At 36.4% G+C, this 72,089-nt stretch overlaps 1 protein-coding gene and 2 pseudogenes across 1 annotated transcript; 2 read left to right on the top strand and 1 right to left on the bottom strand.

Moving 5' to 3' along the window:
• Nucleotides 1-33,781: 33,781 nt before the first annotated feature.
• On the bottom strand, nucleotides 33,782-34,642 carry LOC125856112 (probable protein phosphatase 2C 80; annotated as a pseudogene).
• A 925-nt stretch (nucleotides 34,643-35,567) lies between these two features.
• Nucleotides 35,568-36,299, top strand: LOC125856113 (probable protein phosphatase 2C 55). Its single transcript, XM_049535679.1, has one exon. It carries the CDS (start codon nucleotides 35,568-35,570, stop codon nucleotides 36,297-36,299), a length of 732 nt encoding a protein of 243 aa, XP_049391636.1.
• A 1,112-nt stretch (nucleotides 36,300-37,411) lies between these two features.
• Nucleotides 37,412-38,228, top strand: LOC125856114 (uncharacterized; annotated as a pseudogene).
• The last annotated feature ends 33,861 nt before the right edge of the window (nucleotides 38,229-72,089 follow it).

Raw genomic sequence — 72,089 nt, forward strand, 5'->3', positions numbered from 1 at the left:
GGCCAATTCCTAATAACATCGGTCTTCTTAGGATCCACCTTAATACCATCCCCCGACACCACATGGCCTAGGAAAGCAACTTCCTTCAACCAAAACTCACACTTTTCATATTTAGCGTACAACTTCTCTTCCCTCAATCTTTGGAGTACAACCCTCAAGTGACCCTTGTGCTCTTCCTCACCCCGAGAATAGATCAAGATGTCATCTATAAACACCACCACAAAAGAATCAAGGTAGGGTTTGAAAACCCTATTCATCAAATCCATAAAGAGAGCCGGAGCATTAGTCAACCCGAAAGACATCACCACAAACTCATAGTGCCCATACCTAGTACGAAAGGCCGTCTTGAGAATATCACACTCCCTCACCTTCACTTGATGATACCCTGACCGAAGATCAATCTTAGAGAAGTGACTAGCCCCATGCAATTGGTCAAATAAATCGTCAATCCTTGGAAGAGGATACCTATTCTTGACGGTGACCCTATTAAGTTGTCGATAATCAATACACATTCTAAGAGACCCATCTTTCTTCTTCACAAACAAAACCGGAGCACCCCAGGGAGAATGACTAGGTCTAATAAACCCCTTCTCTAACAAATCTTTTAATTGCTCTTTCAACTCTTTCAACTCCGCCGGGGCCATACGGTAAGGGGGGATAGAAATAGGTTGAGTATCGGGAAGGAGGTCTATACCAAGATCTATCTCCCTTTCGGGAGGGACACCGGGAAGGTCTTCTGGGAAGACATCTAGAAACTCATTAACAACCGGAATAGACTCAATAGGAGGGACTTTAGACTCCACATCATTGACTCTCACAATATGGTACAAGCACCCTTTGGAAATCAACCTATGGGCTTTAATGCAAGAAATGAATTTCCCCTTCACCACAACATCCCGGCTCTCCCACTCAAGGACGGGTTCATTAGGAAATCGGAACTTGACTTTACGAGTCCTACAATCAATAGAAGCATAATATGCATGCAACCAATCCATCCCAAGAATAACATCAAAATCCACCATGTTCAACTCAACAAGATCACAAGGCAACAACTTATTTAATATGCAAACCGGACAATTTCTATACACTTTTCTAGCAACAATAGAGACACCAATGGGAGTGGATACTTCATATGACTCATGCAACAATTCCGACTCGACATGAAATTTTCTAGCAACTAAGGGGGTAACAAAGGAAAGGGTGGCACCCGGATCAATCAAAGTATAAACATCAAGATCAAAGATTTGCAACATACCGGTCACCACATCCGGAGTCTCATTAACACCTTGTCTACCATGCAAAGCATAAAATCGATTGTCCCTTGGGGCACCACTTTGAGAAGCACCTCTACCCAAAGGAGTAGTGTTAGCACTTCGGACCTTGTTGCGGATCTTGGGACATTCAAACCTCTTATGACCCACTTCTCCACATTCAAAGCAAGCACCCGAACCCTTCATGCAAGGACCACCATGCTTCCTCCCACACTTAGGGCATACATCCATAGAACCCACTTCACCTCCCCCTTGAGGTCTAGGAACATTGATAGCAAATCCCCGGTTGACATGAGGGTTTCCTCGGCCTTGATGAAATCTAGCACCCTTAGGGAACCTATTCTCCAATCGGGCCCTCTTGGCCTCGTGCCCCCTTCTCTTCCTCAATTTCTCCTCCTCCATTTGCTCGGCATAAGTCATCAACCGAGACAAATCCATATCTCCAATGAGCATAGCGGACCGACACTCCTCACTAACCAAGTCGGATACACCCATCACAAATTTGTTCATCCTCGACCTAGAGTCGGCCACCAAGTGAGGTGCATACTTGGAGAGTTGGACAAATTTGAGGGCATACTCCCTCACACTCATAGCTCCTTGCTTCAAGTTCATGAACTCCACCAACTTTGCCTCCCTAAGCTCAAGAGGGAAGAACCTATTAAGGAAAGCAAGTTTAAACTCCTCCCACAACACCACATAGCCATTACCTTTCTCACCCTTCCATTGATCAAACCAAATTTGAGCAACCCCCTTGAGTTGGTAGGCCGCCAATTCCGCCTTCTCACAAGCACCAACATCCATAATGGTCAAGATTTTGCATACCTCATCGATGAACTCTTGCGGGTCCTCATCCACCTTTGAACCATGGAAGACCGGAGGGTTCATCCTCATGAAATCTCTCACCCTTTCCCCCGGGGTGGTAGTTCGAGGAGCTTGGGCTCCTTGTTGCACTTGGTTAGCTACCACTTGTGCAAGCATGGTGAGTGCATCACGGAGCTCACCATTGGTGGGTGGCTCTTCCGGTGATCGGGCCCGTCTTCCCCTCATGTTTGGCATGATGATCTAGCAATCCAAAGAACAAGCGTTAGGGAGGAATCACCTTATCGCACTCTAAGCACGACATAGAACATGAAGAAGGGAAACCTTTCCTAAAACGTTTTGTAGCCTCCCATTCATAGTCGTGGCGCGCTTCACAACCATGATTAGGACTCTACTCAACGCGGTGTGTTGGACTCCGAGGATTTAACAACCTAGTGCTCTGATACCAAGCTTGTCACGACCCAAGCCTAGGGCCTAGACGTGACATGGCGAATGAGGAACCCGAAGGAACCCCAAACAAGCCTCTCAAACTTGTCATCACACTTCATCGGTCGCGGAAGTACAATCAACATTAATTAACGGGAAATAGGGACTAAGGGCAAACCATTTCAAAATGACATCATAGAACAAGAGTCAAGCTCATTTACAAAATACTTGTCCAACGCACACCTCTACATACATAGATAGGACGGGGGCCATGACATACTACCGGCTCCCCTCATAGTCAAAATACAATTGCAAGCTAAAGTCTCAAAACATAGGAGTAGGAAACATAACATAGCCCTCGAATCATTGAGGACTCACCAACAAACTCGGATAAGCACCGTACTAGCCACGTGAATGGAGAGAAGGATCAAGAGTAGCTCCGGTCCCTACATGGTGACATCATGTAGGCAAAATATGCGTTAGTACTTGGAATGTACTAAGTATGCGGGGTGCAACACAACAATAGACAAGGACACAATCGAAATACAAGAAATAGTTTCATAGGCATTATGAATAACAATATGAGGATGCATGATCAAAGTGAAGTCAAAACATGTTTAAGTAAATCTATACTAATAGTAGATATCATATGTGTATGCATGATCCAACCAATCTATAACCCCAACTTAGGATGGGGGATGCCGTTCACACCCGGACACCCTGGTGGCAAGGTATAAACCCCTCACATGGTTGATGTTGGTCACACCCCAAGCATCCTAGGTGGTGAGATATAAACCTCTCACATGGTTGATGTTGGTCACACCCCAAGCATCCTAGGTGGTGAGATATAAACCTCTCACATGGTTGTCCGGTTCTTTTCCCCCGGACCGGGCATGGTCATGCAACACTTTATATAGGAAATTCCCATTAGGCTCTAATGCAATCTCACGTATGGAATGAACATATACACAAGCTTAGTTTGTCATCAACACATCTCTGGATTGCCATACATCTCATAACTCAAGCTTTAAAGCATCGATTCATCAATTCTCCATAGTTGGACATTTTGTCAAACACCTTGAAGGCATGTAATGGAATCAAAGAGCATGGAAAATAGGGTAGTAATTATGCAGCCAAACCAGTGAACAACCTACAACAACAACTTTTAACACCCACAGTACCACATGAAAATCTCCACATCCATTCCAATTTTAGATTCAAGTTCTAGAGTCACAACATGCTCAAAACAATCACTTTTCATGTTTAAAATTCAATGTGCAGGAAATTATTACAAAGAACAAGACTAATTTATGAATCTTAACTTAAACCATGAATTAGTGAGTAGAATAGAGTCTAGGCAGTATGGGTGGAAGGATCCATGAGTTCAACACCACATACCTTGAGTTCTTATGAAGGTCTTGAGAGTGTCTTCAATGGAAGCTTGGAACTTGGAGCAAGAGTCTCTTCAATCTTGAGGAAGGTTTTTGGATTAGGGTTCTTGAGAGAACTTGAGAGAAAATGTGTCTAAGTATGGGAGAGGAGTTTTGGGAAATGTTTTAGAGATGGGAATTGAACTAATGGTATATAGAAAATAACATATGCGCTTTGGAAAAATGGTCCAACACTTAGAAAAAAAAATGAGGCGGGTGAACAGTAAAAACGCTCACTGGAAATTGCATTTCCTGCCGGACAGAGTTTACGAAAATGGGGATAACTTCTTTGTCCGAACTCCGAATGAGGTGAAACGAAGTGCGTTAGGTAGCTAACTCAAAGGGCTTTCCATGGATATGTTATGGGCCACCCAATTATTTGTGTGCTAGGATATATGACCCTCAATAGTAGACCCTCGAAAAAGCCTTCACTTGGAAATTTCGGATTTTGATACGGTTGCTCTAAAATTTGGGTTAGACCCATTTCCCACTCAATTTGACCCCCTAAACAAGAATATGAAGTTGGATTTTCAAAAAATGAAACGAATTTTTTTTTTATATAGCTAAACAAGTTTCCGGTAACTTCCGAAGCACATTTTTAAGAACCTTTTCGGTTATTTCAGAACTGGAGGAAACTTGTTGCATTCTTGAACTTAGGGTTGGTCACCTCTTTCTCTTCTTTTTCTTCTAATTTTCTAAGTTTTGATTAAAGGTTTGACTTTGGTAAGTTCTAGTTATGTTGCTAGGCTTAAACTAACTAAAACCACGAAATTTAGAATTAAAATGACGTAGTTTAGGTGTCCAATGAATAAAGATAAGACCGAAATAATCCTGACTTAAACTGCAGACGGACTGACCACAACCACATTTACAGACCATGAAAGGGATCACGGACCGTAAAGTCGGTCGTGGTCTGGACTTGGTGACTACTAGCTAAGGGCCTCAGTCCACGAGCCATACCATGGCCCATGTGTAGGACCACGGACCGTGAAAGTGTTCGCTGTCTCCACTTGGGTTATGGTTTGGAGGGACTGGCTAGGGGGTTTACTAGTAAGGCTCCACGGACGCCCCCATGGGTCGTGTGAAGGACCGCGGATCGTGAAGGTCCTCGTGGTCCTTACTTAGACGTGGCGGTATAAGGTGCTGGCTAGGGAGGTTCACTGTATCGACTCTACGGGCACCACCACGGCCCCATCATCAAGACCACAGACCGTGAAGGTACTCGTGGTCTGATGTCTGGGCCTGGTGACTTCCAAGTCAAGACCACAGGCAGGTCTACAGACCGTGGACCCTAGCACGATCTGTGAACCCTTTCGTGGTTCACTTCTTCAGGTATATTTCTGAAATTTCTTTTTGGGTCTGGGTTTCGAGGTGTTACACTATTCCTCTTCCTTCTATCAAGAACTCTCTACAACATTATTATTCCTTTTCTACTCATAAAGGAACTCATCAATTAAAACTTACTGGGTACATGATTTAAATAACATAATTTTCCCCTTCAATATCTCCCTTTCTTAGATTATTATACCTCTACATGCTTTTCTCTAACTCTGGGCACTGTAAATACTATTGCTCATAATCTCGCTCATGCTATATTTTCGGGTGAAAATCTTACCCAAGCTCTACAACACACCTCCTCATGAGGATTTCAATTGGAACAAGGGTTTAGAGAAGAAAGTACATCTCGCTTTTAGCTTTGAAAGCACAATTCATATGAACATGAGCACATTCCTTCGAAACTCAACACTTAACTCACTCATGGGCTTCTCTCAAGCCCATCTGGAGTCTCATGACTTCCTCAAGGTTTTTTAATAGCAACTCATCGATAAAGAACTGATTTTACTTTTCCACCACCTCTAGTAAGAGGGGTAGTCGAATGGATATGAGAACGCACGAGTTAGAATAATTTTCTATGACATAGTTGTATTGCACGATTAAGAGTATAAAAGAAGGGAAACTTTTCTTAAATGCATGTAGTCCCTCATTTATAGAATTAGGGACCCTCACAACAATAAACAAGACCCTACTAACACGTTTTCATATACACTCTAGAACACTTCAACTCTGTGCTCTGATACCAAGTTTGTCAAGCTTCGAGCCTACACCCTGGACGTAACTGACACTCGAAAACCATTGCTACTTCCCAAGCGAACCCTTAGGCTGCCTCATTACTTAGCGGAAGACTTACTCCAGCAAAATGAATACTCATAATGCAAAAATAACTTTAAAAACATAATTTAAACTCAACTCTAATATTTGTCTAAAAATAATTTAACAAGTATTAGTTAAATGCCTAATGAACTCAAAACATTACAACAACAAAGTAAATAATGATAGACTCCTCGATTCTTAAACTATCTATGAAGCCTCTAATATTATAAAAGGATTTTCGAGACAAGACCCACGACATCCTAACAACTGAAGAAAAATAGAACCCTCCTAAAGCAAGGAGGCTCACCAAAGCTAATTGGAACTGCAAGTGTTCTCAACGAAGCATCTATTGATGAACCTAAATGCATGTATGTGCATCATTAAAAGATGTAGGCCAAATGGTGCTAGTACATGGAATGTACGAGCATGTAATGGAAATTCTAAAGCATAAACATAAGCTTGAACTGAAAGAACATGACATACTTAACTCTTCTCAAACTCACTCAACTCAATTCAAACTCCACTCAAGAATAGGATACTCAACTCAAGATACTCAAGGATAAAGAAACAATATGAGATGCAATATATGGAAAGCTTTTCAAATAATAGATAATAACTCAGTTGTATGTAAAAATACAATAATAACTCTTATTTGGGAGATTCTCTGATCGACAACCATCACACTGAGCTATGTGATGATACAATGTCTCACCCACGCTGCCAGAACATTCATATACCTTGGCGGGGTATAAAACTCCTCAACTAAGTGGATGCACTAAGTTATGCTTAAAAAGCAATAAGGAATTATCTAAAAAGAGTTACCCTTTCTACCCACGTTGGCTACATGGTTTATGAGGACTTTGATTTATCTAAATTTGTCCCCATATCGAAGCTCAATACTACTCCCAAAATATAACTTAGCTCATATGTTTAAAAACATTTCCTCATCCTCAAACTTAGAGATTATTACTCAAAAGATTTCTCTCAAAAGAGATAGTACTCAAACTCCTCATGAACTCATTTGGAAATCGATGTTTCCCCTCATTTGAAATGTAAAAAGATTTACTCTTTGGAATACTTAGTTCCCATATATTCATTTTGAAAAAAATGAAACTCAACTCTCCTTATCCTCACACTCAAGTATTCAAGGCTTAAAGCAGATTATAAATACTTGTCAAAGACTTCTCAAAAATAAGGTTCAAGTCTATTTATGGACGTGAATGACTCAATTCAAGGTTTTCAATAACCATATATAGAACTCAATACTCAGAACTCAACAACTTAATGACTGAATGATACTTACCATCCCGAGAATACTCGACTCATAGGGTTCATGCGAAATTATGGGTATGAACAACTCAACTCAAGGACTTTCATGTGTAACATGTAGTAGTACCAAATAAGGAATATAATCTTAAAGGGTCAGGGACTCCATACTCAAGAACTTAGAACTCGAAGATACTCCTCCTCTCAAAAATACTAAATTTATGGAGTTCATGCAGAATTCATGGTCATGAACGACTCGACTCAAGGATCTCAATGATAATGTAGACTCATGAATACATTATCCTCATTGTCATACTCACTTACTCGAGTCTTGTAATAATTTATAAATAACTATAGAAGACTCCTCAAAAAGACTCAAAGGGACTTTCTGAAACTTTCCTCTTAACTTTATCTTAACTTTTAATTATGAATTCAAGAGTTATAACTTGGATAGGCACGATCTCTCAAGGGTTAATGAAGATTTTAATTGTGAATATCAAGTAGAAAACATAGGTACGGTTCGAGGGGACTCACACAGAAAGAAGAATAAAATGGTAGAAGACGTGGCGACGCTGGCGCACAGAGTGGCGCAAGGTGCCAGACCCTTACCTACACTACACTAGTTGGGGCGCACTGAGTGGAGCGGCTCCTCACGCCTCTGCCTAGAAAATCGACAAATTTTATTGTTCAAACTCATGCCGTAACTCATCTAGAATCGAATGATTTTATTTAAACTCTTTTGGATTCTTAAACCCAACATAATTACAACTAAATCTACACCAAAACCCACCAAGAACAATACTCATTCGCAACTCTCATCTCAAAAACTCAACAAGAACTTCATTATCAAAGAAAGAAGCACAAAACCTCAAGAACTCAACAAGATTCTCAATATATTCAAGCTCATGGATGAAGTTCATAAAAGAAACACATGATTGGCGAGTGGGCAAACAAAACCAACACTATGAGAGCTTACATACCTCTTAGGATCGAATCCTTGGTGAAAACCCCTCGAAGATTGCATGAATCTTTATCATTCTTCCTTTTCTCCTCTTTTCCTCTTCTTGAACTCCTCTCAAAATCCAAAGCATAATTTAGGAATGACTAAAAATAATTCCTATAAGTTTAGACCCCTAAAAGGTTAACAAAAATTAGCTAGACTAGTGGGGTAAAGAAAAGACCAAAATACCACTCATTTATTGAGGTAACTTTTATTAACTAGAGAGGCTGAACTCAGATGAGCATATCTCGCTCATCCAAACTCGAAATTTTTCAAACTCGGTGGCATTGGAAAGAGGACTCAAAGATCTTTCATTTGATACGTTATGGGTCTCCTAACACATCTTGTGCTAAATGTTATGGTCGTTTGAAGTTGACCCAAAACATAAAAGAACTTACGAATTACTTGAATGAATTCTCTTTAGTTCTTTTTGGAACTCAAGGTGCTACATCTAGTGACCTTAACACTTAAGAAAATTTAAATTCCTCGGTAAAAACTCACTAACTATGAAGAATGGCTCGAGTCTTAGCTCAAAAAATTTCCAAGGTGTTACATTATCTCCCTATTGGGATCATTCATCCTCGAATGATGGCTGGACTAGGTATGGAACGGGGTTACTTTTACTATCTCTCTTACTCATGCACTTTGCTACTAACATAGGTTGAACTGATTCATACCAAGAGTTGGGACTTTTTGTAGCACCTAAGCCAAGAACGATGTTTTTGTGAACGTATTCACTCTCTCTCTAAAGTTACCTTATCTGAAACAAAGGGAGTCTGGGCATGAAGTAAGAATAGGAATACCATGCATGGGGTAGAGTGACTATCAGTTGTTAAGCTTAGCAACACTCGTCAACTATGCTCTCATTTCCTGATTATCATACCTTATTGGCTGGAACTCATAGCTCTCGCAAGAGTACTTGAATAACTGTTACCAATGTCTGAGTCTAATGGTATGCTTTTACTATATTAATGCTTAAAGCAAAATCATAAGGTTCGGGTTCTATACCTCCCTATAGGGAATCTCATCCCAAGAATATTACTCTTTACCACTACATTCATCCAACATCTAGCTCATATGAAAAACCACCTAATGTTTAACAAAACCACATTTAAGCTTAGTACCTCTAACAACTCCATGGACTCCTACCATACGGACTAGAATTTCCAGCATTACTACTCGGAACCAACTAAGGGTTCTCATTTAACTGTTTCTCACAGTAAAACTTCATCCTCCTCTTCCGCCACATTTATAACCTTAGATGGCACTATCACACCATCATTATCATGATAAGAACATTAACCTTCTCCTTCTAACATCACTCCACTACTAAAAGAACCGCTGAAAAGATATCTCCCATACTCTTTTGAACTCATTACTATCTTATTCCCAACACTTGACTAGATTTTTTATCTTACATCTCCCCTTTAGGTCTAAAGCTGACACTTGAAAGCTATGGACCTATTTCATTAGCTCTAAACTGGTATACATCCCTGAGATTTCTAAATGAGTTATCAGTTAAAAAGTTATTTCAAGAGTAGTTACTTCTTGTAAGAGGGTAGTTTGAGCAATTATCTCAAACCAGCAGAAGAGTGAAACATTGATGACATATCTAGATACCATGCTGCATAAACATTGATGGCATACTCGATTGTCATACTAATCATGTTTTAGAAACTCTTTTCTCAAAACTCATTTTTACTTTCTCAAAACACAGTTTAAGAACTCAAGTGTTGGCTTCAAAAATTTTATCAAGATTAATAACTCAAAATAGGGTTCATACTGAATTATAGACATGAACAAATAAACTCAAGAATATCAATAAAAATATAGAAACTCAATACTTAGGAATAGAATTTCAAAAGAAACAGGAACTCAAGAACTCAAAATCAACTTATCTTAAGAATACTCAAATCTAGGGGTAGAATCCTAGATTTCTCTTTTACTGATCTGAAAGTATATGTAGGGTGTGAGGATGAACTAGTCCAACATTATGATAGCCTTACATACATAGAAGAGCAAGTTTCTTGAAGAATCTTGAAGAAGAACTTGATAAGAAGTCTTGAAACCCTAAGTTGAAGGTAAACAATCTAGAAAACCTTTCTTTGAGATTCTTGAATTAGTTTCTTGAAATCTCTATGGCGAAGAATTATTATTTTCATTAGTGATTCATAATTGTACGGAGGAATTTGAGTTGAAAAGAATTGAATTTCTCAGAGAAAGACTTATCTTGAAGAAGAATCTTGAAAAAAATTGAAAGAAACTTGAATGGAGTCTTTTACTTTGATTTTTCCTTAGGGTTTTTCCTTAGGGTTTGAGAGAGAAGAAAATGACGGATTAAAAGATGCAAATCTGATTGTTTTGAGCCTTTTATTAGTCAAGAAATTCGTTTAGGATTTTCTGGAGGTTAAAAGACAAAAACTACCATTTTTAATGTTTTCCCATCGCCTAATTTGTAACAACACTGTATGAGGTTATTAAAATGGTCATAACTTTTTACTCAGAAATTGGATTAACGTATAATTGGTGGCGCTGGAAAGTAGATTCAACTACCTTTAATTTGATAGGTTATGGGCCACGTAACTCTTTATATTCTAATAGACATGGTCATTTGAAGTTGACCCAAGTAGAATCTTGCGTCAAAACTTAATCGATAAAGAAACTTCAAGAACACTTATCAAGAACTCATCAAGAAATTAAATTGCTTAATATTTATGGTCGCAAAAGAAAATCGTGATTGGTGTGTGGGTGAGCAAACCAAACACTATGGAAGCTTACATACCTCAAAGAACTAGGTTCTTGGAGAAATCTTGGATTTCTTAAACGAACGCTTGAAACTTTGAATTTTTTCTCCTCTGGAATCTTCTCTCTAAAACCCTAAATTCTTTTGGGGATGAATAAAACTGGATCTACTCAGTTTAGACCCTTAATTGGGTGTAGTGCCGGCAAAATGAGCCCATATTTTGGTAACCCACCCATATTTTAATGGGTTGGGTGAGTAATTTTTCCATGTAAAATATGGGTTGATACCCATATTTAACCCATAAAAATATGGGTAAATATGGGTAAAATATGAACTAGACAAATGGTTAAGCTTTCAACTTTTATTCACTCAAAATTCATGATATCACTAAAAATATTGTAACTTTTCTTCCTTTTAATGTCTTGTATAAAACTAATTATTCTTCTCTATAATTGACAAGATGAAAGTATTTGGCCCTCTAAAAAATATTTATATTAAATATACATTTCTTTTGTTAATTATAATTATATTTTTTTATTAGTTTAATTTTATATTGGATAATAAATAATAATGTAAAATAAGCAAATCATGTATTAGTATGAACATTTCTTAAAGTGCATTAAGCATGGTTTAGTCCTAAAATGCAGATATTCGTTTACTTTGAAATTAAAAATATTTTCCCTTTGTAATTACATAAATTTATTTTATATTGAAAAGTTATAGGATTTTTTCTTCTTAGTTTTATGATACAATATAACAAAATAAAGTATAGTCAATATTTTTCATCTAAAAAATAACTAAAATATTTTCTCCATGTTGAATTCTTAAGTAGAGTACTATTTACTCATGAGAATATGGGTAAACTGGTATTTTACCCAACTCATTTGTTACCCAATCCATTTCTACCCATATCAAATATGAGCGAGTTAAATTATTACCCATTTTATGTTTACCCATTTTCAATGCACCCAAATTTGACCCAACCCACCCATTTGCCATCACTAATAGGGTATAATTCGCATTTAGAATAAGTGGGGGTAAGGAAAAGACTAAAATACCCCTCCTATTTTTGGGTAACTTTCCTTAAATGGACAACCTCACTTCAAAAGGGCACATATCCCTCATACGAGCTCGAAAATTAGCAAACTCAGTGGCATTTGAAAGAGGACTCAGATATATTTCATTTGATATCTCTTGGGTCTCCTAACTCATCATGTAATGAAAGTTATGGTCGTTTGATATTGACCCAAAACTTAAAAGAACTAAGGAATGACTTGAATGAATTCTCTTTCATTCTTTTTGGAACTCAAGGTGCTATATCTAGTGACCTGACCTTAATACTTTAAGAAATTTTAAATTCCTTTGTAAAATCCTACTCACAACGAAGAAGGGTTCGAGTCTTAGTTCAAAAAATTTCTGGGGTGTTACATTATCTCCCCCTTGGGATCATTCGTCCTCGAATGATGGCTGGATTGGTTATGGAACGGGGTTACTCTCACTATCACTTCTGACTCATGAACTTGCCTACTAACATAGGATGGATTCGTACCAAGAGTTGGGACTTCCTATAGCACCTAAATCAAGAACGATGATGTTGTGAACATAGTCACACTCTCTCTGAAGTTACCTTATTTGAAACAAAGGAAATTTGGGCATGAAGTAAGGATAGGAATACCATGCCTCATTGTCTGAAACTCATAGCTCTCACAAGGGTACATAACTTCTCTTACCAAGGCCTAAGTCTAACAACACGCTCTTACTATATTCAAGCTTGACCTAAATCCTAAGGTTCGGGTTCTATACCTCTCTATAGGGAGTCTCATCCCAAGAACATTACTCTTTCCCACCTCATTTAATCAACATTGGGCTCATATCAAGAACCACCTAATTTTTAACAACACCACATTCAAGCTTATTATTCTAACAACTCCATTGACTCTTACTAACCAACTCCCTAAGAAGATCTCATTCTCTCATCATCTCTACCCTACCAACTAGAATTTCCCGCATTATTACTCGAAACCAACTAAGGGCTCTCATTTAACTATTTCTCATAGTAAAACCTCATCCTCCTCTTCCTCCTTATTTACAACCTTGGATGGAATTATCACACCATCATTATCACTATAAGAACAGTAACCTTCTTCTTTTAACATACTCCACTACTAAAAGATCTCTGAAAAGATATCTCTTATACTCTTTTGAGCTCATTACTATCTTATTCTTAACACTGGACTTGATTTCTCATCTTATCATCTCCCCCTTAGGTCTAAAGCTGACACTTGGAAGCTATGGACTTATTTCATCATCTCTAAACTGGTCTACATCCTTTTTTCACAACTTAAGTGCTATTTGCTCACTTATATACCTCATTACTTAATCGGTTCTACAACCTTTGGAACATCATGACCCTCTTAAACAAATCATAAGCTTAGCTTAGATCTATCACTTCATGAATACTTTGTTCTCTTATTCAATACATGTATTTAGTTTCCTCTAACACGATGACATATCGACATCAACTCTATTTTGGTTAAAATATACTCTATCTCATCATGACTAGTAATTATTCCACTTCCTTCTATAAAGAACACTCTACAACATTATAATTCCTTATTCCACTCATAAAGGAACTCATCACTTTTAACTGACTGGGTGCATGATTGCAATAACATAATATGCCCCATCATTATCTCCTTTCCTTTGATTACTGAACCTCTGCATACATTCCTCTAACTCTGGGCACTTTCACTGCTACTACTCATAATTTTGTAACTCATGCTACCTTTTTGGATGAGAATACTATCAAATCTCTAAACATACTTCCTCATAAGGATCTCAGCTGAAACATGGCTTAGAATAGAGAGTACAACTCATTTTCAGTTTGAACGCACGATTCATATGAGCATGAGCGCATTCCTTTGAAACTCAACACTTAACTCACTCCTAGGCTTCTCTCAAGTCCCTCTGGAGTCTCATGACTTCCTCAAGATTTTTCTAAGAGAAACTCATCGATAAAGAACGGACTTTGCTTTTCAACCACTTCTAGTATGAGGGGTAGCCGAATGGTTATGAGAACACACGAGTTATAATAAGTCTCAATGACATATCTCTATTGCATGATTAAGAGTATGAAAGAAGGGATACTTTTTTAAATGTCTATAGTCCATCATTTATAGAAATGGGACCCTCACAACCATAAACAAGATCGTATTGACAACTTTTCATAGACACCCTATGACACTTGAACTCTGTGCTCCGATACCAAGTTTTTCACAACCCAAGCCTACACCCTGGACGTGGCCGGCACTCGAGAACCATTTTTGGTCCCTAAGCGAACCCTCATCCTGGCTTGTTACAAGAAGAAGACTAACTGAAGCATACAAAAGCATAAAACTGAATTAAATTTCATTGAACTCAAATACTCAACCTTTTTAAAAGTCTGTACAATACTCAAAATAAAAGTAAATACATAAACTCCTCAACTCTGTCTACCTATGAAGCCTCTACTATTATTGAAGGATATCGGGACAAGACCTACGTCATCTCTAAACTACTAATTGTAAGATAAAGGTGAATTCATCCTAAATATAAGAAGTCTCACCAAAGCTGACTGGAATTTCCCATGACCTCAACGAAATGACTGTTGACGATCCTGAAGACATGTATCTGCATCATGAAAAAATGCAGGCCAAATGGCTCAGTACATGGAATGTCCGAGCATGTAAGGGGAATTCTAAAGCATAAACATAGGCTTGAACTTGATAAACAGGAAACATAGTTACCTCTTCTCAACTCACTCAACTCAATAATAAGATACTCAACTCAAAGATTAGATACTCAACTCAAAGATTAGATACTCAACTCAAAGATGTGATATTCAACTCAAAGGTACTCAACTCAGGATAATCAACTCAAGATAAAGCAACAATAAGAGGTGTGATATATGGAAAGCTTTTAAAACAATAGATATCAACTCAATGTATTGAAGAATACAATAATAACTCAGTTTGTATATAAAAATACAATATAACTCTGTGGGAGTATCTCTAACCGACAATCATCACTATGACCTATGTGATGATACAACGTCTCGCCCACACTACCAGAAGTATCATATACCTTGTCGGGGTATAGAACCTCTCAACTAAGTGGATCCACTAAGTTATGCTTAAAAAATAATAAGGAATCATTTAAAAAGTATGACCCTTTACCCATTTTGGCATACATGGTTTATGGGGTGTGTGAGTTGTTTCAACTCTCCCCGATATTGTTGCTCAATTCTACTCCCAATAATATATATAACTCATGCTCAGGTGTTTAAAAATATAACTCTTCCTCTAGTTTGAGATAATTACTCAAACTACCCTCTTAAAAGAGGTAACTACTCTTCCAATAACTTTTAAACTCATAACTCATTTAGAAATCTTAGTTTTTCTTTTATCAATGCAAAAATTGATGCCTATGGGAATACAGAGTCCCCTTGTACTCATACTTGAAAACTCTTATTCAAAATCATATTATAATATGATTATTGATGAGTCGGGAAGTCATACTGCATAAACATTGATGGTATATCTAGATACCATATTGCATAAACATTGATGGAATAACTAGACACCATACTGCTTAAGCATTGATGACATAACTAGATACCATATTGCTTAAACATTGATGGCATACTCGATTGTCATAATAATCATGTTTTAGAAACTATTTTCTCAAAACTCATTTTTACTTTCTCAAAACTTAGTTTAAGAACTCAAGTGTTGGCTTTAAAAAGCTTCTCAAGATTAATAACTCACCATAGGGTTCATGCTGAATTATTGACATGAACAAATCAACTCAAGGATCTCAATAAAAATATAGAAACTCAATACTTAGGAATAGAATTTTAAAAGAAACAGGAACTCAAGAACTCAAAATCAACTTATCTCAAGAGTAGTCAAATCTAGGGGTATAATCCTAGATTTCTCTTTTACTGATTTGAAAGTAGAAGTAGGGCGTGAGGACGAACTAGTCCAACACTATGATAGCCTTACATACCTAGAAGAACAAGGTCTTGAATAATCTTGAAGAAGAATTTGATTAGAAGCCTTAAAACCCTAGATTGAAGGTAAACGATCAAGAAAACCTTTCTTGAGATTTTTTAATTAGTTTCTTGAAATCTCTATGGTCAAGAATTATGATTTTCATTAGTGATTCATAATTTTTTGGAGGAATTTGAGTTTAAAAGAATGGAATTCTTGGAGAAATACTTACTTTGAAGAAGAATTTTGAAAACAATTGAAAGAATCTTGAATGGAGTCTTCTACTTTGATTTTCCTAAGGGTTTTGCCCTAGGGTTTGACAGAGAAGAGAATGATGGTTTAAAAGATGTAAATCTTATTGTCTTGAGTGTTTTATTCATCAAGAAATTTGTTTAGGGTTTTCTTGGAGGTAAAAAGACAAAAAATACCCTTTTTAATGTTTTCCCGTCGGCTAATTCGTAACAACACTGTATTAGCTTACTAAAATGGTCATAACTTTTTACTCAGAAATTTGATTTACGTAAAATTGGTGGCATTGGAGAGTAAATTCAACTACCTTTTATTTCATTGGTTATGGGCCACATAACTCTTTATATTCTAAGGGATATGATCATTTGAAGTTGACCCAAGTACAATCTTACATCAAAACTTAATCGATAAGGAAACCTCAAGAACACGTATCAAGTACTCATCAAGAAATTAAATTGCTCAATATTTATGGATAGATTTGCAAAATAAACTCATTATTAGTGTTTGGGTGAGTAAATCCAACACTATGGAAGCTTACATGCCTCAAAGAACTAGGTTCTTGGCGAAATCTTGGATTTCTTGACAAACGCTTGAAACTTTAAACTTTTTCTCCTCTTGAATCTTCTCTCTAAGACCCTAAAACTCTTTTGGAGATGAATGAAACTAAGTTTACTCAATTTAGACTCTTAATTGGGTGTAATTCACGTTTAGAATAATTGGGGGTAAAGAAAAGACTAAAATACCCCTCCAACTTTTAGATAACTTTCCTTAAATGGATAGCCTGACTTCAAAAGGGCATGCCTTCCTCATACGAGCTCTAAAATTATAAAACTTGATGGCATTGGAAAGAGGACTCATAGATCTTTCATTTGATATCTCTTGGGTCTCCTAACTCATTATGTACTGAAAGTTATGGTCGATTGAAGTTGACCCAAAATATAAAAGAACTAAGGAATGACTTGAATGAATTCTCTTTAATTCTTTTTGGAACTCAAGGTGTTATATCTAGTGACATGACCTTAATACTTAAGAAATTTTAAATTCCTTGGTAAAATTCGACTCACAATGAAGAAGGTTGGAGTCTTAGTTCAAAAAATTTCCGGGGTGTTACAGAAAATTTATCTAACTAGTAAAAATCTCTAACATAATTATTAAAAACATCTACACTTTAAAATAATTATTAAAAATGTCAGTATGTCAATATTTTAGCAAATAAAGTTTATCCTAATATAATTCATTTACCTTCCTTTATTTCAAAGTTTGCCCACTCTTTTACTCCATTACCAATGAAAGGAAAGAAAAAAAAGCACAGTACTCACTTTTCTCTCTCTAATTTTTTTATCCAAATTCTATTATTTCTCTTTCTTTCTCATATGATTTCTTCCATTATTCTGTCTCTGCAAGTAACTTGAATCTTACCTAATCAAAATCAAAATTCTTCATTTTTTGAGAAATCTCAGAAATCATTCAAAATATTTTCAACCTTTTATACAGGTAAATACATTATCGTGAAGTATTTTTCCAGATTTTCGGTATTTATGATTTTTCGCAATTTCGACTTTACAGTTTGATTTTTTTCTATGATTTTTTTTTTTGTATAGGAAATATAGTTAGTTCATTAACATTCATATAGCATATATAGATTGTTTGATTTTGTATACATTGTTGTGTGTTTAGTAATTGTGAGATTTTTATTTAGGATTTTAGGTAAGGGAAAAGAATCCAATTTTAACTAATGTTTGATTCAAAGAGGATTACAAGAGGTATCCCAAATAATTATCAACTTTTTTGGGATTTTTCACCTATTGATTTATGCATTACCCAAGGATTGTTCGAAAATGTATGTTTTGCGTCTAAAATGACTTAAGAGAGTAGTTAAAAAAGAGAGTTGTGGGTGCGGAAGAAGTTGATGAACAAGTTTAACAATATTTGTATTCAATATTGATAAATGTATGTATTTACTTTCATACTTGTTTCCCTCTGTAAATAATTGTACCCCAATGATCAAAATTGTTTAACATAAATAGAGATTCACGTTCATTTAACAATATTTGTATTCAATACTAATAAATGTATGTATTTACTTTCATACTTGTATCTTTGTGTAAATAATTATATCTCAGTGATCAAAATTGTATTACATAAATGCGTATGTATTTGCATCTTTATCAAACATGTTTACAAATACACTACAATTATCATAACTTCGTATTTCAAACAACCACTTATAATGTACACTATAATTATCATAGTTTTTCCCATAATGAATATAAAAAAAAAACAAAAATAACCAGCCAAACACTTTATCAAAACGATTCGTTTTCAGATTGTGGATACAATATTTATCAAAATGATAGCGGATACAATATTTATCAAAATGATAACGGATACAATATTTATCAAAAGGATTCTTCGATTGCACTAAGCATTACAAAAAAAATATTTCTACAAATATTCTATATTCATTCTTATTTTTCGTTCAAACAAATTAAAATTAAAACTACCCAGCAAAACTAATGCCCTCACATAGTTCATAGCAGGTACAATTTACAATTATCACAACTTTCCATAGCCATTTTTGAATCAATGAAATGTTAAAAATCTATATTCGAAATTTGATGAAGAAGGGAGATTGGTGCCCTAGTCATTTACTTTTGAAATTGTAAGTGATGAGAATTTTAAGTGATATGTTCTAATATTCTTTCCGTGATTTTCTCATTTCTGTTATTAAATAATTGTATTCTTTCAAATCAAACAAATAAAAAATAAACAAATCTGAAGAATAACTGACTGAAATATTGACATTTTAAATATAAATATTGGAAATGATCAGAAAAGGTTTTATTAAATGTCAAAGTATTGACATTTTGAAAATTTTCCCAAAAAAATAATTCCTTTCCACCCAAATTCAACTTGATCTACCAAAAATACCCTGAACCCTTTTCTTGCTCTCACTTAGAGCCGTCAAAATGGGATTAGCACATGAGGCCGGCCCAGCCTAACCCGTTATTGGGATAGGGTTGAGATAGGACTTTTCAATCCCATTTAAAACTAGGGCTTATAAGCCCGGTTCATATAAGCCCTTGATCCTTGAAGCTTGATCTGAGCCGGGCCGGGGTCGGTCCATGGGCCAGAACTATTTACTTATGGGTAACTTACAACAATCTCACTAGTATATAAGTGAATTACTTAAATTCAAGCTATGTTGTTCTATAACAAATCTTCTTAGATTTTGGTATATCTAGATACATGTATCTCGAGATACATAAACTCAAAATTAGGTTAATTTATTCTAGATACAATCTATCCTAGTGGATTCACATATATCTAGAATGCATAGATAAATTTGTGCCCTCACCTTCCTTCCATCTCACTCGTCACTCTCTTATCTCACTAACGTATCTGGGATACATCACACCAAATACATGTATCTCGCGTATCTAGTATTATAGATACATACTAATCACACTAGATTTTTTGCTAGTGTTATTGAAACAACACCATTATTTGTCATATTTGATTTGAAAATATTCTCATTTCTTAATGTTATAGAATTTAAAGTGTGAAAAGAAAAAATATTACAAAAAAGAAGGGCTAGCCCACCCCAGCCCTTGGCCCTTCTAGGGTTGGGTTGGGTTGAACATTTTTAGGCCCTTCCAAATGAAGTGTCAACTCGCCTTAGCCCATCAAATTCCTTGGCCCGTGAGACTTGGGTCAGGTGGGACTGTTGGATGAAAAAGGCAAAAATAAATGAAAGAGTTTGAGAGACAGAAGGTTTCTTTTACTGCAAAACTTTCTTTCTTAAAAATCAAAACTCCTATTGCCCTTTTATAGGCTTACAATTAACTACTAAAGCTAAAATAAAGCAACACACAAATAATGGAAAACATGGAAAAGTGGTAAACACGGTCCACTACAATAAGAATATAATTTCATTGACTAAGTAAAACATAAACCCACTAATCCTAGAAAATAGACCCACAAACTGGTTTCTGCAAACTAACTATTTTGAAGAATTAGTCAACAGTCCCCCTTTCTTCAAAATCACAAACTCCCATTTGTCGTCTGAAGAAGTCATGCTTGTTGCGGGGCAGCGACTTTGTAAGAACATCAGCAATCTGTTTATTTGTGCCACAAAATTCCAGTGAGATTATTCCACCAGCGACTAGATCGCGAATAAAGTGATAGCGAGTGTCGATGTTCTTCATTCTACTGTGAAAAATAGGGTTTTTTCTCATAGCAATTGTCGCCTTGTTGTCACACCATATTTCCGTTGGACCAATCTGCTGTTGTTGAAGATCTGCTAACAATTTTCTTAACCAAACAACTTGACAACATTTTGAAGTTGCAGCCATGTATTCTGCTTCCGAAGATGACAAAGCTATTATATCTTGTTTTTTTGAACTCCATGAGACTGCTCCAGAGCCAAGACTAAAAATGTTCCCAGTTGTGCTCCTGCAATCATCCAAGCTACCTGCCTAATCACTATCAGTAAAGCCAATTAATCTGAAACCTGATACTTTTGAGTGCCAAATTCTGTGACTTGTTGTGCTAGCAACATATCACAAGATCTCTTGGCAGCACCTAGGTGTTGCTTTGAAGGACTATGCATAAACCTTGAAATCAAACTGACAGAAAATGCTATATCAGCCTTGTGTGCGATAAGTAGTTTAGACCACCAACCAAGCTTCTATAATAAGAAGCAGTTGTTGCACCTGTACCATTATCGAGTACCAACTTCTCATTCATATTCATAGGCATGGGAGATGGATTACAATTCAGCATGTTGAACCTCTTTAAAAGTTCAGTCGCATATTTCCTTTGTGAAATAAAAATTCCATCCGAATCTTGTCTCACCTCAAGCCGAAGAAAATAATGCAGCATACCCAAGTCGGACATCTCAAATTTACTCATCATGCAACTTTTAAATTCAGAAACAATAGATTCATAAGAGCCCATATATATAATATCATCGGCATAAAGACAAACAACCAGAAAGTCACTATTACCTCGCTTCTTCACATAAAATGTATGTTCATTGTTACGTTTTCTGAACTGTTGCTCTTAAAAAAAATAGTCAATTTTGCTATACCATGTCCGTGGTGCTTGCTTTAAATCGTACAACGCCTTCTTCAATCTGTATACTTTATTCTTTCCTTCACTAAAACTGAAGCCTTCAGGTCGGCAAACATAAACTTCTTCTTGTAAGTCGCCATTTAGGAAAGTACACTTAACATCAAATTGGTACACATTCCAACCAAGTTGAGCAGCCAAGGCTAGAGTAGTTCTAATCGTTACAAAGCGAGCTACTGGTGAGAACGTCTCATCAGAGTCAATGCCTTGTTGTTGAGAGTATCCTTTTGCAACAAGTCGAGCTTTATGCCTTTTGACATTTCCATCAGCATTGTACTTTGTTTTGAAAATCCATTTTAGCCCGATAACATTCTTCCCTTCCGGAAAATCAACTAGCTCCCAGGTCTGATTTTTCTTGATAGCCTTAATCTCTTCAATCATCACATCATGCCACTCTGGTTGCTTTGCAGCTTCTTCATAACATGTCGGTTCAGCAGCTAACATGGCAAAGCTACAAGATGTATAAACATCTTGCAGTGACCGGAACTTTGTTGGTGGCGTCTCGCTGGATGACGCCGAAGGTGGAGAACGAGAGCTTGATGGAGTAGAATTGTTGCTACTTCCATGAGCAGTATGGTCAGTATTGCTGCTACCAGGTGAGGAAAGATCAGAACTTGTTGTTTCAAGTATCCCTGTATGCCCTACTTTTGTGTGAGCCAGAATATGGATGGCTGAATCTTCTTTCTTGTCGTTCCACTCCCAGGCTGATTCTCCATTAAATACAACATTCCTGCTAATAATCACTTTGCCACTAGTAGGATTATACAGACTATATGCTTTGAATTGAGGGCTATAACCAATGAAAATGCATTTCTCTGATTTTTCATCTAGCGTAGAACGTAAATTAACCAAAGCATAAGCTATACAACCAAAAACATTCAAGTGCCTTACTCGTGGTTTCCGTCTTGTCCATGCTTCATATGGAGTTCGATTCAAAACCGACTTTTGTTGGAGAGATGTTTCAGAGGTACACAGCTACAACCACTGCTTCTCCCAAAAAATGAACAGGAAGTCCCCTTGCATTAAGTAAGCTTCTGGCCATCTCAACTACAGTACGATTCTTCCGCTCGGCAACCCCATTTTGTTGTGGCGAGTACGGTGTTGTAAGCTCCCTGCGAATTACATTCTCTTCACAACACAAAGTAAAATCATTAGATAAAAATTCACCACCACGGTCTGTGCGAAGAGCCTTAATGTTGCAGCCTGTTTGCTTCTCCACGAGTGCCTTGAATTTCCTGAAATTCTCAAATGCCTCTGATTTGAAATTCAGAAAATAAGCCCAACTCATACGGCTATAATCATCAGTAAATAGAAGAAAATACCGACTCCCACCAAGTGACTCGGTCTTCATTGGTCCACATAGGTCGGCATGTACAAGCTCAAGACAACGGGCAGCTCTCCATGATTTTCCTACAGGAAATGATTTTCTACTTTGTTTCCCGAAGATGCAACCTTCACATAAATCAAGATCACGCATTTCTAGTAACCCAAGTACCATATTCTTTCTAGTCAATAATTTCAGCCCATTAATGTTCAAATGGCCATAGCGAAGATGCCATAGTTGAGTTTCATTAACACCTTTACAAATTAAGGCATGATTTTCCACACTTGAAACATTAAGGGGAAACATGTTATTTTGGGTCATAGGCACAATTTCTATAGTCTGACCAGACTTAATATCACTGACAACATATGAACTATTTTTAAACAAAACAGAGTAACCACTTGCGATCAATTGTCCAACACTCAGCAAATTATGTACCAAACCAGGAACAAGTTGCACATCGCTAAGGAGTTTTACATTACCTTGCATTGTCTTGATGGCTATGGTTCCTTTGCCTTCAACTCGAACTTGCTTGTCATCACCAAGTCGAACCTCACTCTTTTGTGACTCATCGAGGTCTCTAAATAAAGACCTCTTCACTCTTTTGTGACTCATCGAGGTCTCTAAATAAAGACCTTATGTCAGTCATATGATTCGAGCATCCACTATCAATAAACCAAACATTATCAGTAATGTTAGTGATTGAAGAATGAGCCATGAAGAGCTTACTTTCATTCTCTGCGTTCTTAGAGAAATTTTCTTGATTCTGCTCGTCCTTTTGCTTAGTCCGATAATATGTTTCAGTATGACCAAACTTCTGGAAATACTGGCACTGAAAGTCACTCTTGGGCTGACGAGTGTTATTGAATTAACTTCTACCTCTACCGTGGCCTCGGCCACGAAATCTGCCTCTTCCTCTATCTCTGCCAGATGACTCCTATTTCACCTGGAATGTTTTTCTTCAATTTTCTCATGGGACCTATTTATCCTATCTTCATGAGCTATTAAAGAACCCATTAATTCATCAAATGAATAATCAGATAAATCCTTGCGTTCTTCAATAGCAGCAACCACATGCTCAAATTATTTGGTTAAAGATCTCAACACCTTGGCCACAACAATTTCATCAATAATATTCTCCCCATACGACTTCATGAGATTAACAATGGAAGAAACTCTAGACATATAATCTTGAACAGATTCATTACTTTTCATAAATAATGTTTCAAAATCATGACGCAAAGTTTGTAATTTTACAGTAATTACCTTCTTATCTCCCATATACTCCTGCTGCAGAATTTCCCAAGCTTCGTGAGAAATATCTGCTGCTGAAATTCGGGGAGAGATATCATCATGAAGTTCTTGTTGAATCGGGAACAACTCCTTCGAGTCTTTCTTGCGATTCTCCCGTAGCCGTTGTGCGTGGCCTTTATCCGGATCTGCAAATCCACTCTCCACCAAGTCCCACAACTCTTGAGACTTGAAGAGAGTCTACATCTTAAGACTCCAAAAATGATAGCTCATCCCTTTGAAAATTGGAAGATGTTGGGAGTTACTGTTAGAGTTTGCTGCCATTGTTTCTCTGGTTTGGTATTTTTGGGGCTAAAATTTTTTCTCTCGTTACTCTTAAAACCGACGCTGATACCAAATTTGTTGGATGAAAAAGGCAAAAGTAAATGAAAGAGTTTGAGAGACATAAGGTTTCTTTTACTGCAAAACTTTCTTTCTTAAAAACCAAAACTCCTATTGCCCTTTTATAGGCTTACAATTAACTACTAAAGCTAAAATAAAGCAACACACAAATTATAGAAATCATGGAAAAGTGGTAAACATGGTCCACTACAATAAGAATATAATTTCATTTACTAAGTAATATATAAATCCACTAATCCTAGAAAATAGACCCACAAACTGATTTATGCAAACTAACTATTTTGAAGAATTAGTCAACAGGGACTGGGGTGATCCTTTTTGATAACTCTATTCTTACTTCCATCATCTTTACAGTCCAAAGAGCTGATGAAAACCTAAGCCTATCTTGCAACTCATCTCCCTCACCCCGAGAATCCGCAAGATTTTACGCTCGGATCTCTACCACCCCTACCAATCATCTATGAACATCAATAGTGCCCTAGCTTCTCTAAAATGACTGAATCCAAGCGTTCACATTTCCAAATCTCTTGAAAACACCAAATACAAGTCAAAATCTGCGATTCAGATTCAAATGTTGGGTTTTTATATTTATTGCTTCTTCCTGTTCATCTTATCTTCGTTGTCTCTCAATCTATTCAAAGAAGTGATTCCTTGTTTTGTTGTTAATTTTTAATTCGAGCAGCCCATATTTCAAACTAACAGAGCCCTGGTTTTTTTTCCTATAAATAGGGCTCTTAAACTTTCTCAAAACTACGTCCTTTGGAAAATCTGTCTAGAGGGAGTTGATAGCGGAGTATAAGATTCAGAAGCACTAGTTTGCTTCCCTAGAGAAGGTCTGTATTTCTCCTCTGTCACCTTATTTAATTCATAGAGAAAAAATAGTCTTTTGAATGAATTGCTACTTGTTTAATTTTTGTTTCAAGTATTTGTTAGAATTTGTTTTTAGTATGCTAAATTACTAATCGAAAGTAGAAATCGTAAAAGCAAAATTATTGGTTAGTCAACTCGTCGCATATGTGATGAAGTTTGTTGCTTATCGAATTTCTATTTTTGAGACTAGTTAGAATCTGCTAGAATCTGCTTTACTCTTGTTCTGTCTCTTTGTAATTTTTGTTCAACGTTCCTACAAACTCTGTTTTTACTAAACTGACGTTTAGTTTTGTCTCATAACATTCATAACAGTTATGAGATTAGGCTGTGTCTCTATGGATTAATATTTAAGGTATTATTTAGTTTTCACTTTCCATATAATATGTTTAAGACCATAAAATTAATGGACTTTTTGATATATTTGACATATCTTTATTTTTATAACACAAGATTGAAAATTCTTCTTTCTTTTCTTAAGTTTCGTGCCAAGTCACAATTATGAGATTATGAAACCTTAAATGATAATGAGAACAATTTCAAGATTATGTTGTATGTCCAAAGATGTTTAATTTTTTAGAAAAAATTGTCTAGAAAGAAACCTCTTCAAATATTTTTTATTTTTTAGAAAAATTTTTCTAGAAAGAAACCTTTTCAAATATTTTTTATTTTCACGAAATATGGGAACATGTTTCTTTTAAGACTTCAATAGACTCTTTTAAGTTTTTTCTGGAAATCACTCTTTCCTTTCAAATATGAAAAATCAATGCTTTTCTTTTAATTTTTTTAAGCAAAATGTTTCAAACTCATGAATGAATTTTCTTTTAATTTGACCCTCTTTTAAGTTGGAAAAGTCATTTAATGTTCCCGCGTGAAATTAATATTTTTGATTAATTTTATAACTTAAGCTAGCTAGTCACGATAGTACTTTTATCTTTATAAAGCCAATTAGCACCTATTTATAATAGATATTTTAAATTCTGTAGTTATTTCAAAACCTTTTTAAACTTAACATAAGTTTGATCGGTAATCGTTTTTCACGGATCTTAAAGGATACTTAATCTCTTCCCTTTAGGATAACTAGAAACCTTACCTAGTATCACGTAAGTTAAGTAGACCATTAATTGGAGTTAACATTAGCATTACATTAGGTGGTGACTCCTTAAGTTAATTAATTTAGGAATCACCAATTTGTTGTACACTATTTGATGCAAGTTAAAATAGGGTATAACAAGGGTACTTTCAGTTCATTTATTGAGTTCAACTATTTATTTATTTCATTTGGTCTTATTATATACTGTACATTCAATATATGGATGTCATTTGGTGTTGCACATTTTATAATGCTGTTTTAGGTACTCACGATAGCAGACGTTCAATAAGATCTCTTTTCATCAGCAGTTGGTGAGACCTCCTTGCTTACGGACTGGCTTGGCTATAACTGATCAAGATTTTATAGGTAATATCGCCACTTCTGTGTTTCCTCTGCTGGTTGCACCAATGTTGTCTTTGCTTCAAAATGAGCTTAGCTTAAAAATACTGTGTTTGAGTGTGGGGGGGGAGAGGGGAGGGGGTGTTTAGGAATTGAAGTGGAATGAAAAGTACCTAAAAGACAGGAAAATGCAGCTAATAATCTGATTCTATCAACATGTGCCCCGTTGTGTGAATCATGCTTGGAGGACTCTTTAAGTCTGACGTCAACATGACATACATGGAGTGGTGGAAGGACAAAAACGTTGTGTCAGACGATGCAGTTAAGCGTGTAACCATAGGAAAACAGTCCAAAACTATTGGAAGCATACCAAGACTGTCATGAGGACAGTACGAAAAGTTTAATGCCTCTGTATGTTTTGAATTTGTGCAGAAATGTGATAAGGTTAGAACAGATGGAAGTCACAACGAATCTTCTTCAGCTTTGAATCATGGAATGTTGGGAAAAATACTTCAATATTCATATTGGATTAGAATTTTAAAGTAGTAAATAGCTTATCACAAATAGTGTGTCGTGGCAAGCCATTGCCTTGAAAGCGATTTCAGCCCGACTCCGATGCAAATCATTGTAGCTGGTCGCTCCCCAAGGTTCCGCAGTTACTCTCAAACATGTGCACTCGTTGCTGAAAGTTTGGAGTTGCACAAAAACAATTGCCCATAAATCCACATGATTATTTATGCTAATAAAAGAATTAGTTAAGGAGATAGTAAATAAAAGAAATGACTTTTGTTTTTCTTCTCCGTATTTAGCTCTCAAATGATACTCCTTAAATAGGAAAATCAATTACGTTTTCACCCATCAATAGAATGTAAGAAACTAACGTACAGTAGATATACTCTTACTTTAATGACAAATTTGTCATAATACAAAAGAAACTACAAGTCTTCGGAATACTTATTATATTTTCTTACAAAGGTAAGAAACTAACACTTGAGAAAAATGTGAACCATTATTGTGGAAGTAACTCTCCTATTTCACATATACTAACCACTTGACAATGTTCAGATAGATTAATTGCGAAGAGTTGAAAGATGTAACCTATCCTTTGTATTAAAAGAAAAGCAATATTATCCACAATCCCCCACTAATGCAAAGATAAAGAATACGAATAATTTCTGGGGAAAGAAAGGAACATGTACTTAAGTGTCAATATTTTTCAATTTGAATTATCACGTAGTGAAATGAGGCAAAAACACATATCCACAAAGTAAAGTACTCTTGCACTAAATGGACATAAGTTGAGACCCTCACAACGCATACCATATCCTTGATTTTATGCAAACTCCGCGATCCAACAAAGTACTTTTATGGTCATGCACACACACCTTGGGTCTTATGAGTGCTCTAGAAAGATGACCCAAGTCTTTCATAAAAGGCGACCACACCTTTACACTCACGTTGGTAAGTCCATCAAGTCTGTCTCAAATAGATCACCTTAAGGCTATAGAATCATTAAGAAAAAATAAGTTCAACCTTATAAAACACTGCCTCACTCCATAGGGATATAATAATGTGGCATATATTGAGGCCTAAAAGATCCACCACACTAACTCAATCAATGGGCTTTAGCCCCATTCCCCTCATTGTTTCAAGATTTATTTTTCTTGCCAAGCCCTTGTTCATGGGATCCGCCAAATTTCTTTCAGACCTTTGCATATCCCAAGGAAAAAACACCCTGTTCCAACAATTGTTTAACTGCACCATGTCTGATGATGATGTCTCTTTTTCCATTGTACACACTATTTTTGGCTATTCCAATTGTTGTATGTGAGTCACAATGAAGAGATACGGGTGAAGCTTGTCTTCCCCATACTAGAATATCTGCCAAAAGATTACTCAAACAATTAGTTTCTTGCCCTGCCAACTCGAGAGCAATGAATTCAGATTCCATGGTAGAACGTGCTATATAAGTCTGTTTGGAAGACTTTCACGAAATAGCACCTGCACCCAAAGTAAACACATAGCCACTGGTGAAGCTAACTTCATCATTGTCAATTACCCAGTTTGCGTCACAAAAATCTTCTAAAACAACAGGAAATGTTTTAAAATGAAAACACCAATCAATTGTACCTTTTAAATAACTTAGCAAGCGATGAAGAGCCTTCCAACATTCACTACTAGGATTATGAGTATATCTACTCAATCTACTTACAACATAAGCTATATCAAGCCGAGTATAGTTCATGAGAAACATTACACTCCCAATTATTTTAGCATGTTCAGTTTGAGAAACACTAGATTTTGTATTCTTTCTCAAGTGTAAGTTAGGATCATAAGGATTTCTCACTAGAACTATATCAAAACAATCAATTTTTTTCAACATCTTTTCAATGCAATGAGACTGACACAAAGAGAAACTATTAGCAGTTCTTCTGATTTTAACTCCCAAAATCACATCTACTTCACCAAGGTCTTTCATTTCAACTTTTGAAGATAAAAAATTCTTAGTCTCATTAATAACATTCACATTAGGATCAAAGATTAACATGTCATCTACATATAAACATATAATCACACAATCTGAACTTATCATCTTAGAAAAAACACAGGTATCAAATGAATTTACAACAAAGTCACTATCCACTAATGTGATATTAAATTTTTCATACTACTGCTTAGGTGCTTGTTTTAGTCCATACAAGGATTTTCTCAATTTGCATACTTTATCCTCTTGTCCTAGAACCACAAAACCCCAGGTTGAGTCATCTAGATCTGTTCCTCTAAATCACCATTTAGAAATGTTGTTTTGACATCCATTTGATGTGCCACTAAGTCATGAATAGCGGCTAAAGTAATAAGAGTCCTAATGGTCACTATTTTAGTCACAGGAGAATAAGTATCAAAGTAATCAACACCTTTCTTTCAGTTAAAACCCCTAATCACAAGTCTAGCCCTATATTTATCAATTGTACCATCAGGTCTCAGTTTCTTCTTAAGTATACACTTGCTACTTATAGGCTTACAACCTTTAGGTAAATCATACAAGTCCCAGGTGAGATTAGAAACTATAGAATCTAATTAATTTTTAATAGCCTCTTTCCAAAATATAACATCTATTGATCTCATTGCTTCATCATAAGTCTTAGGGTCTTCTTCTATTAAATAAATAGACACCAATTCATCATTTAAAATATAAATATCAAAATATTCAGTTAAGAAAGTAGTGATAAAATTAGGAACAAAAATAGTCTCAATTCTAATGTCTTTTACTCCTTCTAAGTTCATTTTCATGCTCATTAGAAATAACATTAGAAGAAGGTACAATACGAGAATTAGTAGACATAGATGTAGAAGCATTATTTTACAAATTACTTTGCACATTATTTTTCAAAGGAAAATTATGCTCAAAAAATTTTGCATCTCTAGATTTATGAATAGAATGATCCTTTAGAGACATAAATCTATATGCAGCACTATTTTGAGCATAACAATTAAATACAGTATCAAAGTCTTAGAACCAACATTTACTCATTTAAAATCTGGTAGACCAACCTTAGCCAAACACCCCCCCTCCCCCTCCACTTTCAAAAATTTCAAGTTAGGAGCAAACCCTTTCCAGAAATCATATGAGGTCTTCTCTAACTTCCAATGAGGGACTCTATTAAGATTATAGCATGTAAACAAGACTGCTTCTCCCCACATATTATGAGATAGACCAACGCTTAAAAGCATAGAATACATTATTTCCTTAAGGGCTTATTTTTTCTTTCGGCTACACCATTTTGTTGGAGAGTATAGGGAGCACTAACCTCATGTAAAATACCATTTTTCTCACACAAATCTTGTAGAGTTTTAGTACTATATTCACCGCCCCTATAAGATCTAAATCTCTTGATTTTTCTGTCTAATTGATTTTCCACTTCTGCTTTGAATTTCAAAAACATGCTTTCAGCTTCATCTTTAGACTTAAGAAGATATACCTTAGTGTATCTAGAAAAGTCATCAACAAAAGTAATGTAATAATTTTTCCCATCTTTGCTAACATTGTTCTTGAAATTTGTTAAATCTGAATGTATTAGTTCAAGTAATTCGATCTTTCTACTTATAACAGATTTGAAAGGTTTCTTGGCATGTTTTGCTTCTACACACACATGACATTTAGAAAAATCATCAGTTTTTCTAAGTCTTTTAATAGAAGCAATGTTAACATGACCTAGTCTACCATGCTACAAATTAATAGACTCTACAATATAAGTAGAATTTGAAATACTTGCATTATTGGCAATCTCTTGAACAATGTTTAATACAAATAATCCTCCACTAAGATATCCCTTCCCAAAAAAGTCGACTCCACTAGAAATAATTATTTTATCAGCTTTAAAAACAAGTTTAAGGCCTACTTTGTTGAGAAGTGCTCTTGAAACTAAGTTTCTACGAAGGGGGGGGGGGGGCGGGGAAGGTACAAAACAATTATTCAAGGACAATGTTTTTTCAGAAGTTAATTTAAGTAAGACTTTTCCTTTACCCGTAACTCCAGTAGTACTGGAGTTACCCATGTAAACACACTCTCCATCAATAGACTCTTCAAAGTTTTGGAATAACTCTTTATTGGCACAAATATGCCTTGAAGTGCCTGTGTCTAGTACCCAGTCAATTTTGTTAGCCACCAGATTTGCCTTAACGACTACACCAACAATCACTTCATTACCCTCAACAAGATGAGCTTGGATATCACTTTGTCCTTCATTCTTTGAGTCCTGCTCTTTTCTTTGATAGCAGTTTGTAGCGTTGTGACCAAGTTTTCCACAAACAAAACAAGGACCTTTAGATTTTTTGAATTTGGCTCTCCAGCTTGTTAAATTGATTTTTCTTCTTCACATGTTCCTTTTTCAAGACTTTCTTTCGTTTGTCTTTGAACCTGTCTTTCACAACAATATCAGAAGATTCAACAAGATTAGCTTTAGAAAAATTAAGAGAAAATGCTTCCATCTTATCTTTGAGATGGTTTGCCTCTTCTGTCCTCATATGAGTAATAAGTTCTTGGAGAGTTAATTTTTTTTTTTTATGTTTCAATTGATTTCTATAATCACTCCAAGATGGTGGGAATTTTTCAAGTAGATCATTAGCCTAAAAAGTCTATCAAATATTAATGTCCTCGTTGAGAACATCAACCGTCAAGTTTTCATTTTCGTGAACTTCTTCCATTATTAGCTTATTATCAACCATTTGGAATTTAACCCACTGGCTGACAACATATTTTTTCGTTTCATGCATTATCAACATCATATTTCTTTAGCAGATTTATAGATAACAAATAAATCAAATAAAAGATTAGTCATATGATTTAACAAATGTCCTCTCATAGTTCTATTATCCTTTTCAAAATTCGTTTTAACAATATCATCAACAACCACAACATTTCTAGAATTAGTAGTGGTAAAAGAACCATCTATAGAAGATTCGTTAAATAAAACATACTCAACTTCTAATTGTTCAAAGAAAACTAATTGTTTTTCTGACCAGCGTTTAAAAATTGTTTCCATCCAAAAGCTCAAGCTTTGAAAAATCAGGAAAAGTTTTGTTCAAAGAAATAGCCATTTATCAATATTGTATGTAAGTAAAATCTCTTTCAAATTGTTGGGATAAATACTAAAATATTGATATTGGATTAGAATTATAAAGTGCAAATACCTTATCACAAACACTGTGTAGTGGCAAGTCGCTGCCTTGAAAGCGATTTCGGCCCGACTCCGATGCAAATTGTTATAGCCGGTCGCTCCCCTAGGTTCCACAGTTACTCTCAAAAACATGCACTCGTGGCCGCAAGTTTAGAGTTGAACAAAAATAATTGCCCAGAAATCCACAATAGGAAGAATTATTATTTAAACCAATAAAAGAATTAGTGAAGTAGATAGTAAATGAAAGAAATGACTTTTGCTTTTTTTCTCTTTCTTTAGCTCCCAAATGATACTCCTTAAATAGGAAAATCATTTACGTTTTCAAGTACAAAAGTAACTTTTCAAGTCTTTTGAATACGTCCTATATTTTCTTACGAAGTTAAAAAATTACACTTGAGATAAATGTGAACCAATTATGTTTGATTAATTAACTCTCCTATTTCACATATACTAACGACTTAGCAATGTTCCTATAGATTAATTACGGAGAGTTAAAAGATGTAACTTATCCTTTGCATTAAAAGAAAAGGAATATTATCCACATGGAGTTCCCACCGAAAAGGGATGCCTTGGTAGCTAGAATCAAAACAGTTAAATGGAAAATCAGAAGAACTAGATGTAGATAAGGCATATGTAGTTAAATAAATGGGTGACACTATAGAGCAAGGACAACAATGACAAACTAGGTGGCTGTAAGCTTAAGTTGCTTGATAGTTCAGAACTTGCAAGTGAGGTTCCAAAATGAAATTAAGCACATACGATACAATTACATTCCATGATTGCGATACCTTCCATTAGCTTGACTAATCCAGATTTGTATTGTGTAGGGCTCATTAAAGGGGAAACACTCCCTGAGACCAGGAGTTTCCCTAGGTTCGATCCAGTCCATCTGAGTTAACTCCTTAGTCTTTGGGTTTAGTGACCAAACAACATCTAGGAAAAAGGGTCCACAAATAAACTATTGTTTCGTATGGATCAATAGATCTTTGCTTTTTGCCTGTTTGCTAAGTAGATTACTCTTATCTACATAGGGGAAACAAAGCATTGAACTGTTTACTATGTAACCAATTATTTTTAACGTTTATCATGAGATTTAACTTTTAAGTAATTTGATAGTCTAAATGTTTTATATACACGAATTAAAATTTAAACCCATATAGGAATGAAAGGGGACATAAGAAGATTATGAGCATCAATAGCAAAAAATATAAGAAAGTTCATCCAAACTCATGTTAGCGAATTTGATCAGACATATTTTACATCATCAATAAGCACAAACCATAAATCCTAAACCTTATCCTAAATAGAACTACCTGGGGAAAATACGAGCAACTATCACTGTAATGTCATCACTCTTTCCACCAACACCATCTTTGCCAACTTTGAGGCAGTCTATGGCAAACGGTGTATAAATACTTTTAATTTCTGAATTTTGTAGTGCATATTCTGCAATCTTTCGTGCTAACATCTTCGAAAATGTTCCCAGTTCGTACAAATCAGCTAGTTCGTCGCATGCTAATTTCTTAAATTCAATGTCATGAGCGTTATCGAACAATCCATCTGTAGCCATCACTATCATATTCCCTGTTCTTACTGTAACTTTAATTTCGTGTGCCATACTTGGATCATCAAATTTAACACCATTCCCTAACTGAAAAGGATAATTGAATCCTTTTTTCTGAATTTCTAATTTGTAAACTATTACCCCATCACTTATACCAACTCTTCTATCTAGTATGTTGACCGCACGTACAATATCACACGTTAAAGTCAAAATATAAGCCGTTAACGAACCTAGATATTTCTCTTTAAAATAAGCCTCGTTGAGAACTTTCATTGGCTGAGTTTTGTTCCTTTGATCTTTTTGCTTGTGAATCGATAGATCAACATTTCTAAACAACTGTCTCGAATATTCTTAAGAATTGATACCATTTTTGGCACAGCAACCAATGTCATCTACTACACCGATGGCTTCTTCCTCAATGTAAATAACATGTGCATCTTCCCTCAGAGGCGCTTTGCTAGATTTTGGTATGTAAAAGGAGCCAGCCACCATTTTCATCTTGAAATTCCCATTAATAAAACTTGAGACATTAGTACTCTCATCCTAAATGTTTAGATCCTCATCTATAGCCATCTCCTCTATAACATCTACCTCATCTATATCCATCTCATCTATAGCAATTTAGGAAACTAGTAAAGAAGTGACACAACCAAAAATTTATGTAAGGGATTCAAAAAGAATGACCAGAGTACTATTGCGCTTAGGATTTGAACTTGTGACCTAAAGCAATAATTGAATTTCCTTTACAAAAACAATCAAATCTTGACGGATTTCTTCATGGGAATTCACTAGTTCATATATAATTAAAAAAGAATCATGTCCCATAATCACGCAAAACACCAGAACATTTTACGGACATTGAATAACACCTTGACATGTTAGGTAATGTCTCGGTTTTATTTTGTTTGACCAATATGACTTGGCATGGAGTTTAAGAAATAAAAGAACTTTTGAATCTTGTGGTCTAAAAATAAAAATATGTCAAATGTATTAAAATGTCCATTAATTTTGTGATCTTAAACATGTCATATGGAGAGTCGAAACTAAACAATTGCTTTATTTTAAACTTTTTAGGAATTCTTTAGTTTCCACTTCCCATATGATATGTTTAAGACCATAAAATTAATGGATTTGTTTTTGATATATTTGACATATCTTTATTTTTATACCACAAGTTTAAAAATTCTACTTTCTTTTCTTAAGCTCCATGCCAAGTCAAATTCGTCAAACATATTGAAACAAAGATATTACCTAGTATCTCAAGGTGTAATTGAGTGTCCATAAAATTTTTCGGCGTTTTGTACGATTATGAGAAACGATTTATTTATTTTCGTTATATATGAACTAGTATATTCACATGAAGAAGTCAGTCAAGATTTGATTTTTTTTGTAAAGGAAATTCAATAATTGCTTTAGGTCACAAGTTCAAGTCCTAAGCGCGATAGTACTCTGGCAATTCTTTTTGAATCCCCTTTTATAAATTTCCAGCTTTGTCACTTCTTTACTAGTTTCTTTAATGGATATAGACTAGATGTATATAGATGATGTATATGTTGTAGATGCTATGGATATAGATGAGGATCTATGCTTTCGCGGTGAGAGTACTAATATCTCAAGTTTTATTAATGGGAATTTCAAAATGAAGATGGCGGGTGGCTTGTTTTACATACAAAATCCTAACAAAGTGCCTCTTAGGGAAGATGCACATTTTATTTGTATAGAGGAAAAAATCATAGGTGTAGCAGATAGCGTTGATGGTTGGGCGACAAAGGGTATCGATTCTAGAGAATATTCGAGACAGTTGGTTAGAAATGCTGAATTATCGATTCACAAGCAGAAAGATCAAAAGAACAAAATTCAGCCAATGGAAGTTCTCAACGAGGCTTATTTTAACACAAAATGTCAAGGTTTGTCAATAACTTGTATTTTGACTTTAATGTGTGATAATGTACATGCGGTCAACCTTGGAGATAGTGGATTTGTTGGTATAAGAGACGGAGTAATAGTTTACAAATTGGAAATTCAGCAAAAAAGATTCGATTATCCTTTTCAGTTAGGGAATGGTGTTAAATTTGATGATTCAAGTGTGGAACAAGAAATTAAAGTTACAGTGAGAACATGGGATGTGATAGTGATGTCTACAAATGGATTGTTCGATAACGTTCACAACATAGAGTTGGAGAAATTAGTACGCGATGGGCTAATGGATTTGCGCAAACTAGAAATATTTTGGAGAAATTGTTCATGTGGATTAGAAGAATAACAATCCTTAGTGGAATATTCTAGAAATATAAGGAGAATTTCTTCAAAGACCTTAGAATTCCATAGATTTGCATGGAACATCGTTGGATTCTTCTAGTTGTATAGAGCGTTTTAGAATAGGGTATTGTACATAATTTATATTTTCCAATTAGCACCGCCACCCCCATTATTTAAAAAAATAAATTTTTTTGGTAAATAATATTTCAAATTTAAATTATTTTAATTTTTTATGCCACCCCCACCCCTACCTCCCCCTCCCCCTCCCCCCAACACATCTAGGCCGTCCCCATCATTTTTTTTTAAAAAGAAACTTGTTTTTGGAAAATATTTCAAATTTTAAAAAATTTCCTATTTACACCACCCCTTACCCTCCTTCCCCCGCTACCTCCCACCCCTACCCTACCCCGTCCCCATACACAGGCCACCCCATAAAAAAAAATTAAAAGAAAATTATATTTGAAAAATATTTCAATTTTTTTAAAAAATTCATTTTTATGCCACCCCCATCCCTAACCCCCGCGCCCCGTAAATTTTTTTTTTTTTTTTTAAAATTGTTTTTGAAAAAAATTTTCATAGGTCATGTCCTAGGTCGAAAGTTTGGGTCAGATCTCAGGATCAGATTTTAGAACGGTCATCGGGGTCTTGTCCTAGTTTGGGTGTCGGAGTCGGGTCCTAGATCAATTATCGGGGTTGATTTTCGAATCAAAAAATTATTTTCCTAAAGAGTAATTTTTAGTCTCAAGCCAAAAAAAAAAAAAAATCTGAAAAATATTTTTCATTCACCAACAAACATTAAAAAAATATTTTCCAGAAAATATTTTCAACTCACCAACCAAATATGAGAAAATAAGTTAGAAATCCATTTGTTCTCCAAGAAACCATTTTCTAGGAAAACAATTTCCATGGAAAAAATTTTCCTTCATACCAAACACAACTTTAGTGTTTGAAAGGCCTACTTGAGCTTGCAAGATCGTGAAAGATTCGTGAGCGAGTTGTTAAGTGCCCCACAGTGTGCTTAGTAGAGGTCTAAGGTCGTGACATAGTTGCCCGTATTTTTCCCCAGTAGTTCTATTTAGGGGTTTAAGGTTTATGATTTATGGTTTGTGCTTATTGATGATGTAAAATAAGCCTGATCAAATTCACTTACATGAGTTTGGATGCACTTTCTTATAACTTTTTGTTATTGATGCTCATAATCTTCTTGGGTAATTGAAATTGCTTTTAATCTGACTCAAATTGCTCATTGATTCGTGAAGGTAAGATTATTTTTGTGTATATTCTTTATACATATATACCTTTTTATGTTGATTATTAGTTCTGATTTAAAATTTCTTTCACAATTTTTATGCATAAATGTTAGGTTAGGAATGAAAAAATCCGAGTTGAATAAGTTGTGTATGAATGAGAATATGATCAATGTTGAAGTGCGATGCAAGTACGGAATCTTATTGAAAATGCAGACCTCTTGGTTAGATCACATTCTGAGAAGTAGATTTTGGTCTTGTCCTCACAATGAGGCCATGAATTGCAATTTTTTGATGTAGAGACAAGGAGAGGGTTGACGAAAGATCTCAATTTATTCTTACCATATTGGTGAAAAAGATTAAGGAGTTAGAAGAATAGTATGAGTGTATTAAGATGCAATTGGAACAACTTGATAATTCCAACATGAATTCAATGGACATTGGACATTGAACATTCGAAACAATAGAAAATTTGCTTGGATGAAGTTGAAAGTCTTCAAATTCGGTATGAAAATCCCAACATCAATTCAAAGAAGAAGCGTGGCAATGTAAAAGAAATTGGTGATTTGAAAGAGAATCATATGAATATGAAAGGGATGAAAAAGAAAAAAAGAAGCTGTCGATTTTTTGGGAAATTCCTTTGATGTTGGAAGATTTGGGTCTTTGTTATATATGTTAGTTTCTAATCCAAGTACATAAGTTGAATACAAATCAAATGAAATTGTCATAGTATGATATGTAATAGAGCATAATTTTGTGTGGTATTGAATACCTCTATTTGACCTACCATAATGAAAATTTTGAATTTGCTTGTGTCTGAATTTTTTTTTACTTTTATGCTCTTTTCTGGAAACAAATGATTCATTGAGTTTAAGAGTTCTACCAAACTCGAAATTGTAAAAAGAGGCAACTAACAATACTAATAAAACAATAACAAAGCTTCACAAAAACAACACAACTCATAATTGTAGGCCAACAAAAACAACTTCGATTACGAAAGTGAACTAACGAGCAAAACAAAGCTTCAACATTGAATAAATACTATAATTTCAGTACTATTTCATAGATATAACAAAAATTAGGAAACAATTGTTTCTCCTTCAATCAAGAAACAAAATAGTATCTTAGTGGCACCAAAACAGTACTAAACAAACACCACTGATATCGAAATTATTGTTTTTATGAGTCTCGAGGTTTTGAAGAAGAGGAAGTATTCGAGTTTGAAAGCTTTGATTAATCTCTAATTTGCTGAAGCCTTCTTTTTGTGATTGCTTGATTTTCTTTCCACTTCAATCCACTTGTTGGTTTGAAACCAACATCTTTGGTTAAAACTACTGATTCAAAGACTCTTTTTGGTCCGGTCCATAGTATTCTGTTACTTGGTATTCCAAGCTACAAAAGGTTTAGAGAATTAAAGTTATTAGAGAACAAACATTATCAAGTTATTATATAACAAACATTATGAAATCATTCTCAGTTTGAAACACACCCATTCCAGTTACTCTTGGCCTTTTAAATTGGGTTGTGTTTCCAACACCCTTTCCTTTCCTCACAGTATCACTTTCCTTTGGTACAACATTTGCATTATGTCCTAGAACATGTGTTGTACTACCTTGAGAACATGTAAACCAACTTTAAAGTGGATGATTAATTCCACTCTCTCTCTACTTTCCATTCCCCTACCTCTTCGTCTACCACTCCTAGTTCTTGATGATAGGCCAGGACCCCTTGCACTTGCACCATGCCTAGGTGATCTTGATGCACTTGGTCTTTTGTTAGAAAGAAGTGCAGTGGTTCTAGGTGCACCTATTGATAAACTTGCACTTGCTTCTTGCCTTGTTGATGTTGAAACACTTGTAGGTGCAGTGTTTCTAGGTGTTCACGTTGATACACTTACACTTGATCCATGCCTTGGTGAGTTGAATGTACTGACCCTCCAGGTTAGTTCCCCCATTTCTGATCGATTCAACATTTTGATATTTCCTATCGTGATCCCAAGTCATTACTGACTTCTGTGAATGATAATTCAGTTGTCGGGTCATTCATTTGAGTTTTGTGCAAGTTTTCATATTTTGGAACTTCTAGAGTTTGTACAGTTGATTTCTATCAAAACTCTTAGAAAACAGCCTCAGAATCAAATTCAAATAGTTCTGTTAGCTTCAGAACATCGAGTTGAGTTTAGAGTGACCTTTCATGTAGATTCTGAGGCTTCCGGTCTCATTTCAGCCCTATTGTGGATTTTGGCTTAAAATAAAACTTGGGTGTGAGACCCACTTTTCACTGTGATGACCTTAGATAGATGTTTTGATGGTTCCGTTAAGTTTGGAATGTCGTTTCAGAGTGGGTAGCACATTTGGTTTGTGTTGTTTGGACTTGAAATGAATTCCAGGGTCCATTCAAAGTTTGGAGCTTTCTTTCCCTTGACCGCTTTTGTAGTAGCCGTGTTAGCGACCTATGAGGCACTTTAGTGATAAGCCTTGAAGGAGAGGAGGCCGCGTTAGCGGCTGATTAGCTATGTTTGCGGTCTGGACGCTGCTTTTGTGACAAGTACCTTTTGGAATTGGGAAACTTTTGTGGCGAGCTGACCACCTTAGCGGTGACCACGTTAGCGGCCATTTGACCGCTTAGCGGTCATCACTGATGTTATATCTCCTCTTTCAACTCATTTTTCAGCATCGCGTCCAATATTCAAACATGGATAAGTTGAGCTAGGGAGGTTATTTTTGGGTGATTCAAGTTGTGTTTCGTTCAGTATGTGTGTTGCTATACATGGAAGTATTCGAGGGAAATGAAGGGAGCATCACTTCTACGTAGTTCTCTCCCCAAAGGGGCTCCCACATCTCTTTAATGTTGAATTAAATTGCATTTTCTTTTTAGGCTGTTACGGGCATCAAATTGTTTCCCATTTCACGACACATGCTCGTTAAGCCAATTAGGAAATTTTGATGGAGTCAATTTTGGGATTTCAAATGTAGGTCCCACATTTCCATTTTGACTCAATTTTGAGTCCTTCTCTAATCATAGTGCATTTGGTGTCTAAATGTTAGTATTTATGTGGTGATCAATAATTTAGTAGTGCAGTATTGTTCAGAGGCATTTCGAAAGTGGATAACTCTTGTGCGGTGGATTCAGACCATGTATGATAAACTTCGAAGTAGGCTTCGGTCTATTTTTTTTATTTGGCATCTTAGATAATGTTTAGTATGAATCACATGTGATTTAGTACAATTTTTGTTGGGTTTTAGACCTCTTTCTATTATTCTACCTTTTATTGATTCTCGTAGGAATGCTGGGCTTATTGTGGGTGACAAGGACCTTAGTTTAGCCTTGTAGACTTCCTTGTAGTTTGCCTTAGCATGTTTAGCCTTTTTAGGATTGATTCTTGTCGCCTTATGCTAGGGTTGAACTTTTAGATGTATTTTATCGTCCTTGTAGTTATAATTTGCTCCCTTTAGGGATTGTGTTGGGTCATTTATCTTGTGTTAGTACTTGAGACATTAGTGGCTCGTTATAGAAATAGGTTTGCTTTAGCTGTGCTCAGTTGTAAACCAGAGTGGTATGTGTAAGGCGTTGTTCTTTGAGTTACTTTTCTCCTTTTTTTTTTATTTAGAAGCTCTGCTTGATTTCTTTTCTCATTGATTAGGGGTAGGCTTGTTATAAATTATTGAGCTTGTGTTTATATTGTTGGCGCTAGGCCGTGGTCAGAACCAGATGGATTCCAGGTTAGTACTCTCCGCCTTGGTAGCGTGGTAGGTTTGGTATTATATTTCTAATTGTGAGTACCTTGTTAGAATGCTGGTGATGCCATGTATTGCATTGATTGTTCATTTTCCTGAATTTTGTAGTACAATCCCGGTTCATGCATTTTTACATCATTATCATTATGAAGAAGGGATATTTTCATTTGGTTACTATTCTAAATTCATTTTAATGAATGTCGTACCACTTGGGTCATTTTGATAAGTTTATTTCTGAGATTTTTATGAGGCGTTGAGGATGTGAGCCATTTCTACTTGAAACATTAGAGGCATCTGGGATGCGCTCAATTATTACTTCACTAGCCGATACATTGATGTCCTTTCTGGCATGGTTTGGCTACTTATACCTAGGGTACCGCAATGGAGAGGACATGTTGTAAGACCTGGTTTGAACCCGGGCAGTGTATACGGGCTTCCCGTGTCCCTTGTGGGACCTTCTAGTTGTGTGTTCCGTTGTACAAGAAGAGGGAGATGCACGGGTCCTACCTTGTTAATCAGGATAGGGGGTAGGTGTATACACTTGGTTACTTATGCTTACTAATGGTTCTACAACAAATCCTACATTTATATTCATTACCTAGCACCAGTATAATTGATTATTGTTTGCACCCTCTGATTTTATGGGGGCGGTTAGCTTATTTTGTTGCTTGTACCTTCTGGAGTTATGGGGTCCAATTAGGTTATTGTTTGATGCTATTTTCTATTCTTGTGATATTGACATGTTAGTTGATAGGTTGTGGTCTAGATATTGTGGATGTTAGACCTCCTGGACTTGAGTAGATGACTCTTGAATCATAATTTGCTTGTGAATAGGTTGTTGGCTTGCGTTTCTCGGTACGTTCTTGAGTCAATTCGCTATTCTTTGTGTTCTGTTTCGTTTCCTTATTACCTGTCTAGCATGGTATATATCCTATTTAATTACTTGTGTTGTACCTTCCTTATTACTTGTTATTTATATTTGAATTATCTTTGGAGCTTAGATAGTTGATGACTACTCAATTCCGCTTGTTGGTGCTCATACTATACTTCTGCACTCTGCATATCATAGTATGAGTTCTCTCTATTGATTTGGAGTTTGTACAAAGCAACTTTTGGTGTTCGAAGAATAGGGTCAGCTCTTGGCATTCATAGTTACTTGTAACACCTCGAAAATTTCTAAGCTAAGACTCGAACCATTCTTTATATGCATATAAGGTCCTACAAGGTGATTCTTAAAGTGTGCTTAGGTGTTAAGGTTAATTCTTTAGCGTGGGAATATATTTGGAGATTAATTAAGGTCATAAGAGCCTTCTACCACAAAGTTGAGTTGAAAGCTTCCTTACCGTTTGAGTTTTGATATAAGAGTTTACATGGGTCAACTTCAAATGATCATATCTCTTAGAATATAAAAAGTTAGGTGGCCAACTCCACCAAGTTTGCATTAACTAGAGTTCAGAGTAAAAAGTTATGCATGTTTCAGTGAAGCGCTGACAGGCAGGACCTATTTCACGGTTGCTACTACAGATGGTAGAATGTTCCATGGACCGTGGAGCCTTCTGTGATTGTTTTTCAAAAACTTGATGCACATCTTCCAGGGTTATTTTGGTCCTTCTCCAAGATTTCTTGCCCTATTCTAAGTTGTTTTTGGGTGTTTTAAAGGACTATATCATTCAACTAACTAGTTTCCTTTCATAATCATCAACCTAAACAATCAAAATTCTATGAAAACTCGCCTAGGGTTCCTCTTATCATCAAGAACCCTAAAACTTCCATGTCAAAAATTCAAGATACAACGAGAAGCCTTCAATCCAAGGTTTTCCAAAGTTCTTCCACTCTAAGAACTCCATAAAAGAGTCTTTTTTCTCACGATCAAGTATCAAGATTTCAAGATCAAATATTTACTTCAAGAAAGCTAGTGTTCTTCCTTAGGCTTAATAAAAATGAAATCTCCACCAAAGTTTTCAATCCAATAGCTTCATATTCAGATATGCAAGACTATTCATAGTGTTGTACTAAGTTCGTCCTCACATCCTACATCTAAATTTAGTTAGTAAAGAGATAAATTTAGGGTTCTACCCAATGTTTCCTGAATTCTGATTTTGGTTTGTCTTCCGTATTTTGAATTCCGGTTTTCTTAACCATTGAGATTATGATACTTTATGCATTTTGATTCTTGAGTTGTTCTTCATGCTTATATTATCACATGAACCCTAGTCATTGAGATTTTATTGAAAGATTTTGTGCAAGTATTTACAGGCATTGATTTTGAAATTTAAACTGAGTCCAAGAATATTTTTATACATCATCCGAGAAGAGTTTTAAAGGAACACTAATGGTCCCAAATGTATTATTTTGTATTAAGAAAATAAGTACTATTTCGAGAAGAGCATAAATAGTTTTTACAAGCATTTCACTCATTAAAGTAAAGCTCAATTAACTCTCAATTAGGGCCTTTGGAGTATTCATTCAACCAAGTGTGTACTATTATATGAGCATTATTTGTATATATTTTGAGTGTAGAATTTATCATCGATTTGGGTAAGAGTTGAGATAACTCGAACCCGAAAACCTACGCCACCAACATAGATAGGATTGTAATAGAATTTGGGCAACTCCTCACCTTCCTCAAGAAGGATTCTTAGTGGATCCATAATTTGAGTTATGTGCTATGTTCCGCTAGAGTATAGGGGGGTTTTGCCAACGTGGACGAGAAGTTATATCATTATGAGGTTCATAGTGATGGTTGTCGGTTAGAGAAACTCCCCATGAAAAATAAAATACATTATTATAGTATTTGATATTATTGCATACCTTATTGTAAAACTTTAATGATGTAATTTCAATTCAGTAGTATTACATACCGTACATTCCATGTATTGACATCATTTAGCACTACATTTTATGATGTGGTTTCGGGTAATCTTGATGGAACACGTTTAGTAAATCTCTTTCCATCAGCAGTCAGTGAAACCTCCTTACATCAGGAGGGCTCTAATTTAGTTAGTTTACTATATTAGATTTTCAATCATTGTTAGTTGAATAGTCAGGTAGCCATGGGTATTATCATGTTACCTATCTTTCATTAGTAGAGGCTTCATAGAGATGCAAAGTTAGTGAGTCAACCCAGTCTTGAGTATTTAGAAGTTTTAAACATTTTTTTATTATTATTAGCATTAACTATGTTCAGATTTATTTCAGACGTTGGCATGAGTTATGTTTTATTATTTGTAAATGTTCATTTTATAAGGTTTCCGCATGTATTTAGATAAAACATGATTATGTAACCAATAACATATGGACATAAAAAAGAAAACTGACATATATAAAAGAATCCATAAAAATAAGAAAATTTTTTTGCTCTCTTAAACTAATATGTAAGATTAGGCCTCTACTAGATGGGTATATATTCCGAGTATTTGCTTTAAGGATCATTCTTGCAAATCTCCTTACTCTAAAGCAGTGTATAAACTTTCTTATTTCAATTACCATTGTTTAAGATTAAAACTGAATCAAAGTTGTTAGTCTATGTTGTATTCACAAAAACTCTGTAATCACTAATGTCTCTTGAAATAAATAAATTAGGAAGATGTGAACTAATACATCAGGTAAAGTGAATATATGATAATACAACATTTTTTAATAAATATAGTTGTTGACCAAATATATAATTTAGGAGTCAAAAAATGTAGCACCCCGTATCCGAAAATGGAGATTTCAGATTTCTGGTGTTACAGATGGTACTAACGGACACCATCCATGGACCGTAGATGGACTCACGGTCCGTCCTGCAGGTCCGTGGTTCGTGACAGAAAACTTCCCCAGAACTCAGTCAGAAAATTTGGCTAAGTCCCGACTCACGGACAGACCCACGGTCCGTGGTCTGTGTCCGTGGATCGAGACTTCCCTTACCAGCCTCTGACACAAACTACGGTCGACCAGCACGGACCATCATTTGATCCACCGTTCGAAGGTCTGACCGTAGATGAGGTTAGCAGCTAGTTAGATGAAAAATATTGATGGGTCAACTTCATATGGTCATAACTTTTAGCACAAAACGAATTATGTGTCCCATGACCTATGGTTAGATAGATAATTGAACTATCTTTCCAACGCCACTGAGTTTACTAAATTACGACTTCCTAGTAAAAAGTTATGACCATTTTAGTGAAGCCCTGTCGGGCAGACTCGACCTACGGACCCAATCGACGGACCGTAGGTCCATTCCGTCAGTCACTCCGACAACAGTTAATTCAGGTGTCTTTTGGTCTTTTCCTATTTCATTTAACCCCTAAGATACGTCGTTTAGACCCTAAATCATGAGATTTTAATTAGTTTAACCCTAGAAACATAACTAGAACTTACCTAAGTCAAATCATTAATTAAACTTAGAAGAATTAGAATCAAGAGAGGAGAAAAAGGTCAAGAACCCTAGTTCAAGAACGCAACAAGGTTCCATCAGTTCCAGCCCCGAAATCGAAAGATTTCTCAATGGAATTTGTCACCAGGTATGTGGGATTTCACTAGTGGGTTCCTTTCGCCCATTAGGTCCCTAGAATTCAGCCAGTTTCTTGATTCCATGATTATTAACAGACCTAGGGTTTCTAGAATTACAGTAGATCATCATGAATTAGTTATTTAAATGTTCCAAATCAGATTATTATGTTATTGCTCAGTTTATCACATGAATTTCAGAACCCTAGCTATGTATTTCTTTAGTTCTTGAATTACACATGCTAGGTCAGATATTTCAATATTCAGTTTTACATGCCGTCGTTTATGAAAGCATCATTATCAGATTAATTGTTGCATTCTCAGTTTGCATGTTCAGTTTCGAGCTATCCAGTATTTATAGAAATTCAGTCATAACTAGTTAACCACTTAATTCATTGGGAGTAGCATAATATCGAGTTGGACTAGGGTTTCAGCGTACCCATATAGTCCCATAACTACGAGCCACGTAGGTGTAAGTCCTCTTTGTGGGCAACATCAGTTTAGTGATCACGCCAGCATGCCTCTATACTTCTGGCAGGGTATATTGGGTCCTCTCGATGGGGCGTATACATCGGACTCCACATTTAGCTCATGTGATTTTATGTCGGTTATTAGTAGCTCCCACAGTTCAATCAAACTCTATTGCATTGACCACATTTACAGTTCATTCAGTATTAAGTCAGCATGTTATAAATTGGTCATTGCATTCAGTTAGCTCAGTATTCAGTATCTATATCATGTTCAAATTATTTCATTGTTGTATTGCTTTGTTCAGTTATATGTTATTTCAGCTTTACTCTATCCTGCATGCTCAGTACCTTTCAAGTACTGACGCATACGTGCGCTACATCTTCTCGTGATGTAGGTTCAGGTTCTCAGTATCCCAGTCTTCAGTTCAGCAGCACCAGTGGTGAGTCCTCATTCTTCGAGGACTGGTGACATGTTTATCTTAATCGCTTTTAGTCTTTAGTTTCAGTTTTGCTAGATCTAGTTGGGGCATGTCCCAACATTTCTAGTCAGTTTAGAGACCTATTTCAGACATAGTTAGATTCAGTTTAGTGTTTTGAGTTTGATATTTCTTTTGTATTAAACTCTCAGATTGATATATTCAGTTATAGTATATGGGTATTCCCCATCCTTTCAGATTTATTTATGATTTAGCTTCCGCATCAATTTATTATCTTTAGTGTGCTCATGATCATGCCAGCAGGGTTGGTTTGGGATCAGTTGTGGTCCTAGGTCCCGTGTCCGCATCTCGGGGGTAGCTCGGGGCGTGACAAACTTGGTATCAGAGCCTTAGGTTTAAGTGTCCTAGGATGTCTGAAAAGCCGCACTAGGTAGAGTCCTTTTAATGGGTGTGTAGTGCGCACCACATCTAATGAGTGGGAGGCTACAAAGTGTCTTAGGAAAAATCTTCATTTTCTTGTTACTCTTATCGTGCGTAAGGTATGATCTAATTCCATTCTAACTCGATGTTCTACGTTTCAGTGATCATGCCTCCTCGTAGAGCTTATGTCAGGAATGCGAATGCCACGAACGAAAACACAGCTCCTCCAGTTCCAGATCAAGAAGTGTCGAATGCTGAATTCAGGAATGCCATTCAGATGTTGGCTCAGAGTGTCGCTAACCAGAACAATCAGCGGGTTCAAGCTCCTATGAATGCAAATGGTAGATCAGCAGCAGCAAGTGTCCGTGACTTTGTTAGGATGAATCCGCCTGATTTCTTAGGATCACAAACTGGTGAAGATCCCCATAATTTCTTGGATGAGATCCAAAAGATCTTTGAGGTAATGCAGGTTACTGATTATGATCGGATTGAGTTAGCATCTTACCAACTTAAGGATGTGGCTCATATCTGGTATACTTAGTGGAAGGAGAACAGGGGTACAGATGCCGCTCCTATTACTTGGGATTGTTTCAGGGAAACCTTTCTGGACAGGTTTTTCCCTATAGAGTTGTGAGAAGTAAAGACCCAGGAATTTATGAACTTAAGGCAGGGTAACATGACTGTCCAAGAGTATGGGCTCAAGTTTAATCAACTCTCTAGGTATGCTCCTCACATGGTTGCTGATTCCAAGGCTCAGATGAATAAGTTTCTCTATGGAGTGTTAGACTTAGTGAAAACAGAGTACAGGAATGCTATGTTGTTGGGAGACATGAACATCTCTAGGCTCATGACTCATGCTCAGCAGGTTGAGGGTGATAAGCTTAGGGAATAGGCTAAGGAGACTAAGAAAGCAAGAACAGGTAACTACGAGTATTCCCAACAGAAATTGGGTGGTGGAAATCGCTCCCATTTTCAGCAGAAGTCTTCGACTCCAGCCCCTTCATTAGCTAGTGTTCCATCCCCCAGGTTCCGTAATGATCAGAAAGGTAGGGCATCAGGCTCTAAGTCTCAAGGTAGTATTTCAGGCACCAAAACCTACCCAACTTGCCCGAAATGTAGTAAGAACCATCCGGGCGAGTGCCTTACAGGTAAGGAAGGATGCTTTGGGTGTGGTCAGTTTGGTCATAGATTGAAGGATTGTCCTTCTACAACTTCAGCAGCATCAGCAGGGTAACTCATCTGGTACAGTTGGCGGCAGTGCCAAAACAGGCTTTATGCTCTTCAGGCTCGTCAAGATCAGGAAGATTCTCCTGATGTAGTCACTGGTATGTTACGAGTCTTTGATATTGATGTTTATGCATTGTTAGATCCAGGGGCTACTTTGTCTTTTGTAACTCCTTACATAGCAGTCCAATTCACTGTTAGTCCAGAAACTCTTTCAGAACCCTTCTCAGTCTCTACTCCAGTCGGTGACCCAGTTGTAGCAAGACGGGTATACAAAAATTGCCCTGTCACAGTCTCTCAGAAAGTCACCTCAGTAGATCTTGTAGAGTTAGAAATGGTAGACTTCGATGTCATTCTAAGCATGGATTGGTTACATTCATGTTATGCCTCAGTTGATTGTAGAACTAGGATTGTTCGTTTTCAGTTTCCAGACGAACCAATCCTAGAATGGAAGGGTAGTAGCTTAGCGCCTATGGGTCGATTCATTTCTTACCTTAAGGCTAGAAAGATGATCTCTAAGGGTTATCTCTATCATCTAGTTCAGGTTAAGGATTCTAGTTCCGAATCCCCAACTCTTGAGTCAGTTCTTGTAGTCAGTGAATTTCCAGAAGTGTTCCCAGAAGATCTTCCTGGAGTTCCTCCCGAAAGGGAAATAGACTTTGGAATTGATCTCCTTCCAGATACCCAACCTATCTCTATCCCTCCTTATAGAATGGCTCCAGCTGAGCTTAAGGAATTGAAAGAGCAGTTGAAAGACCTTCTAGATAAGGGCTTCATCAGACCTAGTATTTCTACAAACTCTCAAAGATCACCAGTTATTTGCAAAATTTAACAAGTGCGAGTTTTGGTTACAATCAGTTGCCTTCCTTGGGCATATTGTGTCTAGTGAAGGAATTCGAGTAGATTCCCAGAAGATAGAAGCAGTGAAACAATGGCCCAGACCTACCTCTGCTACAGATATCAGAAGTTTCTTGGGTCTAGCGGGCTCTTACAGACGGTTTGTGGAAGGATTTTCATCCATAGCCTCTCCATTGATTAAGTTAACTCAGAAAAAGGTTAAGTTCCAATGGTCAGATGATTGTGAGAAAAGCTTTGCAGAACTGAAAACTAGGTTGACTACAACTCCTGTCTTGACTCTACCAGAGGGTTCAGATGGTTATGTGATCTATTGTGATGCATCCAAAGTCGGCCTAGGTTGTGTGTTGATGCAGCGAGGTAAGGTTATAGCTTATGCTTCTAGACAACTTAAGGTACATGAGAAGAATTATCCAACTCATGACCTCGAGCTAGCAGTAGTAGTGTTTGCACTTAAGATTTGGAGACATTACTTGTATGGTGTTCACAGACCATAAGAGCCTTCAGTATGTGTTCACCCAGAAAAAGTTGAATCTTCGCTAGAGAAGGTGGCTTGAGTTCCTCAAAGATTACGATATGAGCGTGCATTACCATCCGGGTAAGGCGAATGTAGTAGCAGATGCCCTTAGCAGACTATCCATGGGTAGTGTAGCACATGTTGAGGAAGAAAGGAGAGACCTAGCAAAGGATGTTCACAGACTTGCTCGCCTAGGAGTTCGTCTAATGAGCATATCAGATAGTGGTGTAACGGTTCAGAATGGGGCAGAATCTTCTTTGGTAGTAGAGGTTAAGGAAAAGCAAGACAGTGATCCAATCTTGCTTGAACTTAAGGGTACAGTCCACAATCAGAGAGTGGAGGTTTTCTTCCAAGGGGGAGATGGTGTAATTCGCTATCAAGGTAGATTGTGTGTTCCTGATGTGGGTGAATTGAGGCAGCATATAGAAGCCCACAATTCCAGATATTCTATTCATCCAGGCGCCACTAAGATGTACCAGTATCTACGGGAAGTCTATTGGTGGAATGGTATGAAAAGAGATATAGCATACTTTGTGGCTAAGTGCCCTAATTGCCAGCAAGTCAAGGTAGAACATCAGAAACCAGGAGGTATGACTCAAGAGATTGACATTCCTACTTGGAAGTGGTAAGTGATCAACATGGACTTCATCACAGGTTTACCTCGTACTCGTAGACGACATGACTCCATTTGGGTGATTGTTGATAGGGTTACTAAGTCTTCTCGCTTTTTGGCGGTCAAGACTACAGATTCGGCGGAGGATTACGCCAAGCTTTACATTAATGAGATTGTGAGGTTGCATGGAGTTTCTTTGTCTATCATCTCAGATAGAGGTCTTCAGTTTACATCTAATTTCTGGAAGTCATTTCAAAAGGGTCTTGGTACTCAGGTTAACCTTAGCACAACATTTCATCCACAGACGGATGGTCAGGCAGAGCGTACCATTCAGACCTTAGAGGACATCTTGAGAGCTTGTGTGATTGACTTCAAGGGTAGTTAGGATGATCACCTTCCTCTGATTGAGTTCACCTACAACAATAGTTACCATTCCAGCATTCAGATGGCCCCTTATGAGGCATTGTATGGGCGTAGATACAGATCTCCAGTTGGTTGGTTTGAAGTAGGTGAAGCAGCCTTGATAGGACCAGATTCGGTCCGTGATGCTATGGAGAAAGTGCAACTCATTAGAGATAGACTTAAGACTGCTCAGAGTCGCCAGAAGTCTTATGCAGATGTGAGAAGAAGGGAACTAGAGTTCCAAGTTGATGATTGGATTTACCTGAAAGTGTCACCTATGAAAGGAGTGATGAGATTTGGCAAGAAAGGGAAGCTCAGTCCCAGATATGTAGGCCCTTACCGGATCTTGAAAAGGATTGGTAAAGTGGCTTATGAGTTAGAGTTGCCAGCAGATTTAGCAGCAGTGCATCCAGTCTTTCACATTTCTCTTTTGAAGAAGTGTGTGGGTGATCCAGCATCCATAGTACCATTAGAGAGTGTGGCCGTGAAAGATAGCCTTTCATATGAGGATGTACCAGTTGAGATTCTCGATCGTCAGGTTAGAAGGTTGAGAAATAAAGAAGTCGCTTCAGTCAAGGTTTTGTGGAGGAGTCAGTCCGTAAAGGGAGCTACTTGGGAAGCAGAAGCAGCCATGAAGTCCAAGTATCCTTACCTCTTTCCTTCCGATTTCATTCCAGCTTGAGGTAATAGTTCCTCTTCAGTTTTTCAGTCATTCATGCAAAAATTCAGTCTTAGAATCATGTTCCTTCAGTTTGTACTTGCATTTTCATCGTATTTGCATGTTCTTGGAACTCAGTTCAGTTAGAAATTCAGTTCTCAGTGTTTAGTGGTAATGATTGTAGCCCTCTCCCTCTATTTCAGCTAGATTAGTCTTCATTCGAGGACGAATGGTCCCAAGGGGGAGATAATGTAACACCTCGTATCCGAAAATGGAGATTTCAAATTTCTGGTGTTACAGATGGCACTCACGGACACCATCCACGGACCATAGATGTACTCACGGTCCGTCCTGCAGGTTCGTGGTTCGTGACAGAAAACTTCCCCAGAACTCAGTCAGAAAATTTGGCTAAGTCCCGACTCACGGACAGACCCACGGTCCGTGGTCTGTGTTCGTGGATCGAGACTTCCCTTACCAGCCTCTGACACAAACTACGGTCGACCAGCATGGACCGTCATTCGATCCACAGTCCGTAGGTCTGACCGTAGATGAGCTTAGCAGCTAGTTAGATGAAAAATATTGATGGGTCAACTTTAGATGGTCATAACTTTTAGTACAAAACTAATTATGTGTCTCATGACCTATGGTTAGATAGATAATTGAACTATCTTTCCAACGCCACTGAGTTTGCTAAATTCCGACTTCCGAGTAAAAAGTTATGACCATTTTAGTGAAGCCCTGTCGGGCAAACTCGACCTACGGACCCAATCGACGGACCGTCGATTGATTGACTTCCGTCAGTCACTCCTACAACAGTTAATTCAGGGGTCTTTTGGTCTTTTCCTATTTCATTTAACCCCTAAGATACATCGTTTAGACCCTAAATCATGATATTTTAATTAGTTTAACCCTAGAAACATAACTAAAACTTACCTAAGTCAAATCATTAATTAAACTTAGAAGAATTAGAATCAAGAGAGCAGAAAAAGGTCAAGAACCCTAGTTCAAGAACGCAGCAAGGTTCCATCAGTTCCAGCCCCGAAATTGAAAGATTTCTCCGTGGAATTCATCACCAGGTATGTGGGATTTCACTAGTGGGTTCCTTTCGCCCATTAGGTCCCTCGAATTCAGTTAGTTTCTTGATTCTATATTTATGAACAGACCTAGGATTTCTAGAATTACAGCAGATCATCATGAATTAGTTATTTAAATGTTCCAAATCAGATTGTCATATTATTGCTCAATTTATCGCATGAATTTCAGAACCCTAGTTATGTATTTCTTTAGTTCTTGAATTACACATGCTAGGTCAAATATTTCAGTATTCAGTTTTACATGCCGTTGTTTATGAATGCATCATTATCAGATTAATTATTGCATTCTCAGTTTGCATGTTCAATTTCGAGCTATCCAGTATTTACAGAAATTCAGTCATAACTAGTTAACCACTTAATTTATTGGGAGTAGCATAATACCGAGTTGGACTAAGGTTTCAGCGTACCCATATAGTCCCAGAACTAGGAGCCACATAGGTGTAAGTCCGCTCTGTGGGCAACATCAGTTTAGTGATCACACCATCATGCCTCTATACCTTTGGCAGGGTATATTGGGTCCTCTCGATGGGGCGTATACATCGGACTCCACATTTAGCTCATGTGGTTTTATGTCGGTTATTAGTAGCTCCCACAGTTCAGTCAGACTCTATTGCATTGACCACATTTACAGTTCATTCAGTATTAAGTCAGCATGTTATAAATTGGTCATTGCATTCAGTTAGCTCAGTATTCAGTATCTATATCATGTTCAGATTATTTCATTGCTTTATTGCTTTGTTCAGTTATATGTTATTTCAGCTTTACTCTATCCTGCATGCTCAGTACCTTTCAAGTACTGACGCATACGTGCGCTACATCTTCTCGTGATGTAGGTTCAGGTTCTCAGTATCCAGATCACGCTTAGATCGGTTCCCAGTCTTCAGTTCAGCAGCACCGGTGGTGAGTCCTCATTCTTCGAGGACTGGTGACATGCTTATCTTATTCGCTTTTAGTCTTTAGTTTCAGTTTTGCTAGATCTAGTTGGGGCATGTCCCAACATTTCTAGTCAGTTTAGAGGCCTATTTCAGACATAGTTAGATTCAGCTTAGTGTTTTGAGTTTGATATTTCTTTTGTATTAATCTCTCAGATTTGATATATTCAGTTATAGTATATGGGTATTCCCCATCCTTTCAGATTTATTTATGATTTAGCTTCCGCATCAGTTTATTATCTTTAGTATGCTCATGATCATGCCAGCAGGGTTACCTTGAGATTACTTGTGGTCCTAGGTCCCGTGTCCGCATCTCGGGGGTAGCTCGGGGCGTAACAAAAAAAGTGAGGAAATTTTGAATGTTCACAAAATTTGTGTATCCTGAAAGGGAAAATCAATTAAAAATATGTTGTTTTACGGAGTCCTATTTAATCTATTATAAGTATTGTTTTCGTTTTCACCTCTGATCTGTATATTACCGTTATGACAAAATGTAGCGTAGACTAAAAGTTAGCTTCAGATTTACGAAATCTTATATTTCTTTTCCTAATTCTACATATTTATTCCACTACTATTTGTGGTCTTTTTGACTTAGTTGAGGGTATTTATTTATTCAAGAGTAATGCAAGATGTATAAGCCATAGAAATGAGACCAGCAAGTTCTATCACTATGATCACTCTTCCTTCTCCGGCGGATTTATCCCATCACTTTAATTTCATCCAAGCATGAGTCCCCACAACAAAGGTACCTGGAAGTAATCTAATTCATCAGCAAAGTAGAAAGCTATCTCTGAAACAAGTATTATTGATGAGATATATGTAGGTATTGCAGATTTGGGCTTGTACTCAGATCAAAATGATTGATTGACTGTTTTCGTGTGTTCTAGAGATTGGTAAGAATCCCAAAAATCTATTCTGTCACGACTAGCAAATACCACATTCTCAGCAACCCATGACAAAACAATTATACACAAAGCATCCATATCGCTTTCATCAAAGAAAACTACACCCTTGTGATATTTACTAGTTGAGGACTTGCTTTGACAAAAGTATTTGGTTGGTATGTGTATAATTGTGTTGTCATGGGTTAATGATCATGTGAATTTTGCTTGTCGAGATAGAATGGATTTCTGGGATCTTGCCAATCTCTAGCGTGCGCGCGCACACACACAACCAATCAATCATTTTGATATGAGTTGAATCCCAAAGCTCGAACACCTAAATTTATCCCATTAACTGTACTTGTTTCGGAGATAGCTTTCTCCTTTGCTGATGAATTAGAATACTTCCAAACACCTTTGTTGTGGGGAATCATACTTGGATGAAATTAAAGTGATGGGATAAGTCCGCTGGAGAAGGAAAAGTCACCGTAGAACTTGCTGGCCTCATTTCTGTGGCTTATACATCTCTTGGGGTGCATCACTCTTAAATAAATAAATCCCCTCAACTAAGTCAAAAGACCACAAATAGTAATGGAGTAAATATGTATAATAATGAAAAGGAAGGTTATATGATTTCATAAATCTAAAACTAGCGTTTAGTCTAAGCTTCATTTTTTTGTAGTGGTAATGTACAAATCAGAGGTAATAAAGAAAACAATACTTATAATAGATTAGATAGGACTCTAGAAAACAACAAATTTTTAATTGATTTTCCCTTTCATGATACAACAATTATGTGAACTTTCAAAATTTCCTCACTTTTTTTTGACTCCTCTAAAAGTAACTAAATTATATATGTTTTCAACAACTATATTTGTTTAGAAATGGTTGTATTATCATATATTCACTTTACCTGATGTAAATTGTGTTGTAATGGGTTGATGATCATGTGATTTTTGCCTGTTGATGCTAAGAAATAATCTCAGTAGCTAATATTCAAAATTTATTAATACATGCCTTGAACTAAGGACATACTCGAGTTGCTATTCAGACATTCTCACGATTTTCTGTTTTTGGGTTGTGAAATTTGTCTGTCCCCTTTGTGTTTGAATGCTTAAACGTGTGGCTTTTCCTGGTAATTGGAGGATATCCTTGCTAATTCCTTTCTGATTATTACTCAGTCTACTGAATTTTTTTTTATTAATAAAAGTATGCTGCTTTTGTGAGAAAGAAATGGACATTTGCTCTTTCTTCATAAGAGAAAGGCTAACTCCATCTTTTTCTTGGTTGGAACTTGGAAGATGTTAACTTACAAAGCAAAAGCTTTATCTTTTCTTTTCTCCGGATTATTTGACAAAGTTAATTTCTTGGTTATTTGCATACATTTTGTAATTGTGGTTGGCATAAGGTGCAGCTATTGGTTACTTAATTATGTTCTTTTCTCGCAATGTTGTGGCTGTAGGTATCATTTTATGAAGCTTATTCCAAGAAAAAGAAAATATATTCAGGCAATCCATTGTTGTGGGTTGGCTTTACTCTACTCTCTTCCCCTCTTGTCGTATATCACGGTAAATATTTACCACATTCGTGTTTATCAAACAATTTAACCACACTACTAGTGGGGTTGATGTAACACTTAGTCATGGTTAATGATAAATGTGTTACATACGCATCTCTTGCATCAGTGGGGTTGATGGAAACCTCAAGCGTGGGTAAGTCTTTAACGACATATCTCAAAATTATCTTGCTGAATATGACTACGTTAATTAAGTTGATATGAAAACTCATAAGAAACTTATAAAGTTCATACAATGTTTCGCTTCAGGCTACGACAATGTCAAAGGATGCAGTTGCAAATTAATCCTGAAGGAGAGTGTAGCACCTTGGAAATTTGAACTTGGAATGAAAAAGAGAAAAGAAAAGTCCACGGAGGGGTTCACGGACCGTGAAGGGGTCCACGACTCGTCACCCCGCCCGTGAAGCTGCATCTAGCAACCATGAAGGATCACGGGCACTTACACGGTCTGTGAAGCTTCACACGGATCGTGAAGTCGCCCGTGAAAGGGACTCATGAACTTTTATGTTTTGGGTCAACTTCAAATTATCATATCTCTCAGCATAAAATGAATTAGATGTCCCATGACCTATCAAATTAAAGGTCTTTGAGTCCTCTTGCCAACACCACCAAGTTTGCCTAATTTCGAGCTTGGAGTAAAAAGTTATGCTCATTTTAGTGAAGCCCTGCTGGGCATGGCAACATCACGACCCACTAGACTGGCCGTGATGCTTTAAACAACCCATGAAGCAGTAGACATCTCGTGAGACTTGCCGTTTTGGGCACGTTTTCAGCTTTAAAAGTTTGGGCCGATTTGATCTTTCTCCCTATGTATTTGGTACTTAAACTACGTCGTTTTACCTTGTCTAAGCCTAATTAATTAGTCAAAAACTACCTCAAATATTCATTCTCCTAAAATCATCAGACTTAGAACGAAAAGAAGAAAAAGAGGCGACAATTTTCTCTCCAAAACAAGCAGAGCTCACCTTCTAGTTCGTCCTTAGAGTTTAGTCAATTTTTCAGCTTCTCCATAAATTGTTTAGATCTAGGGTTTCTAAATCTTAGGGATTCACTGTAATTTAGCTGCTATAGTTTCTATGATATTAATTTCATATTTCTTGGAGAAGTAGTATAGTCCATGTATAAAACTCAAAAACCTTAACTTGTGTTAATCATTCGTAGTTCATGAATTATACTTTCTACACAGATTATTCAGACAATCATGCTTCAAAATTTGAATGTCATATCTTTCATTATATGTATAATCCATTCTCAGATAATAATCAGTATTTTGAGGTATCTGGTATTTCAGTTGCATTTTTAGTTTTATATTCATTTGGGAGTAAACTTAGCACCTAGAGGACCAAGGGATGAAGGCTCACCGGTCAGTTTAGGCTAAGACCTTTAGAAGAAAATCCCCAAGTCCCAGAACTACGGAGCCACCGTAGGTTCTGAAGGGGTCACCCATTAAATTAGACTTGATACACTTGTCCCTTGTGGACATACGTTAGTGGATCCACGTCAAACTTGTCTGTATGCTTGGCAAGGTATGAACACCCTTCCATCCAAGTTTACAGGTTGACCCCTTAGTTAGCTGAGCTTGGGTATGTCAATTAATAGTATCTCCCACAATCAAATTCATGTTGCATTGACAATGTATTAAGTATTCAGTACAACATATTACATCTTCATGATTAGTACTTTGTCATTGCATCCAGCTCAGATTTTAGTTATGCTTCAGTATATCTATTTCTATGTTCAGTTTCCATATTGTTAATCTTAGCACATATCTCATATGCTCAGTACATTCAAAGTACTAACGCATACTTTTGTGCTACATCATTGTATGATGTAGGTTCAAGCACTCAGCATCCAGACCAAACTCAGCTCGACTTTTAATCGGTACTCAACAACTTCAGTGGTGAGTCCTCATAGTTCTAGGATGATAGACATGCTTTACTTTTTAGTATTTACTTTTCAATTTCAGACTTGTTAGAGTTAGCTGGGGCATGTCCCAACAACTCTGGTCGAATAAAGGCTTTCATACATAGAATAGATTCAGCTTGAGTTGTTAGTGTTGTTTTCAGTCATCACTATACTCTTCACATATTTTATATATACTAGATCTGGGAACGTGCGTTGCACGTTTATCTCTAAATACTTCATATACATTTTTTTATTGCAAATGACATAGTTTATCCCCTTCAAATCTTTGGTATCCATCATTGTTACGATAGGAACTACATATATCTTTCTAATAAAAAGAATATATCTTTAACTATAAAATTGACTACAAGTGCATAAAGTAAAAATAGCTAACTATTGCACAAATTCAATATTCAAATGACAATACTAAAATACCACATGCCAGACTAATGTACCAAGCAACAAACAATGGTAAATTCTCAATAATAATAACAACACAACAATAGAAAGTTGTACACTAAGAACAAACAAAAAAAATGTTAAACTAAACAAATAAAAAGAGACAAGAGAAGAGAGCACAATGATTTTCTCATGTTTTTTTTTCAATTGGTTTAAGTGTGTACGTTATTGTGTTAAATGCCACTATTTATAAAATAGCATTGAGGAACACAAAGAGTTGTCATAAATATGATATTAATCCATTTGAGATTATCGATGAGAGATGAGAGTTAAAAACATAATGAATATAAATAGTGGGAGTTAAATACATTTATATAATGAAGAGTTAGTGGTAATTTATGTATACTACTATGATGATTTACTAGTTACTATTTAACTTATTAAACATTTTATAACATTTAAATGTAAAGTAGAAATAAAACTATAATCTAAAGATAAAATATGTAAAAGAATTCAAATATATAGAATGTTTAATGGAAAATCATTATGACTAATTATTAAAAAATTATAGTAACTATGATTATGAAAAATCATCACTATTACTACGTGAAAGATGTAAAGATTGCTGGTTTTTATTTCTAATAATAACTTACAATTTACTCCCTCCGTCCCTAATTACTTGTCGACTTTTCCTTTTTTGGTTGTCCCTAATGTAACACCTCGCTAAGTGAAAGAGCTAGAATTCGAAAGAGCCATTTTTGGAAAGAATGAAAAATCTAAAATTTGGTTAAGTTAACCTAAGTATGAGTTTTGGATAAACTTGAAACGACCATAACTCCTAGCTCAAAATGAATAAGGTGTGCTAAAAGATACCATAGGAAAGATCTTTGAATTATTTTTCCAATGCCACCAAGTTTGCTCATTTACAAGTTCGTATGAGGGAGATGTGCCCATTGGAAGTCGGACTGTCTGAATAAGGAAAGTCAACCGAATTCTTAAGGGGTATTTTGGTCTTTTTCATACCCAATTGATATAATTCGTATTTAGTGAATTAATTAGGGTCAAAACTGAGTTGGTTCAGTTTGCACAGTAGAAAATTCACACTAGGTTTTTAGAGAGAAGAACTCAAGAGAGAAAAGAAGAGGAAAGTCAAAATTCGTCGTCTTCATGAGGAATTGATTGCGGATTTCACCAAGAATTCGATCCTATGAGGTATGTGAGACTTTCATAATGTTGGGTTCGTTCACCCATGTGCCAAACATGTTTATTTCAGCATAAATTCATCCTAAAGAGATTTGAAGTTTGAATGTTCTTGATGTGTGTTCTTGAGTTGCTTTCGTTATTGAACTTGGGGTGAGATTGAGGAGTTCTTGAGTGTTTAATGTCGATTGTTAGAGTTTCTTTGAGTTATATTCTCGTGTATATTTTTTGGTTACTTGAATCTAAGGAGATATTGAGAAAAAGAATCGAAATTAATCGAATTAGTCAGAAAACGAGAGGAAAAGTTTGTCAGAATTGCCTTGGGAAATGTTGGCACAACGCACCCCCGTAGCACTAGGAAGGTTGAGGCGATGCACCAAAATGGGGTCTCTGAACTTCGGGGCTGGCGTGGCGTGCCAGCAGTACGCCGGGTCGTCGCTCCCACCCATTTTTTGTCGTTTAGCAAGTTTGAGTCCTTCTAAAGTGTACTAACACTTCCTATCGATTCTAACTACTCTAAATGACTTCTATACATCTATAAATCATCCAGAAATATGAATACTAACCTTGAATCCATAAATTCAAATTCAAGGAAAGTTAAGAGCCAAGTCTAGAAAGTTCATAAAGTCTTTTCAAGAAGTCTTTGCAAATGTTTTAAACTTGTTTTAAGACTTGAGTTTGAGTTGAGTATGAGTAAAAAATGAAGTTCTATTCTTCAAAAGAGTATATGGGGACTATGTATTCCCAAATGAGTAAATGTTTTCACATTTTAAACAAGAGAGGAAACACCGATTTCCAAGAGAGCCTTTGAGCTAATTTTTGAGTAATTATCTCAAGACACAAAAAGAGTTTTGTTTTTAAACATATTAGCTGAGTTATTTTGGGAGAAGTATTGAGCACCGATATGGGGACGAGTTTATAATAACTCATGTCTCCATAAACCATGTAGCCAACGTGGTAGAAAGGGTCATACTTTTTAGATGATTCCTTAATGCTTTTAGGCATACACTAGTGAATCCACTTAGTTGAGGCGTTCTATATCCTGGCAAGTTAAAGGACAGTTCTGACAGCGTGGGCGAGACGCTGTATCATCACAAAGATCATAGTGATGGTTGTCGGTTAGAGAAACTCCCATAGAACTATATTACTTTATTTTATGATTAAATTTGAGTTTCTATCCACTATTTAAATGCTTTATATAAACTTCACCTTTACTGTTGTTTAATTATGCATTTGAGTTGAGTATCCATAAGTTGAGTAAAGTTGGGGTAAGTGTTTCTTTAGAATTTAGTTCAAGTTTATGTCATGTTTAGTTTTCCTCTCGCATGCTCGTACATTCAATGTACTGATTCCATTTGTCCTGCATCGTTTTGTGAGGAATATACAGATAACCAGGATCAATAACTAGTGCCTCGGTGATCCAATTGAGCACTCAGAGTTAGTTGGTGAGCCTTCTTAATTTCAGCAGGACCCCTATTTACATTATTTTCAGTATTTAGTTGTTAGGATGATCGGGGGTTTTGTCCCGACATCCCTCATTTTTTTAGAGGCTTCATAGACGGATAGTTATAGTTCACTAGCCTTTCCATTTTTAGTTGTTTATGTTAAGACATTGAGTTGCCATTTTGGTTAGTCGAATGTTCTTTTAAGACATTCCAAGTTATTGCATGAGTTATTTTTTTATGTTGTTTCTTATTATCTAAGTCTTTTGCTACAAGTTAAGCCAAGCCAAGGGTTCGCTTGGGTCCAGAAATGGTTCTTGAGTGCCAGTCTCATCCAGGGTTTAGGCTCAAGGCGTGACAAACTTGGTATCAGAACACAGAGTTCAAAAGTCCTAGGGAGTCAATGAAGCCGTGTTTGTAGAGTCTTGATTAACGGTGTGCAACACGCCACATCTATTATTAGGAGGCTACAACATTTAGGAACTATCTCACTTCTTTCATACTCATTTTGTGCGATAGAGTTAATTTCTATAAAGTTTCTTTCTAACACGTGCTTGCGCGTGTCTTTCAGATCATGCCTCCACGAAGAGCTGTCAGAGGTCGTCTCGCTAGGAGGAATGTTGAACAACTGGAACAAGGAGTACCTAATGCACCTGAAGTGCAACCCCTATGAGAGGTCACCAATACTTAATTTTCAGAAGCAATCCGAATGATAAGTCAAGTTTAGACTAACCAGGTTAGGAAACAAAGAGGGGCTTGACAGGAAGTGGCTGATACTTCGAGGATCCGTGAATATTTTAGGATGAATCCTCCAAGCTTCACTAGTTCAAGCACCATAGAGGATCTGGAAAACTTTGTAGAGGAACTGCAGAATGTGTTTGAGGTTATGCACGTTGCCGATGCTGAGCGAGTGGAACTAGTTGTTTATCAACTGATGAGTGTTGTTAGGACTTGGTTTTACCAGTGGAAGAAGAGTAGGGATGAGGATGCATCGGTTTTGAGTTGGGTTCTGTTCAAGAGTGCTTTCTTGGTGCGTTTCTTTCCCCGTGAGCTAAGAGAATCCAAGGTACGAGAATTGCTTACTCTTAAGCAGGATTGTTTGAGTGTTCATGAGTACAGTTTAAAGTTCACCCAACTTTCCTGATATGCTCTGGAGATGGTTGCGGATATGAGGAGCAGGATGAGTCTGTTTATTGCTAGATTGTCTCGTCAGTCAAGTAAAGAGGGCAAGGCAGCGATGGTAATAAGGGACATGGGCATAGTGAAACTTATGGTTTATGTGCAACAGGTTGAGGAAGACACTAAGGGATAGAGAAGAATTTAGAAACAAGAAAGCTTAGACAGGAAATGAGTCTGGCCAGCAAAAGAAGAATGTGAACCGGTCTTCCTTCTAGCAGAAGCCAAAAGGACCTGCTCCATCATCTGCTAGTGCACCTGCACCAAGGAACAAAGGTGATTATAATAGTCAAAATTCACAAAATTTTAGAGCTAGACCTTCTCAGTCTCAGGGTAGTGTGGCACAAGGAGGTAATTGGGCTCCTACATGTGCTAAGTGTGGTAGGAACCACCCTGGTGGTTGTTGCGATGGCTCTATTGGTTGTTTCAAGTGTGGTCAAGAGGGTCACTTCATGAAAGAGTGTCCTAAGAACAGGCAAGGTAATGAGAATAGGGGAAATAGAGCCCAATCTTCTTCAGTTGCTCCACCAGACAGGGTTGCACCTAGAGGAGCTACTTCAGGGACTAGTGGAAGAGAAAACAACCTATATGTGATCACTAGTCGTCAAGAGCAAGAGAATTCTCCAGATGTTGTCACTGGTATGATCAAAGTCATTACTTTTGATGTTTATGCTTTTCTAGATCCACAAGCGAGTCTATCTTTTTTGACTCCTTATGTTGCGATGGATTTTGATGTTCTTCCTAAGAAACTTTGTGAGACCTTCATGTTTCTTTACCTGTTGGTGAGTGTATTCTAGCTGAGAGATTTGTTCGTGATTTTGTCATTTTCGTCAATCACAAGAGCACCATGGCTGATTTATTTGAGTTAGAAATGGTAGATTTTGATGTTATCCTGGGTATGGACTAGCTTCATGCTTATTATGCCTCCACTGATTGTAGAACTCGAGTTCTCAAGTTCCAGTTTCCTAATGAGTCAGTCTTTGAGTGGAAGGGCAGTTCAGTAGTGCCTAACGGTCGTTTTATTTTGTACCTGAAGGCGAGAAAGTTAGTTTCCAAGGGTTGTGTCTATCACTTAGTCTGAGTTAATGACTCTAGTGTTGAGACACCTCCTATTGAGTCAATTGCTGTTGTGAATGAGTTTACTGAGGTCTTTCCAGATGATATACACAGAGTCCCTCTTGAGAGAGAAATAGACTTCGGTATAGATATTCTTCTCGATACTCGTCCTATCTCTATTCCACCATATAGAATGGTACCAGCAGAGTTGAAAAAGTTAAAAGTAGTTGAAAGATCTCCTATAGAAGGGCTTTATTTGACCAAGTGTCTCACCTTGGGGCGTTCCGGTCTTATTTGTGAGAAAGCAATGTTTCTCTTAGAATGTGTATAGATTACCGGCAGTTGAACAAGGCTACTATCAAGAATAAGTATCTTCTTATGAGAATTGATGATCTCTTCGATCAAGTTTAGGGTGCCACTTGTTTTTCGAAGATAGACCTCAGATCTGGCTACCATAGTTAAGAGTAAGGGAATGTGATATTCCAAATACAGCTTTCAGTACCCGTTATTGTCTTTATGAGTTTCTGGTCATGTCATTCGGTTTAATTAATATGCCTACAACGTTCATGGACCTTATGAATAGAGTATTCAAGTCGTATTTAGATATGTTTGTTATCGTGCTCATTGATGACATTCTAATCTATTCGAGGAATAAGGAAGATTACGCTAGTTACCTCTGAATAGTTCTCCAAACTCTCAGAGATAAGGAGTTATATGCTATGTTTTCTAAGTGTGAGTTTTGGCTTGATTCTGTGGCATTCCTAAGCCACATTGTTTCCAATGATGGAATTAGAGTTGATACCTAGAAAATAGATGCACTGTTGAGTTGGCCTAGACCCACATCTCCAATTGATATTAGGAGTTTCTTGGGGTTGGCTTGCTATTATATAAGGTTCGTAGAGGGGTTCTCATCTATTTCGTCTCGTTGGACTAAGTTGACTCAGAAAATAGTTATGTTTCAATTGTTCGAAGCTTGTGAGAAAAGCTTTCAGGAATTTAAAAAGCGGTTAACTACTGCACTAGTATTGACCTTACCAGAAGTTACCAGAAGGTACGCAAGGTTTTTTTGTATACTGTGATGTGTCCCGAGTTGGACTGGATTGTGTGTTAATGCAAAATGGTAAAGTTATAGCTTATGCCTCGAGACAACTTAATGTTCACGAGAAGAATTATCCAACCCATAATCTTGAGTTAGTTGTCGTAGTATTTACTTTGAAAATATAGCGTCACTATCTTTATGGTGTTCCTGTAGACGTGTTCACCGATTATAAGAGCTTTCAGTATGTGTTTAGTCAGAAAGAGCTTAATCTCTGACAAAGAAGGTGGTTAGAGTTACTCAAGGATTATGATATGAGTATTTTTTATGACCCAGGTAAGGCTAATGTGGTTGTTGATGCCTTGAGTAGATTGTCCATGGGTAGTACCGCCCATGTTGAGGAATAAAAGAGAGAGTTAGTGAAAGATGTGCACAAACTTGCATGATTAGGAGTTCTATTAATGGATTCCACATAAGGAGGAGTAATGGTGATGAATGTGGTTGAATCATCATTAGTGTCAGATGTGAAAGAAAAGCAAAACCCAGATCCTATATTGCTTGAATTAAAAGCAAATGTTCATAAGAAAAAAGAAATGACTTTTGAATAAGGGGGAGATGGTGTATTGAGGTATTAAGGTAGGTTGTGTGTACCAAGGGTGGATGAACTCCAAGAGAGGATCACAAAGGAAGCTCATAGCTCCAAATATTCTATCCATCCTAGTTCCACAAAGATGTATCGTGATTTGAGAGAGGTTTATTAGTGGAATAGTATGAAGAAAGGTATTGTTGAGTTCGTTACTAAATGACCGAATTGTCAACAAGTTAAAGTATAGCACTAAAGGCCCGGTGGTATGACTCAGAATATAGAACTTCCGAAATGGAAGTGGGAGATGATCAATATGGATTTCATTACTGGGTTGTCATGGTCTCGCAAGCAACATGATTTTATTTGGGTGATTGTTTATAGAATGACAAAATCAGCCCACTTTTTGCCGGTAAAGACTACTCATTTAGCAGAGGATTATGCTAGGGTATACATTCAAGAGGTAGTAGACTTCATGGAGTCCCTGTTTCGATTATTTCAGATAGAGGAGCACAATTTACTGCATAATTTTGGATGTAATTCTAGAAAGGCTTGGGTTCAAAAGTGAACTTGAGTACTACTTTTCATCCTTAGACAAATGGTCAAGTAGAGCGCACTATTCAGACTTTAGAAGATATATTGAGGGATTGTGTGATTGATTTCATGGGTAATTGGGATGATCACCTACCTCTCATTGAGTTTGCTTATAACAATAGTTACAACTCTAACATCCAGATGGCTCCTTATGAAGCTCTTTATTGGAGAAGATGCGGATCTCCAATTAGATGGTTTGAGGTTGGTGAAGCTGCGTTGATAGGACCAAACTTAGTTTATCAATCTATGGAAAAAGTAAATTTATTTAAGAGAGGTTGAAAACAATGCAGAGTCGTCAAAAATCCTACATTGATGTTAGGAGAATGGGCTTAGAGTTTGAAGTAGATGATTGGGTATACTTGAAAGTTTCACCCATGAAGGAGGTTATGAGATTTGGTAAGAAGGGGAAGCTTAACCCCCAGTATATTGTCCCTTACAGAATATCCAAAAGGATTGTTAATGTTGCCTATGAGTTGGAGCTACCACAAGAGTTAGCATCGGTCCATCCGGTATTTCATATTTCCATGTTGAAGAAGTGTATGGGTGATCCTTCACTTATCATACCTACTGAAGATATTGGTATTAAGGATAGCTTATCTTATAAGGAGACTCTTGTTCAAATTTTGGACCGCTAGGTTCATAAGTTGAGAACCAGGGAAGTAACATCAGTCAAAGTTCTTTGGAGAAATTAGTTTGTTGAGGAAGCTCCTTGAGAAGCTGATGAGGACATGAAGAAGAGATATCCACGTCTCTTCGAATCTGGAGAAGTTCCAAATTATCGTACTAATCCTTTCCTTGCCATTTATTTTAAGTTGGCAGGTTGTATTTACCTTTTGCTTGTTGGGTGTTGGAGCTAGATATTACACCCTTAGTCTACTTAGAGTTATATCATTCGAAGACGAATGTTCCCAAGGGGGAGATATTGTAACACCTCACTAAGTGAAAGAACTAGAATTAGAAAAAGCCATTTTTGGAAAGAATGAAAAATTTAAAATTTGGTTAAGTTAAGCTAAGCTAAGTATGAGTTTTGGGTCAACTTAAAACGACTATAACTCCTAGATCAGGTTAGTTAGGTGTGCTACAAGGTACCGTAGGAAAGATCTTTGAATTATCTTTCCAACACAACCGAGTTTGCTCATTTTTGAGTTCGTATGAGGGAGACATGCCCATTGGAAGTCGAACTGTCAGAATAAGGAAAGTAAACCAGATTTTTAGAGGTATTTTGGTCTTTTCCATACCCAATTGATTTAATTCATTTTTAGTAAATTAATTAGGGTCAAAATTGAATTGGTTCAGTTTGCACAATTGAAAATTCACGCTAGGGTTTTAGAAAGAAGAACTCAAGAGAGATGAGAAGAGGAAAGTCAAGATTCATCGTCTTCGTGAGGAATTGATGGTGAATTTCACCAAGGATTCGATCCTACGAGGTATGTGAGACTTTCATAGCATTGGGTTCGTTCACCCACGTGCCAAGCATGTTTGTTTTAGTGTGAATTCCTCCTAAAAAGATTGGAAGTTTGAATGTTCTTGATGTGTGTTCTTGAGTTGCTCTCATTCTTGAATTTTGGGTGAGATTGAGGGGTTCTTGAGGGTTTAATGTTGATTGTTAGAGTTGCTTTAAGTTATATTCTTGTGCATATGTTTTGGGTACCTGAATCTAAGGAGATATTGAGAAAAAGAATCAAAATTAATCGAATTAAGGTAAGAAAATGAGAGGAAAAGTTCTTCAGAATTGCCTGTGGGAATGTTGGCGCGGTGCTCCCTAGTAGCGCTAAGAAGGCTGGGGCGGCACATTGCAGTGTGCCAAAATGGGACCTTCGAACTCTGGGGCTGGCGCGGCACGCCAACAGCGCGCTAGGGTCGTCCTCCCTAACCCGTTTTTCGTTGTTTAGCCCGTTTGAGTCCCTCTTAAGTGTACTAACACTTCTTATCGATTCATACTACTCTAAATGATTTCTACACATCTATAAATAATCCAGAAACATGAATCTTAAACTTGAATGCATAAATTCAAATTCGAGGAAAGTTAAGAGCCAAGTCTAGAAAGTTCATAGAGTCTTTTCAAGATGTCTTTTACAAATGTTTTAAATATGTTTTAAGACTAGAGTTTGAGTTGAGTAAGAGTAACAAATGAAGTTCTTTTCTTCAAAAGATTATATGGAGACCAAGTATTCCCAAATGAGTAAATGTTTTTTATATTTTAAACAAGAGAGGAAACACTGATTTCCAAGAGTGCCTTTGATCTAGTTTTTGAGTAATTATCTCAAACCACACAAAGAGTTTTGTTTTTATAAATATGAGCTGAGTTATTTTGGTAGTAGTATTAAGCACCGATATGGGGACGAGTTCATAATAACTCATGTGTCCATAAACCATGTAGCCAACGTGGGTAGAAAGAGTCATACTTTTTAGACGATTCCTTAATATTTTTTAGCATAGACTAGCGGATCCACTTAGTTTAGGCGTTCTACATCCCGACAAGTTATATGAAAGATCTAGCAGCGTGGGTGAGACGATGTATCATCACATAGCTCATAGTGATGCTTGTCGGTTAGAGAAACTCCCACAAAACTATATTACTTTATTATATGATTAAATTTGAGTTCCTATTCATAGTTTAATTGCTTTATATAATGTCACGCCCCGAGCCTACACCCTGGGTGGGACTGGCACCCGGAGACCATTTCTGGCCCCAAGCGAACCCTTGGCCTGACTTTCTTAACTAAGCGAAAACCTAACCCAACAGAATAACTCAATGCAATGCAATATTACAAAACAACTTAACTTATAAAATATGGCCATAAAGGCAACTCGAATCTCAAAATAGAATATTTACATATATACATAGATGAGAGACTCAAAACTAACTGACTGACTGTCTGTCTATGAAGCCTCTAAAATACTAAGATGGATGTTGGGACAGACCCCGCAAAATCCTAATAAAACAAAAACTAACAACACAAAATAATTGAGTCCTCCGGAATGCAAGGAGGCTCACCACTGACTCTGGAGTACTCAGCTGGATCAACGACGTGAAGGATGCTGATCCGGGGTACCTGTATCTGCATCATAAGACGATGCAGGCCAATTGGCATCAGTACATGGAATGTACGAGTATGCGAGCTGGAAAACTAAGCAACATAGGCTAGAAGGAAATTTGGAAGAAACTGAAAAGTTTACCTTGCTCAACTCAACTCAACTTGACTGACTTCTTTCAATATAAGGCCATTTAAAACAAGTGCGATATAAAGAAAAACTTTTTAAAACATGCTATAAACTCTGTGTGTATACAAAGATACAATAAGCCTGAAATGTATATAGAAATACAATGAACTAATGTATATAAAAATACAATAATCTCTGTGTATGAAAATACAATAACTGCTGTGGGAGTTTCTCTAACCGACAACCATCACATAAGAGCTATAGTGATGATACAGCGATTGACCTCACGCTGCCAGAGCATCTTATACCCGGCCAAAGGTATAAGACCTGAACTGCCTAATGGATTCACTAGTCTAATCTGAAAAGGATTCATCTAAAAAGTATGATCATTTTCTACCCATGGTGGCTAACATGGTTCTATGGGGGCTGTGGGTTCTTTGAACGTTCCCCCAATTCGGTGCTCGATACTACTCCAAAAAAATGTACTGACTCTTATGTTTTTAAAACATATTTCTTCTTGCTGATATGAGATAATTACTCAAAAACTAGCCCGTAGGCTCTTTTGGAAATCTCAGTTTCCAACCTTGTTTAGATGTAAAGACATTTCTTTAAAACTTCTTTGGGAATACATAGTTCCCTAATAACTTTGAGAAAATGAATTCAACTTTAAACTCTTGACTCTTTACTCTTTACTTGACTTGCAACTTGAGCCTTAGAATGAAGTTAAAATGTTCAATAAAGACTCTTGAAAAGCTTTGAGGACTTGCTTGAACTAACTTCTTAACTTCTAAGCTTGACTTCTAACTCGACTTGACTTGGAAACTAACTTCACTTGAATTGGAAACTAACTTCACTTGACTTCTAACTTTACTCTCCTTAAATTAGAATTATGAATTCAAGGGTAATGATTTATGTTTGGAAGGACACCATGATGATTAGGAATAATTTAGGACAGCTAGACTTAAGAAAAATTTCGAAATTTAATTCTGAAAACAGAACAGATTCTGTTCACATGAGGGAACACAGCTGCAACGCAGACTTGTTTCCTGAAAGCAGCCTGACTTTTCTCCTTCATGTTGCCAATTCTAAACCCTCTTAACTTCAAAGGTTCTTTTCCCAAACACTTGGGGTCATAAACCCCTCAACATACAGTGGATTCCACTAAAAAACACAACCAAATCCTGTCCCAAATCAGCAAGAACTTCAACAACACAACCAACAACTTCAACAACCAAAATAGATCTTTTCTTGGAATTAAAAAAAAGTTGGTCTGTGGGGGTATGAACCAACCAACACTAAGGATCATAAAATCCCTCAACATACAATAGATTTAAGCTCAAGAACACAACCAAATCATTTCCCACAACCAACAATAACTTCCACAACACAACTAACAACATCAACAACAACTAACAACTTCAACAACTTCAACAACTTCAACAACAAATCCAATCTTTTCTCAAATCATAAAATGAGCTTGGTGTGTGGGGGAAAGGATCAACCCACACTAAAGAACTCACATACCTTGATAGGGATCACCCCCGACGAAATTCCACGATGATCTCCTTGATTGCTCTTCTCTTTCTCCTCTTCCTTCTCTTCTTTCTCTCTTCTCTCCCAAGCCCTAGCTTTTTACTCTTTAAAAAAAAATGAGACAAACTGATCTAAAATCAGTCTAACACTTTAATATAACCAAAAAAATTGATTTGTGAAAAGACCAAAATGCCCTTAAATTTCCGGACGGACTCCCTGCCAACTACCCAACTTTCAAAGGACATAACTCGCTCATACGAACTCGGAAAACTCGGTGGCGTTGGAAATATCATTCCACAAGCTTCACAACCATAACTGGAACTACTCCTAACTCATCCTGAACTAGGAGGTACGACTACTCAAAGTTGGCCAAAAACTCACTGATTTCCACACTTCGCCAAATTTTCCATATTCTAAATTTTTCCAAAAGAATGACTACTTCCAATTTCAAGCTTCTTCATATTCATTTTAAATTGTCGGATGTTACATATAAACTACACCTTTACTGTTGTTTAATTCTGCATTTGAGTTGAGTATCCATGAGTTGATTAAAGTTGAGGTAAGTGTTTCTTTCAGAATTCAGTTCAGGCTTATGTCATGTTTAGTTTTCCCCTTCGCATGCTCGTACATTGAATGTACTGATGCCATTTGTCTTGCACCATTTTATGATGCAGATACAGGTAACCAAGATCAACATCTTGAGCCTCGTTGATCTAGTTGGTGAGCCTCCTCATTTTTCGGAGGACCCCTTTTTACATTGTTTTCAGTATTTCAGTTTTTAGGATGATTAAGGGTTTTGTCTCGACATCCCTCATTTTTTTTAGAGGCTTCATAGAAGGATAGTTATAGTTCACTAGTCTTTCCATTTTTAGTTGTTTAGGTTAAGACATTGAGTTGCCATTTTGGCTAGTCGAATGTTCTTTTATGACATTCAAAATTATTGCATGAGTTATCTTTTGAGGCTGTTTCTTATTATTTAAGTCTTCTGCTACAAGTTATGCCTGGCCAAGGGTTTTCTTGGGGCCATCAATTGTTCTCGAGTGCCAGTTCCTCTCAGGGTGTAGGATCGGGGCGTGACACCTAATTAATTATCCATTTAGACAAATTAAGAAAGGATAATTTGTTTAACCTATTATACCCTCAATTAATTATTTTAAAAAATGTAGAACTTCTTGAAAATCCTATGTTTTTTATTCATCAACTTCATAATTAATAGGGGTAAAATGGGCAAGTAAGGACAGATGGAGTAATAATAAGTATTGAATTGTAAGTCTTGTTGGAAATAGGAGTGTTAATTACCATAATAGGAACAATCAAAATTTATTGAATCCCAAAATAAATATCAAATGATAAAATATAATGTTTTTAAAAATTTCAAGAAAATAAATTAAAAGTTAAAGGGTATTTTCGTAATTCAACTTTTGACTTAGATTCTTCCCATTTTTAGTATAACTAGTTTCTGGGAACACGCTTTGCGCGTGCAACCCGTATGAATGAGTATATTCTTTCTTAAAAAAATAAATACTATGAAAAAATATGTTTTGAGTTCTTTTTTGATAAAATATGTCTAATAAGGTTTCTTACTTTGTCTTACTACTAATTGTGACACACCAATTTCATGACCTCCAAGTGAATGTACTGCGATAATAATATAAGAAGTTAATAAATTAAACTCTTTTTATAATTCAAAAAATAAGCTTGTAAAGCAAAAAAGGAAAAGATACCAACTATCTAACTTAAATTTCTCAATAGTGTTAAAAGTTCTTTTTTGTTGGTAGAATAATGTTAGAAGATCAAAAGATTGCATGAGATTAATCCTTTGCAAATTGTAGTGCAATATTAATGTTTCTTCAATTAAAATCTTGAGAGGATATTATTTATTTTTTGTACAAAAAATTGTGTAAGATTAACTTTGAGTGAAAGGAAAACAAAACCTTTCAACTTTTTTACTTTGTCTTTTCAATCTCCTGATAATTATAATGAATGTGTTCAAAATATTATATTAAATTTTTATCCTGAAGCACTTTAAACGAATTAGTTAATTATAGATATTTAAAACTAAGGTGTAAAACTTCTTGTTATTTATATTTTGAAAATCAGGATATTTATGAACATAACTACTATTTTTATATAGAATTTAATTTTCTCTTC

This window comes from Solanum stenotomum, chromosome 2 (assembly GCF_019186545.1).
Source record: "Solanum stenotomum isolate F172 chromosome 2, ASM1918654v1, whole genome shotgun sequence".
Lineage (NCBI taxonomy): Eukaryota > Viridiplantae > Streptophyta > Magnoliopsida > Solanales > Solanaceae > Solanum > Solanum stenotomum.

Bases quoted from the DNA above. Each gene is read 5' to 3' on its own strand.
- LOC125856113 (XM_049535679.1), top strand. From the start codon at position 35,568: ATGTATATAGATGATGTATATGTTGTAGATGCTATGGATATAGATGAG.